This window comes from Pinus tabuliformis, chromosome 2_1, assembly GCF_031772625.1.
Source record: "Pinus tabuliformis cultivar Carrire ecotype Pingquan chromosome 2_1, CPIR1, whole genome shotgun sequence".
Classification (NCBI taxonomy): domain Eukaryota; kingdom Viridiplantae; phylum Streptophyta; class Pinopsida; order Pinales; family Pinaceae; genus Pinus; species Pinus tabuliformis.
The window spans coordinates 395643318-395715406 of NC_142299.1; positions in this window are offsets into that span (position 1 = coordinate 395643318).

A 72089-nucleotide genomic window follows, 5' to 3' on the forward strand; every position below is an offset into this window, starting at 1 on the left:
AGGCTTGGCTAGTGCCTCCAAGAAACTAGCCTTACGTAGACTATTTGATGTAGAGCCCTCTGACATTTTCATGCTCCAAGAAACCCTAGGTGAGGCCGATTTCATCACTAACTCATTAAGTTCTATAATTCTTGGTTGGAATTTTTTGGCAATGGATGTTGTGGGTCGATCAGGGGGACTCACCATTGGATACAATCCTTGCAACATCAAGGTTTTAACATCCTGGGGTGGCCACGACTTCATTGGGCTAGACCTTTTTCTGTGGAGCTTGGTATTAATCTAAGGGTTATTAACATTTATGGTCCCTGCCATCAGCGGGAAAATTTCTGGCAACACCTGCTTGATCTTTCGATATTTTCCCCTGATCACATCATCCTAGGAGGAGATTTCAATTTCTCTTTGGGTTTTGGTGAATCTTGGGGGTCAATGGCACAAGTGGACTCTATTACTGGATATATGACCAACCTTTTGGAATAGCACAATTTGGTGGATGTTCCTATGAATAAGCCTCTTCCTACTTGGCGAAATAGAAGGGTTGGCGAAGCTGCACTTGCTAGAAGATTAGATTGGTTTTTGATGAAGATCCCCCTTATGCATCAATTGCATCACTATAAACAATGGGTTGGCACAGGGGGCATCTCATATCACTCCCCCATTTATCTGGAGGTGTCTGGTTCTCATCCGAAACTGAAAGCCCCATTTAAATTTAACCATGTTTGGCTCCAGGATCCTAAATACATTAACATGGTCTCTGAATACTGGGCTGCCAACTCGATTGATAGATATGATTCCTTAACTAAGGGTTTTTGTCACAACCTATCTCAGCTGAAGCATCTATCTATAAAATGGGCAAAAGAGAAACATCAGAGGGAGGAGATTTTATTATCACAAATTGAATCTGAGCTGAGCATACTGCTAGATGATCAAAACCCGGGTTTTGCTATAGCAGACGACAAAACTCACCTAATTGAGCTAGAAAACCAAAAGGCTAAGATCTTGAAGGAGAAAGAAGAATATTGGTGCCTCAGAAGCAGAGCTATATGGTTAAAAGCAGGTGATGATAACACAAGATTCTTTCAGAATTTTGCAAAAGGTAGAAAAGTAACAAACACTATTTGGAACCTACCTCTAGCTAATGGAGGAGTTGCTGATGCTTTCAACAAACTCTCCCATCTTGGCACCTCACACTTTAGGAATCTCTTCAAAAACCCTCCAGGGTCAAATTTGGCTAATATCATCAATGTGGCTGGACATTTTCCCAGATTTGTTAATGAAGATGAGGCCGAGGAGCTAATCGCTCCTGTTACTGTTGGCAAATTGAAAGGAACACTTAAATGGTTCAAGAAGGACAAGAGTCCTGGACTAGATAGGTGGAACATAGAATTCTACCTCGCATTTTATGAACCATTAGGAAATGATTTGTTAAAAGTTGTGGAAGAATGTAGAATATCCGGATCTCTTTACAACGCTGTCAATTCAACCTTTATTGCCCTTATTCCAAAATCAGATACACCTTCCTCTTTCAATGACTTCAGGCCTATCTCATTATGCAATTGTCTATACAAAATCATCTCCAAGGTCATTGGTAATCAACTTCAGCCCATTCTTTCTTGACATATTGCTCCTCAGCAATTCTCCTTTCTTGAGCACCGTCAGATACATGAAGCCATTGGCTCAGCCCAAGAGGCCATCCACTCGATCTGGACTAAACACCTAAAGGGAATCATCCTAAAGATCAACTTGGAAAAAGCCTTTGACTGGGTCAGCTGGCTCTATATTAAGATGCTTCTCATCCACCTGGGCTTCCCCCATGAATTCATTGCTTGGATTATGGCCTGCATTACCTCCCCTAACTTTAGTGTTCTCATCAATGGATCTGCTTCCCATTTCTTTCATGCTAAGAGGGGACTCAAACAAGGCTGCCCTCTCTCCTCCCTTCTCTTTCTGATTGTCATGGATGGGCTTAGTCGTTTGCTTGCTTCTGCCAAAAGAGATGGCAGCCTGCGGGGCCTTAAGATTACTAACTCCTGTTTCCTTACTCACCTCCTATTCGTGGATGATGTTCTTATTTTCCTGGATGGGAGAATTCGAGACTCTCTCACTTTTTCCAAAATCCTTGCCCTCTTCTCGTCGGCTACAGGTATGCAGGAAAATCATGCAAAATCTACCATTACCTTAACCAACACTTCCATCCAAGAAACACAACTTGCACAACAACATTTTCCTTATTGCATCATTCCTTTGGACAAGGGTTTCAAATATTTTGGTTTTTGGATAAAGCCTCTCAGCCAAAAAATTACAGATTGGGTTTGGCTTGTCACCAAACTGGAAAAAAGGCTTTCATCCTAGAGTCATAGATACTTATCCAGGGCAGGCAGATTAGTGCTCATCAAATCAGTTCTTGAGGCCACCCCTGTTTTTTGGATGGCCCTAGCATGGATCCCTAGGAACATTCTGGCCCATTTACAACAACTCTGTAGCAGATATCTTTGGAATGGCCACTAGGACAAAAAGATATTTGCTTGAGTCAGTTGGAACAAGATAGCCTTGCTGAAAAAATGGGGAGGCTGGGGACTAAAAGACCTCCCCCTCTTTGCACAAGCTGTGGTTGCAAAATTGGGCTAGACTCTACTGACTGGACAGAATCTATGGACTTCAATTTCATATCACAAGTATATTTGGCCACATCAAATCATGGATTAGGTTTGCTTGCCAAGCTGGCCTAAAACATGTATCTCATCTTCATGGAACGCTCTGCTACAACCCTTGCCTAGCATCAGGGACAACCTCATTTAGAGAATCAATGATGGATCAAAGGCTTGCATTGGATTGGATCCTTGGACTGGAGGAGGTGGTAGATTTCAGCTATCAAGATATCTCATTCATCATATACATTCTCATGAGATCAAGGTTATAGCACACATAGTGGACCCACAGAACACCAACATTTTCTCTCAAGGATGGATCTACCCAACAACTTGACATACCCCCTCAGCGGCAGTAGGAATGGCAAGAATACATTAATGCATTATGTGAATCACATATCAGGATTAAATAAGGACGTGATGAACTCGTCTGGTGTCTAGCTGAAAACGACATATATACTCCAAAGAACGGGTACCTCAATCTGATCTCTCACAAACAGCCAGAGCAAACTATATATTGGTGGAGGAGTATCTGGAAATTAATATCGCCACCTAGAACTAGACTTTTCTTTTGGTGTATACTCAGAGATAAAGTTCCCGTGGGAGAGTCCCTCACTCATCGATCCTTCCATGGCCTTCATGGTGTGTCTTATGTAAGAATTCATCTCAATCGACTCTGCATTTATTCCTTAAATGCACTCCCCTGATCAATCTATGGCATAGTATATCCACATCCATTCACTTTTTCGGGCATTGGGAGGGAGAAAACATTGGACGAGCATGGGAAACCTAGTGCAATCATCATCATGGCACTAAATTATAATGTCTCCCCTTAATCATCAGTTGGTATATATGGCTAGCTTGGAACCACGCTATATTTGATAACATACCTGTTTGCTGGCCACACATCTCAACCCGTATTATATCTGCTTATAATGAGTTTCCTGAGCCTCAACATCCTCGGCCTCGGAGGCCTCATGATCCTGCACCCATAGAAAAAACTTCTCCTTGGGCTTTCTTTGACGGTGCTTCACAACACCATGGATGTGGAGGTGGTTTCATTTTATACATAAATGATCAACATTTCTACAAATTTAAGATGGGACTAGGCGATGGAACAAACAATTTTGCAAAACTCATTACTCTCCGACATCTTCTGCATTTTTCATTGGGTCATAATTGCATGAATATAAACATATATGGAGACTCAAAGATCATAGTTAATTGGTTCAATAATATTACTGTTTGCCACTCTCACACACTCAGTAATATATTGGATGAAGTGATTTTATTCAAGGCACAGTTTAACACTATTAATTGCAGTCACATTTACAGGGAACATAACAGCTGTGCTGACGGGCTTTCCAAGGAGGCCATGACACTTCCCCGAGGAGAGTGGATGATATAGGAATAGCGAAGTCCAAATGAATATCGTTACTATCACCGGCCTTACATCGATCAAATCTACCACAGGGCAGTGAGCCCTTAGATTTACAACTTTTTTTGCAAATTTTTGATGTACATGCTTGGCACAAACTCTGTATATATCTTTTTACAGGCTATATATTTAATGTATTTAAGTAGATACTCTCAGCAAAGACATTGCTCTGCGTGGCATATGTGGAACTACCATAGATGACAACCATATAAATAGACTCTTTATTACAAGAAATGACTAAACACCCTGCGTGGTGATGAAAAGCTCAAGAAGCACAAAGTTTTTGACAAACTGAAATTTTGACAATGCCTAGTGGCAAGAATGATATAGCATATGCTGAAAGCATCTACAACATGCAATTTTTCAAATCAATGAAAGATTACGATTTTTCCAGTGAAAAAATATCTTACCTATGCCACTTATCAAATGATGATGAGTTTTGAAGAACATAGGCATGTATGGCAATTCTTTCCTCATTTGATAGCTTGAAGCGACGTCCATTTCCTTCTAATACTTCACCTGCAACTCTTTGGTCGTCATCATCATCCCATACACGCCGAGTGACATTGCTAAAATCCTTCATATATTCTGTGCAAAATCCTATGGCCTCTTGCATTAAATATCCCTCACAAATGCTACCTTCTAGTTTTTCCTTATTACGAACAAAATTTTTCAGAACTTTCATGTATCGTTCTATAGGATACATCCATCTTGTTCTTATTGGGCCACAATGCTCTAGTTCATGTTCTAGATGTATAAGAAGATGCATAGAAATATTGAATATTGCTGGTGGAAATTCTCGTTCCAATAAGAAAAGGACTTCAACAACCTCTCCCCTCAAATTATCAAAGTTTGAAGGATCTAGAACATGCAAACCCATTCTTTTTAATACTAGGCCCAACCTTATAATTGCCAATCTTGGTCCCTTTTCCAAACTTGATATCACTACAATAGGTAAAATATCCTCAATTATGACATGATAGTCATGGGTCTTGAGGCTTCTTAAGCTATTATTGTCGATTTGGCTTCTAATATTACTACTTACATATCCAATAGGAAATCGAGTCCGAGACATCAACTTTAAGAATTGTGCACGTTGATCCTTTATCCACACATAAGGAGCAATAGGTTTTCTGTATTTTCCATTACCATATTTTTCAACCCAAAGATTTTAACAAATCTTTAGTTCTTGAAGGTCTAGGCATGATGACACTATATCATATGCACCAAAAAGATTTTCTATAATAGAAAAAGCTATGATTTTTTCAGTATGCATAAAGTCAACAATATGCCTAATGGTTATATGCTTAAAGCATGCTAATTTATAGAATCTGCACACTCTTTTTACACCACTATCATTAAGTGGATCATTTTAACTACCACAAATGCCACCATTTTTAATAAATTGCATTCTTTTTTCTCCATTCTCAATAATGTAATCACTTGTTATTGCTAGTGGTGCTTCACGATTCTCTTCCTTACCATTGAAACGTGACTTTTGTCGACGATATGGATGCTCCATTTTGAGGTAAGCACGATGTCCACAATAAATACACTTGTGCAAACTACTTGAATTCCTTACAAACCCTTAAAGATGCAAGCCAGACATCCATGGTATCCATGAACATTGCGACCAGTCAAAGTGCCATATGCGGGAAGATCGTGGATTTTAAACAATAAAGAAGCTCTTAAAGTGAATCGAATTGAATTGCCATCCCTTAAAATTTGAATTGCTTCAATTCCTTTCCACAATTCCACTAGCTCGTCAAATAATGACTCTAAATAAACACTAATTGTATCTGAAGTCACATTTTTTTCCCAAGTATAATCAATGACAACATCAAGAAAAATGGCTTGGTTGCTAACCATGGAGGCAAGTTATAATTTATTAAAAACACTGGCCAAGTTGACCATTTAGTGCTTTGATCTAAGAAAGGGTTCACCCCATCTAGAGCTAAACCCAACCTTATATTGTGAGGATCTTGGGCAAAATCAGGTGATTTGTTGTCAAATTCCTTCCAAATCTTAGAATCAGACACAAATCGTTGTTTTCCATTAATACTCTTATTTTGGGCATGCCATTGCATTATATCGGCAATGTCTCGACATTTGTACATTCGAAGCAACCGTGGGATAAGTGGAAAGTGATGAAGAACCCTTCTCGGAACTGAATTTGATTTCAACCCTAGTCTATACCTCCCTTCTTTACATTTTGGACATTCAGTCTCACTTGCAAGATTTTTGCGAAATAATACACAACCATTCACACATGTGTGGATGTTTTCATACCCTAAGCCTAGCTTAGTGATTTGCACTTTACATGCTCTTCGTTTTGTTGGCAATGTGGAGTCAGGTGGTAACAACCGTTGTAAAAATGCCAATAACTCATCAACACTCTCATTTGTCCAACCATGCACCACTTTCAAGTTAAGAATTAAAAGGATTGTTGTTAAATGACTTAAATTGCAAGTACCATACACAGGTTTTAAAGCATCCTCCATCAACTTCTGCCATTCATCCTTGAAACCCTCATTCAACATTCTATCAACTTCAATCCCTTCATCAAAGGTTCCTACCTTTTCATTTGTGTTTGTTGCATCTTCATCTATGTCAAGTGCCTCTACATCTCTCATGCTATGCAATTTTATCCTATTTGGATAACAATTTTGAGGGAAAGGGCTTATACCACTATGCCCATATTTTAGCATATGTTGAAAAATCACACTTCTTTTTCTCATCTTCCCACCACGACAATCATTACATGGACATGCATATTTAAGCAAGCTCTTCTCATTAGCTATTCTCTCATCATGTGCATGGTATTCATCTGTTGTCAAAATTGGCCATTGACTCATCTTCAATTTTTTGCATTCAAAGATGAAACTGATATGTTAACTCTTTACTTTCAACTCTTTTCAGAACTTTGTTTGTAAAAGAGAAGTTTCAGCTCCCATTTGAGCACAAATGTCAATTGTGCAAACATTTTAGAAACAACATATAGGAAGAGAAGACTACACATTTTTTACCAGTGTGAACACACCCATACACAACAATCACATAGTCAAACAACAAAAGAAAGTCATATTTGAGAGAAAGCCTATGGATCAACACTTGTTTGAGGAGATATTTTTTTTTGTATTTACCCCTTTTGAATGCAGATATACCAACATGACAATGAAAATTTTGGTCAATGTACTAGCATTCTTAAGCGCACATCCCTTGCGGTCATATTTAAACACTCATTACAACAGCAATGAGGTAAAGAACAACAATGTGGGTTGCCTTAGTAGAAAATAGGATGCATCACTCAGCTACAAGGGACACATCGATGTAGTGTAAGTTACCAATTGTGCACTCTCTCCTTTAAAGCCTATTTCTCACATGTTCCAAGTGTTTATTCCTACAAAATGAGGGCACTCCACTTGGGGGAGTCACTTACCTATTCATCACGGCATGACGAGTTACAAATTATCACCTTTTTGGAACCTGAAGGGAATACATTATATTTGTATCCACTTGCATGGAGGGCACATTAATGAAGGATTTACACCACATTCTCTCCTTATTCCTAGCATGCAAGAGGGATTTGGAGATTTACATTATTTTTCTAAGCTTGAAGAATTTCACCCTAGTAGAAAATATGCATTAGGAGTCATATTTGCTATTCCTATCTTCATCTATAATTATGAGACCGGCCTTTGCTACTCATTCAAGACCTTCAAAAGTTGTAATAATATTACCTAAGATAAAATGCCTCTTAATAAACTCTAGCTGATCAAGTAAAATGGTTCAAGCTGCCATATTCTTGATTATAAGACACAGTAAAAGTGTGACAGACCGACAATTTCTCACTATGTTTATCTTGTTGTCTATCTTGAAACTTGTGTAGTTTATCTCATTGTTGAAGTGAGACACCTTGTATGTGTCTCAAACAATTGATTTGTATACAATATACTCAAAATTATGCCACATTTCCTTCAATGGATGTGTGAATATTCAGCAACAAAATTTTCCTCCAATTACCATTATGGAAAAATCATATAGGAACAAAGTCATATGATGTAAATGCATGGACAATCCCAATTTTTATGTTTATTTCTTCTTGTCTTAATCTATCTTTCAACATTTAGTTAGTTTACAATAGTTTTATTTCTGTATTTAGATAGATTTATTTGAATTTTCATGCTCCTTGTTGTGACAATCAATAAATATTTCATAGAATTCAACAAACCAAGCATGGTTGTTGGGAAAGAATACAAATGGGTCTCTTATCCAAAATGGTGTGAGGTCTTATTAGAACCTCATACCAGAGATAACCATTGTGACTGATATAGGGTCACTTAACCCTATCAATAATTATTTTGGAACTAGAAGGGGGGACTAATTGCATGGCTAGCAAGAATTCTCATTCATACGATGCAAGCATTCTCAATGAAGAAAATCTCTCCCAACATCCACATACTCCTTTTACCTATACTAAGCATATTGAAAAGGAACCAATTACAAAGATGTTCCTTGTAATGAACCATTATGTTATGTCACTTCCACTAAGGTTAATTCCTATTACTCGTTCTTATGCTAGGAAAATAGGAAGACTCCTTGTAGCCCTTTTTCTCCCTAGGAAAAGGGATATCAGAAGACTAGTGACCAGAGAGAATGTTTTAAATGACTCTGTCAAAGATATTATTGAGCATGCTTTTAAAATAAATCCCTAGTCCTTTTGATTATATAATTGTAACTCCATCTAGTTCTCTACCCTCTACACACATACAATACGATATTGATAGTGAAATTGGTCATATTGATCATAAAAAATATTCCTATGATTCTAAATACAAATCAAATTAGGAAAACATACTAGATATAATGGCTTGTAATCCCCAACCTAAATGGATGTCCCAAGGTTCCCTCAACCTTGGAGGCAATTTGCATGATCTCCCTAAACAACCAAAGAGGATCCTACCAAAGTTTGATCTTGATAATTCTGTCACTCTTGAAGACCACATGCATAAATTCTATATAGCCTTTTGTCCGATGAATGTGTAGCTTGAGGATATGGTATATAGGTTTTTTCCTTATATCTCCAAGAACAAAGCATCCACATAGTATTATAATCTACCTATTACTTCTATATCTAGTTGGGATTCCTTTAATAAGGTTTTGGTTAGTGAATTTGGTTAGGATTAATCACCATCTATCCTTTCAAATAACTTATTGTAATCAATATTGAGAAGAAAGAAAAGGTCAAGGATTTTAATCAATGTTACACTACTATGCTAAATAATCTCCCTTAAGACTTCCACTTTATCAACCCTCTAGCCATGGAATATTACACCTCATCCCTAAATGCTTCTATAGCCATGTTTGTTAAAATGAAAGATAAGAACACCCCGACTCATAAATTTGAGGAAGTTATGAAAGTGGAGAATGAAATGTTATCCTTTGTAGGGAATACGCCTAAGGAAGAGCCTAAGGAAAGTGGGAAGAAGCCTCTAGTGCTGACTAAACCAATGAAGAAAGAATATACATATTTGGAGAGTGTACTCAAAATGCTAAAGAATATTTCAAATGAAGTAGTTGACTTGAAGAAAAAAACAGGGAAAAGTTAATCAAGACATATACCTTTCCATAATTTTTAAAAGAAATCCAACATCTAACCCAAACTAATCATGGTTCAAGAGTAAGCCTGAAATTAGATGATTTTGGCATTGATTTGATCAAGTCAATTTAGTCAACCAATTGTGAGAGTTCAGCAAGGGAGAGGTCTGAGCAGAACAGGGGAGAAATCTAAGCAGAACGGAGGAGTATTCACAAAGGGGAGGACTCCTTTTTGTCCATACCGATAACTTGGCAGGGTGAACAAGAGGTTTCGAATAAGGATTAGTGGGTCTAGTGCCCTCCATTTTGAGATCGTGAGAAACATATGTTCTTTATTTTTACTGGCATTAGGAAGCTGCCTGTCGGGCGAATGACCTTCACTCTTCAGCCATTCCTCCTTCTAGACCCGAGACTTGTGCCTATCGGTCCCCTTCTTATATGTATAATTTTCGTAACTGGAGAATCCGCTGCCTTTGTCTCCGGCTACGCCTTTTGTTTGATGCTTTCACTTGAGAAAAAACATAAATACATGTAAATCCATAAATTGAATACAACTAACCTGTGATTCTGAAGACTCGAATGGTGAATTAGCCCGTCTCTTCTGTGATTCCAAAGCCTTGAATTGTGAGTTAGCCTGCCTCTTCAAAAGCCTCCAAGTCCTTTCCAATGCTATTTTATCCATGACAGAGGCTCTAATTATATAGAAACTTTCATAGGCCCTAAAAATCTCTAACCATATATGGATTTCTCTCAAAATATATCAAAACCCTCCAAACCCTCCCGCCAACCGCGCCAAACGAGCCAACCCTCCAAACTCTCCTGCCAACCGCGCCATTTTCATGAACAGATTATCCAAAAACCCCCAAACCCTCCTGCCAATGGCAACAATTTGGCACCAAACAAGCCATCTTCATGGATAGATTACCTGTTTTCATGGAATTTAGAACCAGGGTAAACATTTTCATGGAAACATGGTCCCTAGAAAATTTTAGTGGTAAGAATAGCAATCATTTTCATGGAAACATGGTCCCTGGTAAATTTTCGCGGGTAATTGGGTAATTGGTTTTCGTTCTTGCATGTTTCTGGGCTTTCCTCCTGGCCAGTTTTCCACTCTCCCTCGGTCATTGCAGTCCAAGTTTGGTGGGCTCTCGGTCATCGCAATGGGTCGAATGGGTCGAATTTTTAATTGTATGCACTTTGCATTGTATTTTTGTTTTTAATTGTGTGGACTTCAAATTTTGTTTTTAATTGTATGAGCTTTGTTTTTAATTCTATAGATTGTATGTTTTGGCTATATTGTTTTTAATTTTATTTAGAGTTTATTATGTTTTTTGTTATTTTTATTTTAAATTGTTATTTTGTTTTTATTTTATTTAAAGTTAAATAAGTTTATTAGAATTTTGCTATTTTTTTATTTTAAATTTAATTAATATTAATTATCATTTTTAAAAGTTTCTTTATTTATCAATTATCTATTATTAAAAACAATTATTACTAAAAATAATTAAATTATTAATAAAAATTCATATACTATTAAAAAAATTAACAAAATTAAATTATTAATCAAGGTTCATATAGGTTCATATACTATTTAAAAATTAACAAAGATTTATATACCATTAAAAAATTAACAAAGATCAAGCGATCGAGCGAGGATCCCTACGCACGCGAGAGAGTCGACACAACCACAGTGAGAGTCTGCACGCAACTCCAGCGCCATGGCCCCAGGAGGGGGTCACGATCCGGATCCTCCCTTACCACCTGAGATTACTGCGTTCTGGGAATTGGTAGCGGCATGCAACAAATGACCAACAACATAAAACCAACATAAGTTTGTCAAGGGAATGGATTCCATCCCCACAGTCGCTCTGCCAACTGAAGAACCCTATAAAGCGGTGTTGAATCTAGTAGAAAGAGGGATTATTGGACAATTCACTGGGTTATGGACCTCGCCTAAAGCTGTAGATGCATGGGTGCAAAGAAACTTGCGATCTCTTGTCAAGGAAGGAATCAAAAGCCACTTCGTCGTTAAAGGCTTCTTTGTATTCGTATTTGAAACGACAGAAGACAGGAATCTCATATTCAGAAATGGCTCGTATTTCATGGGGCCCCAGGGTTTGTATATAAATAAATGTACTCCAGACTTGACCCAACACAGGACGTGCCCTCGGCTATCCCAGTCTGGGTGCACTCGCCTCATTTACCTATGTATTGCTGGAACCCCAAATCCTTAGAAACCATAGGCAATAAACTTGGCAAATACATCGACTGAGCTAAAAGGAGGGACCAGTACTCCTGTGTGAGAATTTGTGTAGAAGTAGACCTAGAGGAAGGCCTCCTTAAAGCTATAAAACTCACGGTGGCTGACTGGACACACATCCAAGTGTTAGATTATGAGCAACTCCCATTTAAATGTCGGCATTGCCATGGCTATGGGCACTTTGCCAAGCACTGTAAAAAGAAAACAGAGGATGGGGCTGAGAATGCAAAAGGAGATCAATGGACTCAGGTCCAGAAACCAGGAACAATTAAGTATAATAACAGATCCAAAGGGAAAGGAGTGCACACGGGGAGTGGTGCTCCTCCCATACAAGTGGTGGGGAGCTCAGTCCCTCCAAGAACAGACACACCCACAAACCCCTTTGAAATGCTCAGTACACCAGAAAAAATCCCAGACCCAATAGATAAAGAGACTGAACAGCAGACCATCACCATGGAAGAAGATAAAAGGCAGGAGGAAATAGGCCCTCCCCAAACCGGAACTCCAAAAGGTGTCTCTAGCTCCCCAACCTATGTAGATATGACAAGGAAGAAGACTCCAGAGATTTCGGGATCCTCGGAAGATGAGACAAATGAGAGGCCCTCGAAAAGAGTGGGGAGGAAATCTCACAGAGAGGCTAGAGAAGAAGAGGTGGAGAGACAAAAAATGCAAGGCAGCTAGCCCACGATTGAGATGTCCATAGGTAGAAATACTAGAACCAGGCCTCCTAAGGGAGGAACTGCCCCACCTTCTACTAGTAAATAATGCGATTAGTCTCTTGGAATTATAGAGGACTGGGGAATCCCTCAAAAGCTGAAGTAGTCAAGAACTTATTGAAATCAGAATTTCATGAGATCCTCATGCTCCAAGAGACTAAAATAGAAGGGGAAGCCTTTCTGGAACTCAACAAAGTAAAATGGAAAATAAAAGTTGGAAAAGCAGTAAGTGCAAGGGGTACATGCGGTGGGCTTGCCACTCTCTGGGAGGAAGACAAGTTTCAACTTGAGAGTTCCTTCCAGATGTAACACTGGATTTACACCGAACTCTAGCACCTTCATAGTAAGATTACATTTGCTCTCTTTAATATTTATGTACCTATCCTTTATGTAGAAAAGAAAGTCTGCTGGCAAACCCTGTCTGAATTCCTTGAAGCCTACTCCCTCAAGAATATAATTCTAGTGGGAGCCTTCAATCTAATCCTTGACCCAAAGGAAAAAAGGGGAGGAACCAGCAACAGGGACCACTTCCTTCTCATTGCAGAATATCTGATTCAACAATGGGATTTATTAGACTTTAAGCCAAAAGCAGGGCTTTACACTTGGACAAATAACAAAATTGGGGCGAAGCACATTTCAACTTGGTTGGACAGATTCCTACTTCAGAGCACCTTCCTCTCCGAAAAGAAGATCATAGCCACAAAAATTCTGCCAAAGTTGACTTCAGATCTTAAACCCATTCTTCTACTGCTGAAATAAGAGGAAAATTTAGGGCCAATACCCTTCTGGTTTAGCCCTCTTTGGGCAGATAGAGAGGGTTTATGGATATATTCAAGAAGGCATGGTCCATCCATGTTCTTGTATCTCCTAGCTATGTCTGGGAGCAAAAGCTAAAGGCCACCAAAACAACTTTGAAAGAATGGATAAAAAAGCCCACGGACTCCCCCACTAGTCATAGAAAACAAAATATTCAGCAGTTGCATGATTTCGAAATGGGCCTGGAGCTACAAGACATTACCTGCTCAGAAATTCAGATCGAGCAAGATCTCCAAATCAACACTTTTCAATCATTCATAAAGGAGGAAGAATCCTTGAGGCTCAAATCTTGCAATCTCTGGCTTGTGTCCGGAGACAAAAATTCAACCTTCTTCCACAAGAAAATTCAAACTCGGCTCTCTAGAAACCACATTGCTGAAATCACCTCACCGGATGGGGCTGTTCTCAAAGGCACAACTCTGATAAAAGAGGATGCAACCTCTCACTTCCAGTAGATGTATAAAGAAGAAGGTGCGGATCATGAAGAGGAATTCAAGACTTCCTCAAGCACGTTCCAAGACTGGTTAATGAGGAGGATAACTCATTATTCCTAAAGCCCTTCACTGAATATGAAATCAACAATGTCATATGGAAGATGGAACGAGACAAAGCTCTAGGACTTGATGGGTTCTCCATCCATTTTTATAGAATCTGCTGGGACATCATCAAGGATGATTTGCACTGAATGATCAAAGGCTTCCTCCGAAAAGCCAAAGTGGGAGGAAGCACAAACTCCACTTTCCTAGCACTAATACCAAAAGAATCGAACCCAGTGGCATTTGACCGCTTCAGGCCAATCTCGCTATGCAATGCGTCCTACAAAATCCTCACCAAGTTACTTGCAAATAGAATGAAGCTGCTACTGGAAAAGCTCATCTCTCCCAACCAAGGCAGGTTTGTCAAAGGCAGACATATCCTGGACAACGTGATACTGGTGCAGGAAATCATCCATTCCAGCCATCAACGCAAAGAGCAAGGTATGCTCATTAAGCTGGACATGGTGAATGCCTTTGACCGAGTAAGGCACTCTTTCCTCCTCCAAGTTCTTTCTGCATTTGGTTTCAGTTCTGATTTTATAAAATTGATCAAAGCATGTATTGGAGAACCTTGGATAGCCCCTCTAGTAAATGGTAGGCCGACAAACTACTTCAAAGCCTCAAGGGGCATTAGGTAAGGTTGCCCTCTATCTCCTTTCTTGTGCATTATGATGGCAGGTTCCCTGACCCGAAATCTTACAACAGAGAAGCACAATGGGACTCTTCCAAGCATCAGGGCGGTAAATATTGGGACAAAACCAATCAACCATGCCTTGTTCGCCGATGACTCAATCCTTATGGGAGGAGCCTCCATTAAAATTGCAAGGGCCTTCAATGAAGTAATCCAAAGCTTCTGCAGAGTCTCCAGAGCGATGGTCAACAAGAGGAAAAGCGCAGTGTATGGTTGGGCAGTAGATCAGCAAACTATTCTCAGGATTGCCCAAGCCCTGGGCTTCATCGGCTACGACTCTTGGGACAATTTCAAGTACCTAGGCCTGCCTCTAACACTGGGAACTAGCAAGGCCCCTCATTGGATGGAAATCATCAACAAAATCAAGGCAAAAATGACTACATGGGGAGGGTAGTGGCTTACCACAGCTGGGAAGCTCATTCTTTTCAAGTCAATTCTCTCCTCCCTTCCTATCTACTAGGTTGTGTTTCTTTTAGCTCCAAATATGATCAACGAACAACTATCTAATTAGTTGATTCAAAATTTCCTATAGTAAGGAGGAAATGGGAACCAAAAAAAATTTCATCTTGTAAGCTGGGACACAGTGAAAAGGCCAATAACTGAAGGCGAGCTGCAGGTAAGAGATCTCAGGCTGGCCAATCTGGCTTTGGGAGGTAAGATTCTCTGGAAAATATTCTCAAATCATAGACATCCTATAAGCCAAGTTCTTATTAAAAAGTATCTGCATGGACTCTCAATAAACAATATGGAAGAAGGAGCTTCCTGCAAAGGAACCACGATGTGGAAGCTTTGCAGCCGAGGCTGGGAGTTCTTTAAAGACCATCTCTACAAAATCCCAGGAAGCAGAAAAGGAATTGGGTTGTGGGAAGATAAGATCATGGGCCTCCAACTCTTAAAACTAGCCCCTGAAATTGCAGATTTGCACAACTGGCTCATCCAGAAAGGTATCCACAAGCTTGCTGACATATGATCTTGGAATTCTGAAGGGAATTGGAGCAATTGGGCTCTCCACTGCCCTCGTGACTAGATGTCCCCCCAACTTCATCTCCTTCTAGCTAAGCTCTCTGGTCTGGCTCCTGTGGATCTCCATTCAAGTGGGGTTGGGGGAAGACCGGAGCTTACTCAGCAAGGCAGGGCTTTCCAACTCTTTAAGAACAACAACCCCAGATCCATTCTGCAAAGCTTTGGTAGCATGTTTGAGACCCATTTGGTCTCCCAAAAATAAATTTCATCTCTTGGATTCTCATGCACAGAAGGGTCCTCACTGGAGATAATTTAGTGAAACGTGGATTTAACGACCCCCATAGTCGATGCCCTCTCTGCTGCATGGCTCAGGAAACAATTAAACATTTTTTCATTGATTGACCCTTCACTCTAGAAGTCTGGTTGCAAGCAATGTTGGGGCTAAATGCCCAAATCCTAGCGCAAATTTTAGTCGTTAGTCTCTTCATCTCGGAAGAGCTCTATCCTCACACTATGAAGAGCAAAACAACATGGGCTAAAATCTAGAATGCAATCCCAAAATACATCTGCTAGGGAATTTGGTTAACTAGGAATGAAGCCATCTTCAACAACAGACTACAACCCACCAATATAGTGACTGCCAAAGCCAAAGCTCTGCTACTGGAAACATATGAAAACAAACCTCAAAAGTCAGACAAATATCTCCTCCCTGAAGAACTCAGCTGGCTAGGAGAGTCCCTGAGGCAGACCAACAATAAAAAGAACCTCTCCGACCTTGCCTCAATCCAGAGTGGTAGCTTCAGATCACTGAGCCGGACTTTCAAAAGTGGTGGAAAAAACAGGGCAAAGTTTCGATATTCTTTGATGGAGCCTCGAAAGGAAACCTAGGGATATTAGGGGTAGGAGGAGCAATCTACTCCTTAGACGGGCACAAAAAGGACAACTTCAGTTGGGGCCTAGGATAGAGCACAAACAACTAGGCCGAGATTCTAGGAGTACTGCTCAAAGCATGTCAGCTGGCTCCATGCAAGACCAAAGAGTGGCGATGGCAGCATTCATCCAACGCTAAAGATAGATGCTGTCAAACGCTAGTTAAAAAATGTTGTTCGCAATTGATGTAAGAGATGGACTCACCTCAGCTCCAGCAGAATAAAATGAAACTCGCAAAGGACTACAGCTAATGCAATCATGACTTAAGCAGTTAACTCAAATAGCGAGAAAATGAAGCGAATTCACAATATTTTCATAGACAGAGGCTACAGGTTGTCGAGATGCTGGAAACGACTTTGGACAAAGCCAGGTTCACCTAATCCAATTAGAGAAAAGCGGAAAGGATCCTTAGATACCTCCCTTGATTTTAGATTCTAAGCGTTAAGCTAGCTGGATCTCTTATCAATCTAAAAACAAAAAAATTCAAATGTATCAGCGAAAGTCTATTGGAAAATCCGGATTTTGAGGACCCTGAATAGCCAGAAAACATACAACAGAATGTAATAGGGGTTGTTTGGCTTAGGCCCAACCTCACTTCTTAATAAAATTAAACCGCTCTTGTTAAAAAAAAATAATAATAACAAAGATTTATATTTCATTAAAAAGTTAAACAATTTAATTTTCTTGAAATGAGTTTCATTTCATCACGTACTTTATCTATCCACTATTAAAAACAATTAAATTATTACCAAAAATTCATATACCATTAAAAAAATTAACAAAATTATATCATTAACAAAGGTTTGTATACCATTAAAAACTTAACAAAGGGTCATATACCCTTAAAAAATTAACAATTTGGTTTTCTTGAAGTGAGCTTTATTTCATCACTTATTTTATCTGTCAACTATTAAAAACAATTAGATCATTTTTTATTTTATTTATTTATTTATTTTATTTTTATTTTTTATTTATTTTATTTATTATTTATTTTATTTATTTATTATTTTTTTAATTTTAATTTTAATTAATTAATTACTTATTTATTTATTTTTAATTTTATTTATTTATTTAATTTAATTTAATTTAATTTAATTTATTTATTTATTATTATTATTTATTATATATATATATATATATATATATATATATATATATATATATATATTTGGTAAAAACATTCATTATATATATTATCATAGTAGAAGTGTCAACAAAATACATCACTACTACAACAAAATACAATGTCACCGGCTTAAGGGTTGGTACAAGCCTTTCTCTAAACAATAAGAAGCCTGAAGAGAATCTAAGACAATTGGTGTCCTTGGTTATTGCCAGCACGAAAAGATCAAAATTACATGTCTCAGAATTACACATTAAGGAGGGGGATTGGGAAGAAACGTGGGAGGTGCAACAAAGAAAGCAACATGTTCATGCATATGATATTAATCAATGTGTTCCACCTGAGTCTCCAGGGCACGGAGATATTGGTCGTTTGTGCATCGAAGGCGTTGATGCCGAAGATCTTCCACCAAATCCAGGGTCTCATTCTGCATATGTAGGAGATCATTAAATATATAAGCAACCAATTTGTTCTTGTCATCGTACATCTGCTCCCTCAGTGTATCAATGTTGAGTTGTATGTTATTCAACTGGGTCATGATGGACTCTAAGGTGACCTGAGCTTCTACGTGGCCCAAGGAGCAGGCTGGGGATAGGGCCATGTCCGCAATGAAGTGGTGACTCTCAGTCGACTCAGAGTCTGAACTAGGCTCTCCATGCTGTTGGCATTCATCCATACGTGGGTTGGTACCCTCCCCCTTTAAGTACGCCCTCAATGTCAAGGAATACAACCAACACCACCATCATCGGTCGCACCGCCATAGGAAGCATATCGCTTGACCAAAGAAACACACCATGAAATTATGAATTGATCACAATACTGAAATAAAACTCCACTCACTGTACCAGATTCATTGAACATAATTAATAATATTATCCTGCTAGGATTAAAGAGCCCGAAGTCCCGAGCACCAGCACCGTAACCACAGCCAACAAAGAAGAAGGAAGGCACGCCACAGGTCCTAGGGTCCGTAGAGCTCAAACAGCCCTAGAGATGGCACCTGAAGTCACTCTCCCCTAGCAAACTATTATCCATTGGAGCTTCCTCGAACCAGAGATAGAGCCAGACTAAGGAAAACTATGTGTCTTCTCTCGACCCACGCATTCCAGTCCCGGAACCAGATTATAATTCATTACACCGGATAGAGAAATCTTCCCCTAGATCCAATGGCCATGCTTGATGCAGGTGCAAATTCCCCTCTCATCTGAATTTGATGGTCTCATCCTATTCGGCTACCCCACGCCACAGCCCGAGCTAGGACACAAACAAATTACCACATGACCTCGTCCTCTCCCTGCACTCTCTCCTCATCACCCAATGCCTATGAATGATCTCCTGCATGCAGTCCCTAGTGCACGGTATTAAACATTGCTTGCGGGGAGTGGGGTACGGGTTTTGACGGCTCTTCATTGCGTTTGTGTGGCATGTGGATCAGGCCCCTAATCTAGCTCCTCGATCCAATATTAATATTGCATTGCCAAATGGCCTCCAAAATGATCACCCCCATCGGGGAACAATTAATTAATCATTAACAAAGGTTCATATACCATTAAAAAATTAACAATTTGATTTTCTTGAAATGAGCTTCATTTCATCACTTACTTTATCAGCTATATATCCACTATTAAAAACATTTAAATCATTAACAAAGGTTCATATACCATTAAATAATAACTAGGGATGGGATAATTTTTAATCATATATATATGCATTGCAGATGGATTCAGAGACCCTTGTAGTGAAATGTAACACTTTGGTATCAAAATTGCAATTTTCCATTTCTAGAGTGACACAATTAAAAATTACTAACATAAATGACTAATTCATATACTTGTACTTGTTATTTGGTTGTATTTTTATTCTTTGACTATAATAGTCATTTATGTTAATCATTATTATTTTTTTCACTTATTATCTAGTCATTTATTTTAATCATAAACTAAATTAGTCATTTAAGTTAGTTGTTTTTAGTTTAGTCATTTATTATCTAGTCCTATATTTTATCCCTAGACTAAATTAGTCATTTAAGTTAGTCATTTTTAGTTCAGTCAGTTAAAATTGCTCAAATTTAGTAGTAATTCACTTGAAATAATTGCGGTGACTAACTTTTTTAGTCACCTAGTCACTAATTTCATCCTTTTCTACTAGTGTTGTATAAGGTTGGTGAGATGAGGTCTCCGTACAGATCAGAAATTCTTGCAACAACATATATTCTTTTCTTCATTTATGCACAACTACATTTACATATGGAAAATATGAGTTGAATTTAGGAAAAACAGAGTTATTAATGGCTAATGGCTAAGTCTATGAATGGAAGTGCTTGTAAACCATAGCAAACTCAAGAAACCAAAATGAAAATTGCAAGTACTTCTAAGGAGTTGAGAAACAATGATCTATTCAATAAGAAATCCTAAGTTATGCAGTGATCACACAATAAATATATTTTTTGGCTGTGAGAATGGGACTCTCAAACCATGATACTATAAGGGAGATGAGGCAGAGGCCATTACCACAAGCTTTTCTGAAGTATTTACTTTCACTATTGTACCATTGATCTATCTGTTTAGTAATGGAAGCAAACTAAGTAATCATATAAATAGTTGCAGATTAAACAAAACAAAAATCACTTCAGCAACTAACTATGAATGTAATCTAAGCATACATATACAAAAAGAGGAACCTATGCTACTAAGGTTGGGCCCTAACCCAAGAGCTTCAACCCTCTGAGTCAACTCAGTGTTGGATCAAGGGAATGCTTTTCATTCTCATCAAAATGTCAAAAATACATAAGAGTAATCTGTCACAATGTCTTAGCTAGAAAATGCCTCTTGGCTATAACAGAAAAAATCAAATCCTAATGAGGCCATATGCCTTCTTATTTATACAACTGAATTTACCAATAAATTCCTTAAAATTAGGGAGGCTTGGCTCCCAAGCTCGAGATTAACATGTCTTCAACTATCATTGGCTTGGCTGCTTGTAACTCTGAGCTGATGAGATATGGTGGAGGAATCTTCGAGTGATTGAGGAGTTAAGGAGGGAGATCCAATCTCCTAAAATCCCTCTTGCTTGTCTACTTCGAGTTCCTGCACTTAAATTAGCCAAAAACTGCTCCAAATCCTGCAATTAATGCACATTAGGCCACATGACATAAAATCTCATATTTACCCTTCTCACTAAGTCAAATATAATAAAATATCTAAAGAAATGTGAGAAAAGTTGATTTTAATAAGATGGAGAGCAGGGAAAATTTTAAGGATGGAAAATTATCTTGAAGTTTAAAAACATTGGCAAATATCACTAGTCCCTAATATGCAAACTATAAAATGTTTATTGATGTATTTGTAAAATTATTCAAATTTATAATGATTTTATATATACTCTCTATATAATGTTGGCGATTTTTAAGATAAAATAATTTGTATTGTAAAATTTAGGCGAATTAGTTTTATAAAAAATGGAAATTGGCAAATCATTTTTTTGGAAAAATCATGGAAAATTAGCCTAGCTACAAATATTAGCCCCTAAAATTTTCCATGATGGAGAGTGGCATTGAGGTCCATATAATTTAGCTATTGATGAGCCTCGTCATCACCCCCTACTGAAAGTGTTTCTCATCCTCTAAGAAAATTAATCTATGTCCATGTATTTCATTGCTCTTGTGGCCTCTCTGACATCCCAGGATTCTGTTGATGTAGTTTCCTCTTGTGGATAAAATCCTGCATGATTCTCTATTTCCTCCTACTGCTTTCTTTCCTCTTCCTCCTTTCTTCCTTCAAACATACCCAATAGAAATGGTGGACTGAGTTTCGAACCAATCCAGTTGATTTTGAGTCTCTGTAGTGCTTTCTTATACAATGGGGTCCTTTCTAGTGCATCTCTCATTCTTTCAGAGGAATGATACTCATTGATCCTTAAGTTGTATGGTAGGGTGCCCCATCTCCTTTGGCATGCTTGCTAGCTTTCATCCCTTATGAGTATTAAGGTGTCTTCAAAATGAGTAACTGCTTTCTCTTTTGTAGCTAGGTATCTTGGTGCAAGCTTGGGATCATTGGCTATGATGTTGTGGGTCCTAATGACAACCATGGAATTGATCTGTTCTTCTCTGATGTAAAGGGGATCTTTTTCTTCTCTTTCCAATACCATATTTACTTCCTTAGCCCTGGCCTCCTCATGACTCATCCATGATGTAAGGGCCATTATTTGTAAGTCCCCCAACTTTGCATTGGGGTCCCACACATTCAATTCTATTAAGGCCAAGTTGTGTAAGTAGAATTCATATATCTTGGCCTTATCCTCTAGGGTGCCTTGGTCACATAGCTCAAGGAACTGGCAATAGTCTTGGAAAGTCATAGTCCCCCATTTTTCTAGTTTCTTTATTTGAAATTACAACCATTGATCATTTAGGTACAAGGAACATGACTTTGGCGGCATCTTGCACTGGAGTGCCTCCATAGACAGGCTTTCCATAGTGGCCAATTGGATCTCTTTTTACTATACCTGCCTTCTCAGCGATGTGTTTTCAGCCTCTAGTTGAGATTTCATAACTCGTTTCCTATCCCTTATCCTACTCAAATCTCTACCCTTCTTTAGTAGCTTCTCTTCCATATCTACCACATCCTCTACATTCTTTGATTTAGTAGTTTTCATCCAGTGATGTGTCCTTCCTCTCTCCTTCTTAAGCTCAAAGAAGAAAGGGATGGAACATTTATGTGGTATTAATTTGCCTCCCTCAATGAATTTGTAATAGGAGCTAAGATTTGGTTGTGGGCTAGGTTCATGCATCTCTTTGGATTCTCCCTTTAATGTCTTTGGAGCATCTACCTCCTCCTGTACTTGTGTTGCTGCTTCCTTGCCTTCCCTCTGTCCTTGCTATTGCTTTTTCTATGTTTCCTCTAATGCTGACAAAGTTTCCTCTAGGACTATCTATGTTTCATGTAGGAGGCTTTTTCCTTTCTGAAATGGGGTCAAAGGTTCTTTGATTTTCTTTGTTGAGGCTAACCTGGTGATAGGCCTCCCAACATAGGTGATTGGTGACTTTGGGGAAGCTTGTTTTGATGTGCCCTCTTCACCTTTCATTTCCAGGGATACTAGTTTTTGTTGTCCTTTTGGTGAGTCTTCAATGACGATAGAAGTCTTGCTAGGTGTTTGTGGTCTCCCCTATTTAATCCTAGTGCTCCTCCTTATTTTGAAATATAAGGGAGTTTGCCTCTGCCTTTTTCCTGTTGACTTTATGGGTGTGCTTAGGGCAGTTAAGGCAGCAACAACCTCCTTCTCTATGGGTTCAGGAGACACTCTTAGAGATTCCTCCCCTTCATTGGTATTTTTTTCAGGGCTTGCCTCATCCTTCTGTTCTTCTTCTCCACTATTCTCTTCTCCTTCCTCTTCTTCTTCCTCTTCCTCAATTTTTTCTTCTTCCTCCTCACCATTAGAGGTTGGGTCCCTCTCATATTCAATTGCTTTAATTACAACTTCCCTGTCCATGTCCCTAAATGTGGGCCATACAATAGGGACTCTTAACTGGTTCAAGGCATCTTCTAGCATGAGCTTGATTAGTCTATGATGTGCCAACTGCTGATGTTTTCCACCTGTAGATTCTTAGAAATGGTTTATCTTGACATTATTTTTGTCCATATTTACCTCCTTTTACTACCACTATCATCCAAATAAATGCATCAAACATAAGGTTTTGACAAGGTAAACATTCATATGTCCTCTTTTTCATATTTTGTCAATATGCCTTATTGTTCTATTAAAGTTTACATGTAGCTGCATAATTGATCTGATTTTTCAACTAATCCACAAATCTGCAGCCACTTCCATTGTTGATAGGGTTCAAGTGCGCCAGCTCAGCAAAGGAGTATATGGGTAGATGGGGAATGATCCTCTCATGGATTTCTTCCTATTTACTCGAGCTAATTAACCTGGAGATCCACACTATAACACGATCAACCATGGCGGTCAACAACAGTACAACGCACTGGAATAGAGTCTAAATTTTAAGAGGTTTCATCGATTTTCTTTTTCAATAACAAATAACAAATAAGCGATATGATCTAGTTTTGATAAGGACTATAGTGAAGTCTTGTAGGCTTAAATTTCAGGTATTGTTAAAAAGAAATCTATAAAAACACTGGCAGCGCTGTGTAATGTGTGCACCACTGTATGCAATTTGAGCATCCCGTAGAACTCTTTTCCGCTTAATGAAAATTTCTTATTTCATATATTTTATGTGTTTTGATCTAAAGTGACTGACTGTCTCGTGGAGGGCCCCTGCATGCAAATCAGGTCTTTGATTCATAATAATTAGATTTTCCTTTTCAATTTTTATTTCATAGATTTAATTCATGGATGCCCTGTTTTCATGTTTTTAAGATGCAGTTCAAGGAAGATCGCAACTAGGTTCACTTTATTTATTTCTATATCATTCATTTCATTTGATTAATACCTAGCATAAACTTGGTGATTTCATTTCATTCATTTTCCTAACATAGCTTAGTGATTTCATAGCTCAGTAATTTCGTTTCTGTTTTGCTTTTTGCATTGAAATAAAGTTGCATAGATAAGATGTTATGAAACTAGCTCACAAACAGATAGAAAATATAGATGAACACCTTAGAAATCAGCCTCTTTGAGGGGGCAACCTCCTTTACATTACAAAAATGAAAAATTCTTGGATGATACAAATGACAAGACCTCCTTCTATATATAGGAGTCTAAGGGGTAATAATATAATCAGAGTCAACATAACAATAATAATGTAAGGGCACAATAATAACAGTAGTGGGCTTCTATGGGGCACAATAATAACAATATGGGGACTACATGGGCACAACAATATAATAAGGGGGTTGTACTAATAACAATATGGGTTACACTAGCAGTATAGGGACCTAACATGCCCCTCTTCTTCAAAAAGTGTTGTCCTCAATGCTTGAGTAGTTCTTGATGCTTCTATATAAAATTATTGTCCTCCCATGTGGAATCTTCAGCGGGTAAGTTCTTCCACTTGATGAGATACTCTGAAATTGATCAATTTCGTAGCTGTCGGGTTCTTGTTTCTGTGACTGCTCCAGGCTCCACTATGATTTTTCTTTCCTCATCAAGTTATGGCAATATTGTTTGAACTGGGATCTTCTGCAACTTTTGAATGAGTGGCCACACTTCTTCGTCCTTCTTCCATTCATCCCTTGCTTCGTTTATCCAATATGGTTGGATAATAGAAATAGCACAAAACAATGCTTCCACATCCTCATCCTTTCTTGAGAGTGCATCTGCCACAACATTTTTCTTTGCTTTTTTGTAGATGATTTCAAGGTCATAACCTAACATCTTGGTGACCCATTTTTGTTGCTCTTCAGAGGATAATCTTTGTTATAAAAATTATTTAAGACTATCATGATCCGTTTTTAACTTGAAGTGTCTTCCCATTAGGTAGGGTCGCCATTTCTTAAGTGCATGTAGTATTACCAACATTTCCTTCTCATAAATAGCTTTGTGTAAATACTTTCCTTTGATTGGACGACTTTCAAAAGCAATGGGTCTTTCATCTTGCATTAAAAAAACACTAATTCCATTTCCTGAAGCATCACATTCCACAATAAAGGTTTTTGTGAAGTTCGGCATAGCTAAGACCGGTGCTTGGCACATTGCCTCCTTAAGATCTTCTAAGGCCTTTGTTGCTTCTGGAGTCCATGAAAATGCATCTTTCTTCAATAATGTTGTTAGAGGTGCTGCTATTGTCCCATAATTCTTAACAAACTTGCATTAATACCCTCTCAAACTGAGAAATCCTCGCAGATGCTTTATGGATGTGGGGATTTTCCATTCCTTAATGGCTTTAAATAGACTAGGGTCTACCTTAACACCTTCATGAGATACAATATGACCTAGATATTCCACCTCTTGTACTCCAAAGAAACATTTGGAGCTTTTTGCATATAATTGTTTCTCCTCCAATAGTTTGAGCACCCTGTCAACATGTTGAACATGATCCTTCCAAGACTTGTTGTAGATTAGTATATCATTAAAAAATACTAGCACAAATTTTCTAAGGAAGGGTTTGAAAATGGAATTCATTAGACCTTGAAATGTAGAAGGTGCATTGGTAAGGCAAAAAGGCATGACCAAAAATTCATAATGACCCTCATGAGTTCTAAATGCTGTTTTCAGAATGTCTTCAGTCTTCATTTTGATTTGATGATATCCTAAACAAAGATCCAACTTGGTCAAGTAAATTGATCCATGCAATTCATCCAATAATTCATCAACGACAGGAATGGGAAATTTATCTTTAATAGTGAGCTTGTTCAGCTCCCTATAATCCGGACACATGCGCCATGACCCATCCTTCTTGTGCATCAATCCTATTGGAGTAGAGAAAGAACTTTGATTAGGTTGAATTATACTAGCTTCTATCATTTCTGCAACCATACGTCCAATTTCACTCTTTTGGGCATAGGGATATCTGTAAGGCCTGATGTTTGGGGGAACACTTCCTGGAATGAAATGAATAGAATGATCATGATCACGAATAGGTGGGAGGCCTTTGGGAGTCTCCAATACCTTGTAATGGTTGTCCAAGACTTTTTGGAGATCTGGAGAAATAGATGATTTCGATGTGGGAACCTCTAGCGAACATAATTGTGCAACTACGCCTCACTTTTCTTTCTTTAGAATCTTTGCTAGTCCGTTAGAGCTGATTATCTTTCTTGATTTCCCTGTGATACCCCTTAATTCAACTTCCTTTCCTTCCGAAGAAAATTTCATGAAAAGTTTTTGAAAATTAAAAGCTACTATACCTAGGGATTGTAGCCATTGGACTCTTAGTACAACATCAACACCACCCATTGGAATGGAAAGCATTGGGCTATTCAATACATATTCTCCCATGGATAACTTGATATTATGGTACTTTCCAGAGCAATTTATGGTTCCTCCACTTGCAACCATCACTTGACACTCTGGTGCTAGATATAGGAACCAATTGAATTCCTTGGCTATCTTACAATGAATAAAATTATGTGTACTGCCCGAATCAATCAACACTATTACCTTTTTCTTCTTGATATGTCCTTCTATCTTGATAGTTTGAGGAGTGGTAATTCTGGCCAATGCATTACAAGATATGGTCGGATTCATTTCTTCTTTCTCGATGTGATCTTTCACTTCTTAAACCTTTTTCTTCTTGATATGTCCTTCTATCTTGAGAGTTTGAGGAGTGGTAATTCTTTCCAATGCTTTACAAGATATGTTCGGATTCATTTCTTCTTTCTCTGGGGTTGGTTCCTAGTGTATATCCTCTTCTTTTGATGTTTCTTGATCCTTTTCTTCCTCCTCTTCACAATCTATGTAAAATAATTTCTTCTCAGCACACTTATGACCTTTATTGTATTTGCTATCACAAATGTAACAAAGCCCTTTTTCTCTTTTTTCTTCCAATTGTTGTTGTGTAAACCTTGTAGGTTGTGGAAGGCTAGAAGAAAAAACAATTCCATATTTATAGTTGTGAGTGGTAGGATTCCTTGTTTCCATAATTCCGCTTTCAATTTTTCTTGCCAACCTGAATGCCTTCTCCAATGAATCAGGTTCCCAAAGATGAACCTCATGTTGAATGTTATCCTTTAAAGTCCCTATGAAGACATCAATCCATTTCTTCTCTGGAATATCATTTAATATTATATTCAATTTTTTGAAATCCTCAATGTGCTTTTCCATTGAACCTTTTTGTTTGATATTTATTAATTGGCTAAAGAAGGTGTTACTCTTTGTATCCTCATAATGTGTTATCATTTCTTCCGTGAAAATTGACCAAGTGACAAGTGCTTTATGAGAACACAACCCTTTATACCATAAAAAATGATCTGGTTCTAAATATGAAGATGCAATACGTACCCTTGTAACAGTTTCACCTCATGTAGATCAAAGTATTGCTCCATCTGTAGTATCTAATTTACCGGATCCTTGCCATCAAACTTCCTCATATTGCCTTTTCTTGATTTTAGGAGCTCGACCTTGAAATGACTGTAACTCTGTAATTTTAGATTTTCCAGTTCTAAAATCATGCCCTGCAGTAGCCATCTACGTCCTCTTTCTAATGGCACTAGTCTGATCGAAATTGGATTCTCCAAGAAAGAGTTATGCACAATCTCCCAAAATGACCTGATTATATACCTTTTCAGAAGAGCGAACTTCTATGAAGTGCCACATGTCACTATTTTGACCTTCGGATCTGAAAAATATAAAAATAAAACTACAGTTTGTCCTCTTTCTATAACTTCTTATGAAATTTCAATCTGATGCTCAGAGGGAAATTTATGATGATTTTCCAAAGGTCACCTGTTTAAGATGTAATTTGGGAGTCTGCGAAAACCCTAACTTCCTCAGATCATATATCCGAAAATATAGTGAGACAAGATTTGAAATTTGGACTTGAGGTTTGAACATCTTTCATCTCAAATGGTTTTTTTTTAGATTCTGAAACTTCGTAGCGAACACTTTATAGCGAAGCTTCCACGATGACCTATTTTAGATGAAATTCTGGATCTTGCAAAAGCCCTAACTTCCTCAGATCATATCTATGAAAACATAGTGAGACAAGATCTGAAATTTAGACCCGAGGTTCAGTGAGATTTTGAATCAAATGGGTTTTTTCCTTAGCTTCTGAAAAGTCGCAGACAAAAAGTTATAGCTAAAATTCCATGATGACCTGCTTGGAGCAGCAAAACCATAGAATCTAAAGCTCTGATACCAAATGTTATGAAACCATCTCACAAAAAGATAGAAAAGACAGATGAACGCCTTATAAAGTAGCCTCTTTGAGGGGGAAACCTCCTTTACATTAAAAAAATGAACAATTCTTGGATGATACAAATGACAAGACCTCCTTTTATATATAGAAGTCTAAGGGGTCATAGTATAATCAGAGCCGACATAACAATAATAATGTAAGGGCACAATAATAACAATAGTGGGCTTATATGGGGCACAATAATAACAAAATGGGGACTACATGGGCACAACAATGTAATAAAGGGGTTGTACTAATAAAAATATGGGTTACACTAGTAGTATAGGGACCTAACATAAGAGTGGCAATCTTTCTTAGCTTTTGAATTCAAGCACATTTCATTTCCAAGTTGATAAATTAGGATTTTCTTTATGTCATTTCATGCTTTCATAGTTAGCTTTGTTTAGCTGCAGCATAAAAATCCAAAAACAATTGATAAGTTGAAAGAAATATTAACATAACACATCTATTGAAAAGAATTAAAATCATTACCCAATCATTCTAAAATCTCAACTCAATCAGAACTAATTCTAGAGATAACATTTAAAATAATCAATTAAATCTTACGAATAACAACCTAGTATAGATAATAACATCACCTCAACACTAATTCTAGAGTTTGAAATTAACTTATATGACAATAACATAATCACCTTAACGACATAAAATACTTCTAACACATACAATGCACTTGCACTTCATCAATTTACCTACCCTGGTCGATAATTTATGCTTACAATTTAAGAACATTAAATTGACTAAACATTTTGGCGCCATTGCCGGGGAAGTGCAAATAGAAGTTAAAAAAAATCGAATAAAAACATGACATGCATAGGGAAAGAGACTCTAGAGGTAGATTTGTAGGATGAGGAAAAAGCCTAATTCCCACAACTTCGCTCACTCCACCACGAACTCGAAGTTCCACACCACCCACTCAAACTCGAATTCCATCCACAGGCCAACACAAACTTCTTGAAGTCTTAAGATTTGAAATCCAATCCAGAACTTTACCTACTTCATCTAATGAGGCTATAATCGAAGTAGAAGAAGATCCTACATCCCCAAATATAGGAGTAGTTTTTCTATCTTCCATTGGTGAAAAAATTCTAGGAGAAGAATTGGAAATTCCTAGTGAAAAACAGGAGCAAGAAACTCATCTTTCTTATCCATTGATAGAAGAACCAGATACTGAAGAATCCATCATGGTTGATTAAGGAGAAGGAGAGGTACACAATTTCAATGGTGAACAACCTAGGATTGGAGGAGGAGGTAGAGGTAGAGGAGGAGGTGAAGATAGAGGCAAAGAAAGAGGTAGAGGTAGAGGAGATCGAGACCCCTTTGGATTTCCTATCTTTGATGAGGATACAACTCTCACAATGAAGAATATTTCACCTTCTATTCTTCCTAATTTCCATGGAAAAGGAAGTGAATACCAGAGACATTTCTCTTTGAATTTGAAGTATTATGCAGATCATATGATTATCTACATGATGCTCAAAAATTAAAATTGTTCCCTGCTACCTTAAAGGATTCAACATTGAAATGGTTCATGAGTCTAGGAATGAATACTATAAGGACATGGGCACAAATGAAAGAAGCATTCTTAGAAAAATATAGGGACTAATGTATGCCTCACAACATTAAGGACACAGTCTTCAAAATGACACAGAAAGAAGATGAGAATCTTGAAGACTTAGTCAAGAGATTTGTTTATAATCTTAAAAGGGAAAAAATGGATAGTCTGGATGAGGAAAATTTGAAAGCCCTCCTACTCAAATCTATCAGAGATAAGTGGATTGATCTCCTTAACTTGACAGGAAAAGGAGATATTTCTCAATTACCATTTACAAATATTTGTGATCTATGTGTACATATCTCAAGGGGTAAAACACAAGTTGGAAAAAGTCCTAGAGATCCTCTCTTATCAAGAATTAATAAATCTGCAGCTGGGTCAGTCAATAGGGTAGCACTAGGAAGTTTTCTTAATACTTTTAAGACATATATTTTAGGGAGTCTTAGTGAACAAATTGACACCCTTAAAATATAAAACAAGAAAAAGGCTGAAAATGCTGCATTATCCAACTTTTGTCCCAGGTGTAGAAAGAAGCATGCTTTGAGAGAATGTCCTTTAGACCTAAAAACCATAGAAACTTGTGCCATATGTCAAGATAATCATGATACTACATAATGTCCTTCTCTACTAGGTCTTAAGGCTGTATTTAATGATGAAGGAATACCAAAACAAGTAGACCATATTTATTTTATTGCCAAAAGACCATGACAGAACTCTCAAGCAAATCAACCACAAGGCTTTAAATCACAAAAATTTTATCAGTCTTCACAAAGTAATTGGAATCCATCTTGGAAACCTTGGGCTCAACCACAACCACAATCATGGAATTAGGGATGGAAAAATTCTTATGGGGATTATGCTCAATATCAACAATATTCACCATCATATCCTAATTTCCCACCACAATTCTTACCTCAATCTAATCAAATCCCTCAACCAAATCAAATTCCTCAAGCTAATCAATTACCTAAAGTTCAAATCCAAAATAAAAATCCACAACTCTCCCTACCATTTGCACAAAAACCAAATCAATTACCTGCTCAACCACTTTCGAATCCAAATAATAAAATGTCACAACTTGTTTGCAATATGGAAGGGCAGAATCCTCAAACATATGTAATAAATCCACTAGATCTAATTAATGTTCAATTAAGATCTGGTAGAGTATTACAAAGAAAACTCACTGTTGTCATTCAGGAAGTAAGGACAAATCTTCAAAAAGATAAAATTCTATTTGAAGAAGGAGAAATCTCTCTTCCTTAGAAAGAAAATAACCAAACAGAGAATGTTCCTATAATTTCTTATGATACTCTTATTATAGAACAACCCTTAGTATCCATTAAACCACCTTTTCCTAAGCGATTGAAAATTGATGGAGGAGTAGAAAAACAAATCACATTGCCTGATTATAATATGCTGGATGAATTAAGAAACATTTGTATAAAAATCCTTTATTGCAAGCCATAAATGAAATACCAATTTTTGCAAAAAAATCAAGGAATTGAGTACTCAAAGATTAGGAAGAAAAATAAAAGACATAAAAATAATTCAATTAGTTGGTAAAATTGCAGACATCATGATGGGGAAAACAACAATACAAAAATATGTAGATAGAGGGAGCCCCCTTTTGAAAATTCACATCAATGGAATTGAAATACCAAACACACTGATTGATATAGGAGCATCCATAAACATAATGAGTAAACAAATCATGGATTCACTAAGGCTTCCTACTCTTCAATACACACAACATTGTTGCAATTAGAAAATAGGTCTGTAATTAAACCTGATGGTATGTTAGAAGATGTTTATGTATCCTTAGATTCTTGGGAACATCCTGTCAACTTCATGGTTTTAAAACCCAAGAATAATTTAGGAGGACATCCAAAATTCTAGGAAGACCTTGGTTAGCTACAACTGATGCTTTCATCGGTTGTAGATTAGGTGACATGTTTATCTCAGATGGAAGTTCTACAAAGAAATTTACATTGTATCCACCTGCAAAAACAACAATAGAAATAGAGAGTGAGGAATGGATAGATGATGATGATGATATACAACTTGTTTTCACTACTGAACAAGTAAGTGAGGAAGACCAAATTTTAAATCTGATGGAAAATAATGAACCCTCCTTACATTATGACCATAGTCGAATCAAATATCTATCATCTAGACAAATGTCTTTACACTCTATGGAAAAATTTGGAAATTCTTCAATAGAAATTTTTCTAGGCAAAACTTTGAACATTAATGAAAACTTGGAAGAATTACAGAAAAATCAATTGGTATAAATTTTACAAAAACACTCATTTGCTTATGCATGGAATAAATTGATACGAGAGGAATTAATCCTAAAACTTTCATGCACCATATCTACATTGAAAAAAGTGTGAGACAAGTTAGACAACCACAAAGAAGAATGAATCCAAATCTGAAAGAAATTGTTAAGGAGGAATTACAAAAACTGCTGAATGTAAACTTCATCTATCCAATATTAGACAGTCAGTGGGTTTCACCCCTAGTAATCATTCCTAAGAAAAATGGGAAATGGAGAGTATGTATCGATTACAGGGAATTGAATAAGGCAACATTAAAAGACCACTTTCCACTTCCTTTCATAGATCAAGTTTTAGACACATTAGTAGGGAAAAAGTATTTTTCATTTTTGGACGATTTTAGTGGATACAATCAAATTTAGGTAGCACCTGAGGATCAAGATAAAACCACATTTACCTGTCCATGGGGAACTTATGCTTACCGAGTACTTCCTTTTGGATTATGCAATGCTCCAGCAACATTCCAAAGAGCAGTCCTCAGAATTTTCTCTGATCTTATTCATGATTGTGTGGAAGTATATATGGATGATTTCACAGTTTACAGAGATTATTTTGAAGAGGCACTTGAAAATTTAGAAAAATTTCTAATAAGATGTAAAGAAACAAATATTTCGTTAAGTCATGAGAAATTTTTTATGATGTTTAATGAAGGAATTGTTTTAGGTCACCATATTTCAGGAGATGGAATTAAGGTAGAATCATCTAAAGTAGAGGTCATTTCTAAATTATCAATACAAATTGTCAATGAGATGTTAGGAGTTTTCTTGGTTTTACTAGATATTATAGAAGATTCATAGAAAACTTCACAAAAATTGCATCTCCACTCTTCAAACTACTTACCAAAGACTGTGAATTCAATTGGGATTCTGATTGTCAAAATGCTTTTGAAACTTTGAAAAAGAAAATCTCTAAAGCACCTATTTTAAAAGGACCTAATTGGAAATTGCCTTTCCATATATCAACCGATGCTTCAGACACAACCTTAGGAGTTGTGTTAGGAAAAAAAGACCTTACTCGTTATGCAATCTATTGTACCAGTAAAAATTTAACTCCATTGGAGCTAAATTATACTATAACTGAGAAGCCGTTTTTCGCTGTAGTTCATGCCATTAATAAATTTAGACATTATATAACTGGATATGAAATTTTCATTCACACAAACCATTCTGCCATTAGATATCTAATGAATAAACCAATCAATAATGGAAAAATAACCAAATGGATCTTACTGTTGCAAAATTCAACATCACCATTTTAGATTGACCCAGAAAACAAAATACAATTGCTGAATTTTTATCTAGAATTCAAAATGATAACAATGATAAACCTGTGATGGATAAATTTCATGATGAATATATTTTTGTAGTATTTACTAAATCACCTTAGCATGCAATATTGCTAATTATTTAGCTACAGGGAAATTACCATTTCATTTGTCTCCTAGAGAAAAGAGGAGGATAATTCAAAACAACGCATCTTACTCATGGATAAATGAAGAATTGTACAAAACAAGACTAGATCTCATCATCAGAAGATGTGTTCGAGAAGATGAGATACTGGAAATACTTAAAGCATGCCATGATGAACCATGTGGAGGATATTTGTCTGACATAAGATCTTCTTATAACATCCTTCTCTTAGGGTATTATTGGCCTTCCATTTTCAAGGATACCAAGGAATATGTTAGGAGGTGTGACAATTGTCAAAGGATGGGGAAACCTACTCTTTCAAATGAAATGCCACTACAACCTCAGATATTCATTGAACCTTTTGAGAAGTGGGTGCTAGATTTTGTTGGTCCAATCAATCCACCTTCAAAACAAAAAGTATATTTTGGTATGTATTGATTATGTCACTAAATGGGTAGAAGCTAAAGCACTTTGTTTTGCTACTGAAAATGTTGTAGTTTCATTTATTTTTGAGGATAATTTCACTCATTTTGGTGTCCCAAGAGAACTTGTAATAGATCAAGGAACACAATTTACATCCAGAGTAGTGCAGAAGCTCATGGAACAATACAAAATCTAGCATTGGAAATCTACTCCATACCATCGACAAGCCAATGGAAAAGTTGAGTCTACAAACAAGGTGATTGAAGCAATTCTCACCAAGACTGTACACTTACATAGGAAGGACTGGGTAGAAAAGCTTCCAGAAGCTTTGTGGGCCTATAAAACTACACAAAAAAGAACTATAGAACATACTCCCTATGAACTTGTTTATGGGAAGCAAGTCTTACTTCCAATAGAGTTCTAGATCCAGTCCTATAAAACAACAATCAAGTTGGATATTGACTTATCAGAAGCGCAAAAGCAAAGGATGGGACAACTCAATGAGCTTGATGAAATAAGACAAGATGCTTCCAGAAGACCAACCTAGTTCAACAATAGAGATCCAGATGGCATGACAAATACATCAAAGAAAGAAAATTTCATCTAGGACATTGGGCATTACTTTTTGATTCAAAATTCAAGAGCTTCCAAGGAAAATTCCAAGCTCAATGGCTTGGACCTTATGAAGTTGAAAAAGTCTTTGACAATAGTGCAGTCAGAATCAAGACTATTGATGAAGAGAAAATTCCTCTTTTAGTGAATGGATATTGACTTAGACTTTGTCAAAAGCCATTGACACAAGAGGAATTTGTCAAAATTTTCCAAGATAACTCAGAACTGAAGATGGTTAAGAGGAATTCCTCTTCTTTTCCACCTTGGAAATTTTATTTTTCTCTATTTAATTAAAAAAAATAAAAAATGTATAAACATGAAAACCAACAAGTTGTTGGCATGGCATGCTTATACAGAAAATTTAAAGTGAAAAACAACTCTTGTTGGCACTGTTAGAGTCGGTCTAGTAGCCCTCCACCAGAGATCAAAACTCTTTGCATTTCATAATTAGGTGTCTCATCAGTGTGATCATGTTGCATCCCATTAGGCATGCCATAACCCTGGTGGAGAAGCTTATGTCTTTTATTCCCCTCTTGTTTGGCACTGCTGGATCATGTTTTCTTGAGTAAATAAAATCTTCACAAGGTCATTTCCCTGTTTTAAATGTCAAGGTCTTAGGTCTAGGGTTGAGTCAAGCTTTGTCTTGAGATGTCATAAAGGACTAGCAGGCCAGAGGGATGTCCGTCATAAATCATCATTTTAATAACTCTTATCATTGTACAGCTAATTTTTACCTTGTTTTCAACAACCCTGTTTTTGAAGACAAAGGTCATTATCTCATTTTTGTAAAATTTTTTAAAAATTTGAAATTCTCCGAAAGTTGGCATGCAGCCTTGGTCTCCTTTGCCAAGACATCTCAGAAGCTATCCCTGCAAAAATTTTCAAGAGAAATCATCATTTCAACCAATTTATTTTGAAAAAAGGAAACCAGAAGTCAACAACAATTAATTCAAAAAAGTGTCATTTCAAAAACATTATAAAGTGGGTTTTGGGCAAATTAAATTCAAAAGTGAGCCTATAAAAGCCCCTCCCTCCTCATTGGTAACTCATTTTCCTCTCAACACTTCAAGAGAATACTTGTCAAGTCGATTTCAAAGTTCATTGGGCGAATTGGGCAATTACAGCGGCGCGCTACGCATCAGAGGAGGCGCGCTACGCGTTGGGGGCGCGCTACACATCAGCGTGCATTTTCCAGTGCAAATTAACTCAGGCGCTACGCGTTGGAGGCGCGCTACGCATCAGGTTGGGCGTGCTACGCGTAGGGTTTCTTGCTCAGGAAATCGCCAAAAAGCCACCAAAACTACTTCTCTCTCAAAATCTTTTCAGGTAGGCCTCTAATCCATGGTGATTTTGGTTTGGCTAAGATGAATGAGCAATGAACATGCAAAAAATGCCATGCTAATATGGAGTAAAAACCCTACCTTGCTGTGTCAAAATTTAAAAATGTAAATGTGCTAGGGTTTCATTGAAATTTGCTGCCCAAGGTTACCCATTTTCCATTCCTCTTTCCCCATATTTTCATCACCATTTTCCTTGACATTTTTCCATGCAATCATATAATTTCCCTATTAAAAATCATTAAAATCCCTAAACCCTACTAATTCCTAAAACCCTATGTAAATTTCTTAAACCCTACTTCCCATTAAAATCCCACAAATTATGATTGTATATGTTCCATGTTCCTTTCCTAAAATTTCCTTTCACATTTGTTTTCCCTAATCCCCTCAATGTTCCCTTTTCCCTAACATTTCCCATGTGTGTTTGTCCCCTTGGTAACAACATTTAAACAAGTCAAAACAACAGTTCATTGGGTGCACAGTCAACATTATTTTTCAGTCACTTGCCTCCAAAACCATGTCAGAAACCGAAACAGATTATGAGCAAAGTGATGACCGTGAATCAACACCAGAGGTAGAGGTGCCAAGGAGGCATCACAGGGGTGGTAAAGGTGGTCAGCATGTCAGGGAGGAGCCCACCTCTTTGGCTTATCTACAAGCTTGTCCACTTGCAGTGACATGTTTCCGATACCAATCATGTTATGAATATTGCGAGAGAATCTCCCAAATTCAAAACCACAGGGAATTGGTCCGCTTGTTTGTCCTACATTTGCACAATGGGCATGTGAATCTTGCAGGAGTGGACTTCACATTGTCACCCGAGATTGTTGCTCAAGCAACAGGGATACCCAATATTGGAGAAGAGTGGAACAAGCGCCAGCAGTTGGACAGATTTCATTATGAGCCATATATCAAACCTATATATATGAGGCACCTAACTGCTATTTTTCCCTTCAGATTCTTAAGAGACGAGTATGCACCTTTGATGAGGATCATCATTCTCTATTTCACTTGCGAGGGCAGATTTTCACGTTTATATTCGTACCATATCCGTTTGTTGATGCATTTCACACGGGTACGAATGATGAACATTCCATTCTTCATGTGCCGAAATATAGAGAGGATGGTGCCCTTGGTGCAAAGAAAGAGCCCAGCACAGCAACACAAGAGCATCTGTCATTATGCACTGATCAAGATTGTGGTCATGCATCAGTTGGCACAACAGGGTATTCCATGGGAGGATTTCATTTCTCGTGACTTGTTCACAGTGCCACAGCCACCTCCTGAGGTTGTCCATGATGAGGGAGGGCCTTCACATCAGTTTGACATTCCAGAGCCCGAGCATGTCAGCTCCCCTCCATTTGTTACATATAAGAGAGGCCACAGGGCATTATTTGCATCTGCACGACGAGTATTATCTTCACACCAGGTGAAAGGGGTCTCGCCTTCTTCATCAGCACAACGAGTGTTATCTCCACCTCATGTGGAAGGGGCCTCGCTTTCGACAGCAGCACAGGTACCGGAGAGAGGCAAGCAGCCCATGATTGAGGAGGGACTGTCAGGTGATCCAGACATTGACATTATTGACCTTGACATCAGTTCTCTTAGCTCGGAGCTAAAGGAGATCATTCAGCAACAAAAGGCTGAAAATCGCTTGTTGCAACAGAAGTTGGAAATGGCAAATTGGACAATCACCTACCTAGAGCAGCGCAACAAGCAACTAGAGGATGAGCACACTCTTGATGAGTTGCGGAGGATCCATGAAGACCGCAACTTGGCTCGCAAGAGACCCGGTGATTTGACACCCATTGAGTGAGAGGCTATGCTCATCCAGGTCAATACTCATTTGGAGAAGTTGCTGGCCAAGGCAAACAGGGAAAAGGACATGCTCCGACACATGAAGAATCACTATTGGGCTCGAATGCATGTGTGTAAAGCAAGAATGAAGGTACTCAAAGGACGGTTGGCCAAGGCACTAAAACGGAAAAAAGGCCCGATCCCCTTCATATTTTGGCTGAGGCTTCCTTGAAGGAGCATGGCACTAAATGACACACCTTCAGCTCAAATTTCAGAGAATTTGGAGCAATTTTGGTCCTTTTTGAATTTTTTGGTCAAAAAACAGGTTTTTGCCCTCAACGCGTAGCGCGCCGCGCGCTACCCTGAAGATGGGCAAGTCTATTTCTCAAAAACTCAGCATTTTTGGATTTTTCATGACAAATTACACTTTCTCAATACTTTCCAAGACATTTCATCAGGTTTTGAGCCCTCAGAAGGTCAAAAAAATGCAAAAAATGACTTTCTGCCACTTTTTGGACACACAGGAAGCAGTCTTGGGAGATTGAAATTTTGGAGGGGCAAATGGACACCAAATTGAGAAATTCCACTTGGGTTGGAAATTAGACATCCAGAAATTTCCAACAAGCCTACTTTTGCCTCATTTGGATGCCGAGAAGTGCCTCAAAAGTTGGCTCAAAGGCGCACTACGCGTAGAGAATTGGGGCGCTACGCATTAGGGAAATTTGCCAGATTTTCACCTACAGCTCAGCAAAACGCAGATTTGACTGGTTTTGACTTTTTGGAGTGATTTTTCATCCTCCTTGATGTAATTGATGTAATTTTATGTTGGCATGACACTTTTTAACCTATTCTAGAAGATTCATTCATAAAATGGCAAAAAATTAATGAATGAATTGATTTCCTAGCTTATAGAGGCAAGTTGTTTTGACTGCCTAGATTGTAGTGCTCAGTTTAGAATTGGTTGAAACAACTCCTAGGATGATGAGCTCGACCCCTAGAGGCAAGGAAGTGTGTTAGCTTGCCTATATTATGTACTTTCTTAGTCATTTTCATGGTTGGACTCTTGAGGGATAAGCTTCTATTGTATTACACTTTGTATCTCTGCAATTTTGGTAAAGGAAAGACCAGGGTTTTGCAGCCCTCTTTGGGATTCCTGTGGTTACTTGTGTTGATGGTGTGCTTCTCTTATGTACTTGTAAGTTTTATTATGTGTATCATTTTCTCACTTTTCCTTCTGCAAATTAGGCAAATGAAGTGATAAGGTAGAATTCATGATTGCTATGCTCTGCCTTTAAGTTTGCTTAATATCAATGTTTTCATCTGTTTAAGGAGAACTCATGGTGATTTCTTGCTCTCCTTAGCTCCTCACCAGTCATTCCTATCCACCCAACTCTTTCAAAGGCATCAAGACAGTCTCCTACCTTGCCCCAAAAAGACCTCTGTAAAAAGCTGTATCCCATCCCCGCACCCAAAATTGCTTTCCCCCTGTTTTCCACCAAAACCCTAAAAATCTGAAATCAAACCTTCTCTATCAGTTTACTAGCCTAAAATCAGTGTTCTTTATTGGTTATCTCTGCCCTTTGAAGATCTTTGCCGAGATAGACCCGGAGAGAGCCCTCTCCTGTCCTCGTAGGGCTAGCTACGAGGCTAAGTGGTTTGATGTTGCCTTGGATTTTTCCTTCTTCAGCCTGAGGCCAGATTCGAGCGCTAACATATTGGCGACCATACTGGGGAGAACAAACAAATCCTTTGCTGGTTGATGTGTTTACTTCATGAGTCTTAGACGGAGTCTGAAGATATGCCAGGTAGCCTTCGAAACGCTTTTGCTTTGCATAAGCGCAAGTAGATAAACGCTGCTTTAGTCGATCTCCGTGAGCTTGTGAACATAGCACTTCATTGGCAATTTACCCCAGTACATTTGTAAACTCTCAACTGTTGATGATAGGTTGAGAGTTTTCACAGGCTGAATGGTTTTTTGTTCCCTGATATTTTGAGAAAAACAAGCTGGTTTCAGATCCTAGGCCTATATTTAAATCTCATTCATGTCCAGCTGTTATTAAGTATTTTGAAGACATTGATTTTGACGAAAGCTTTGAGTTGTCCCTGTTTAAAACCAAGTCTGAAAGTGCACTTGATTCTCTAGTTCTTGATCCTGATTTCGCAGCTACCCTTGCAATCGAAAGACACAACAAATTGGTTGAAAATTTCATCCTAAGATCTCTCCAGTCAGATATTCACGCTACTAATCTTGCTGAGTTCGTTGAAACTATATCTGTCCATATTGGATCCACTATCACGACGCATGAGCAGACCAATCCTCCTTTTATTTCTGTTTCTCCTATAATCACTTATCCTGAATCTACAGTTGGTTCGCCTTCTACATCCCATACCACTTCTCCTCCTCATACTCCTTCAGCTCCTCAAACCACAGTCCCTCATATTACAGCTCCTCATACTACAGCTACACCTACTCCTCCACCTAAAGCAATGGCTGCCCGGTTTTCCCCTCTTGCTCTTCCTCAAAATCTGCATGATATGCCAGCCGACTATCAGAGTAAAATTCCCATGTTTGATGGCACTCCTAAAAGTGTTTCCGCTCAGCAACATATAGACAAAATGACAACTTTCTTTGATCTATATGAGATAGATGAAGAAGATGTCACTATGCGGTTGTTTGTGCAAACATTCAGAGGAGAAGTAAGAAAATGGTTCAGAGGTTTGACAGCTAGGAGCATACCCACCTTGGAGGAACTTCAAAAGCAGTTTTTAGATCGATGGGAAATCAGAAAGGATCCACTTCAGATCAATGCCGAGTACAACAATCTCAAACGCAATCATGGTGAGTCCGTCCAAGATTATATTATCAGATTTAACACAGTTTATAATGCTATTCCCGATGATTTAAAACCATCTAGAAAATCAGCTCTTCTCAAATTTCCGGATGGCTTTGATCCGGAGATGGCTTATTCATTGTGAGATAGAGATCCGCCTACCTTGGAGGATATGCAGAAAATTGCCGTTAGTGTTGAGGCAAACTTGAATGATAAAAGATCAAGAATGAAGGCTAAAAAGCGAGTGACAATCAAAGAAGAGGCTTCTACATCAGTTCAGCTCCTTCGCAAGGTTGAAAAGGTTGAAAGAATGCTTGAAAAAGTCCATCTCGACAAGCCGGAGCCGCAGATTCGCAATCCTAATTTCCGAGGTCAGCAGCAGCCACAATATAGAATCAAGTAGCGTGAAACAAGGGCACAAGAGGCAGCAGTTCAGCAGCAAATAAAACCTCCTTTTCAGCAGAATTTTGTTAGCCAAGAATCCGAGGATGAAGGTGATACGGTGGGAGAGGAAAATCACTTCTTCACTCCTGATGATCTGCCTACTTATATTACAGAAGAAGAAGAATTTGTGAGAAACTCAATCATCCCTCAGGATGAGAATTATATCTTATCAAATGATGCAACACTTGAAGAAGAATCAGAGGAGTACCAAATAGGATACTTGAATGCTTTATCCGCTCAGCAGAGACAATTAAGAAACCGAGTTGTTCCCATAAATCCCATCCAGAAGAGAACAGATACTTCAGCTGCCCCACAGAAAAAAGGGAAAGAGATAATTGATCCTCCAGCAGGTCAATCGACATCAGCAGACAAGATAAATCAGCCACCAAGCACAACGAGAGATAAAGTCGAAAGAAGAGAAGTTCCGGCCAAAGAAGGTGAGAAGGTTTCAGCATTCAGTTTGGAGAATGAAATTTCAAAGCTGAAAGTGTCCATTCCTTTGACGGAAATCATGAAAAATAGCAGTTACTGAGGCCAAATCTCCAAAATGCTGAATTTTGATCCAATGCTTGACACGGTAAATGTAGAAGATGATCAACCGGAATTAATTTTTGGGCCCGCTTTAAACGGTGAGTCTCTAGAAAGTGATGTTCCTCCTTTCTATATCAGTTTGCGATTGCATGAGTATGTTTTACATAATGCTATGTTTGACTCGGGGGCTTCGCATAATTTGATGCCGAAAGCAATCATGGAAAAGCTGGGGCTAGACATCACAAGGAAATATCATGATTTGTATTCATTTGATTCCAGCCGGGTAAAATGTATCGGTTTGATCAAGGACTTGGTGGTAAGCTTAGATCAAATTCCAGCCAAGAATGTCTTGATGGATGTGGTTGTGGCGGATATTCCTCCGCGTTTTGGTATGTTGCTTTCGAGATCTTGGGGAGCTAAGTTAAAAGGTACACTTCAGCTAGATTTTTCTTATGCTACAATTCTGGTCTTCGGTCAAATGAGAAAGTTATATCGGGAGTAAAAGATGAAATACATGATAACTAGTAAAGAAAAGCCAGTAAATCATCCTGTAAATTATGTACATACAGATTTGGAGTCGTTTGTTTTGTTTGCTGATAATTTTAATGAGATAGATAGTCAGTTAGTTCAAGCAGAAGATATACCAGGGATTACTGAAAATTTTCGAGAAGTTTTGCAAAAGGAAAGAGAAGAAAAGCCAGCTGCCATGGAGCAAACAGCTGAAGCTAATGGGCAGCAAGCAGAAAAAGCAGAGGCAACACATTTTCAGCACTTGGAGGACAATGAAGATGGTCTTTGGACCATGGATTTTGACGGCACTGTGGGCAGCGATGGTGCTGGTATTGGTGTGTGGATTCGAAGTCCCTTTTCTGACCAAGACAAAGTTCCAAGCAAGGTGAGAGTATGTTCTTATAAACTAGCATTCGATTGTTCAAATAATGAGGCGGAATATGAGGCTCTCATTGCTGGCCTTAAAATTCTTCGAAAGCTGAAAGCAAAGAAGATTGCAGTCTATGGCGACTCCGAGTTGGTAATAAAGCAAGTGAAAGGTGAGTTTCAGGCCAAGCATCCTCGTATGAGAGCATATCGGAATGCTGTCCTAGATATTTTGAAACTGTTTTCTGAACATACTTTGATATGTGTGCCCCGCATACAAAATGGTGTTGCTGATGCATTGGCTAAGGCAGCAAGTAACTTAAAAATTCCCATGAATTCCAGCAACAAATTTGAGATTTATGTGAAGCACCGTCCTACAGTTCCGGACAATCAAAGATGTTGGCAAGTCTTCCAAGATGATGAAGAAATTAAAGATTTTCTGCAAGTTGAAGGTGAGTTTAAAGACATCTCCATAGATACAGAACCTAATGAAGTAAACCAAATGGATGTGCTGCAACTTAAAGATAATTTTATTCCTAAAGGATTAATTCCTTTGGAGGAGCTGTTTGATCAAGATGATGTGGCCCACAAACCGACATTGAGACCAACGGAAGAAGGTGTTGAAGAAGTGAACATTGGAGCAGCTGAGAATCCAAAGATGGTAAAGCTATCGAAGTCATTGTCGCCAAAGGTAAAGAAAGAATATATCAGATTGTTATCCTCGTTTTCTAATGTTTTTGCATGGGATTATTCAGATCTGAAAACATATGACACTAGTATCATTCAGCATACTATTCCTATAAAACCAAATCAGAAGCCTTTCCGTCAAAAGTTGAGGAGAATTAATCCTAAATTGCTGCCATTGATAGAAAAAAAGTAAATAGGTTGTACAAGTCTGGAATCATAGTGCCTATCAGATTTTCCAATTGGATATCAAACCTGGTGCCCGTAAGAAAGAAGACCGGTGAGATCCGCTTGTGCATTGACTTCAGAAATTTGAATAAGGTGTCTTTAAAAGACAATTATCCGCTGCCCAAGATGGATCATATATTGCAGCGAGTAGTTGGAGCATCAAGGATGTCGCTACTTGATGGCTATTCCGTATACAATCAGATTTTGGTGCATGAGGATGATCGTGACAAAACTGCATTCACTACTCCATGGGGGACATTTCATTATGCAAAAATGCCGTTTGGTTTGAAAAATGCAGGTGCCACTTTTCAGCGTGCGATGGACATGGCTTTCGCCAACGAGAAAGATGTCTTTTTGGTTGTTTATCTTGATGATTTGACTGTATTTTCTAAATCTGATGAAGAACATTTGTATCACTTGACAATGGTGTTTCAAAAGTGCAGAAAATATGGTATTTCATTGAATCCAAAGAAGAGCCTTTTCGCCATGAGTGAAGGCAAGCTCTTGGGCCACATTATTTCCAAAGATGGCATCCGTATAGATCCTGCATGTGTGGAAGCTATTCAGCGAATCGAGCAGCCCCGAAATAACAAAGAAATTCAGTCCGTTAGTGGTAAGTTGAGTTTTCTGCGACGGTTCATTCCGAATCTTGCCGAGCACCTTAGAGAAATCACAAACATGCTGAAAAGGGACAGCCAGCTAAAGTGGACCGAAGAGGCGGTAAAATCTTTTAATTTGGTAAAGTTGGTTCTATCTTTAGCCCCAACTCTAATCAGCCCGGATTACACACAAGATTTTATTTTATTTTCATTTGCTTCTGAGCACACATTGGCAGCTGTACTAATGCAAAAAAGAGATGGAGTTGAGAAGCCTATTGCCTTTTTCAGTCGTATTATAAGGGATGGAGCATTGAAGTACAACATCATCGAAAAGCAAGCACTGGCGCTTGTGAAGGCCTTGAAGGATTTCCGTGTGTATATTTTGAATTCCCACGTTATAGCATATGTTCCTAACGCAACAGTAAAGGATGTTTTAGTGTAGGCAGAACCGGAAGGAAGGCGGGGTAAGTGGATTGCTGCATTATTAGAGTATGATGTGGAAATTAAACCCACTAAGCTGATCAAAGGTCAAGGTCTCGCTAAATTGATGGCTGAAACAAATCTCCATGTCCTAGACATCAATTTGATAGCTGCCATGTCCGATGAAGACGAGGAGAATCCAGCACTACAGGTATCCGATATTTTTGTTTCCTCTCCTTGGTATGTTGATATTATATATGTACTTCAAAATTTGTCTTCACCTCTCGGGATGCCTCGAAATAAAAGTAGGACATTGAAATTGAAAGCTGCCAAATTTTGCATCCTCAAGTCTGCATTATATTGGAAAGACCCCGGTGGAATATTGCTGAATTGTTTGGTCGAGGAGGAAGCCAAGAGAGTTGTGGAGGATTTTCACAGAGGTGACTGCGGGGGCCATTTGTTTTGGAAAACTACGGCAAACAAGATTCTAAGGGCAGGTTTTTATTGGCCTTCATTGTTTTCAGATGTATATAAAGCAGTCAAAAATTGTCATGAGTGTCAAATTTTTCAAGGGAAGCAGAAATTACAACCATTGCCTCTCAAACCAATTGAGGTCAGCGCACCATTTCAGCAGTGGGGCTTGGATTTTATCGGCGAAATTCATCCGGCATCTTCAGGACAGCATAGATGGATATTGACAGCCACAGATTACTTTACAAAATGGATTGAAGCCATTCCCACCCGGCAGGCCACGGACGCGGTAATTATTTCTTTCCTTGAAAATAACATATTGTCACGTTTTGGCTGTCCAAGTAAGTTAATTACAGATAATGCAGCAGCATTTAAATCAAAGAGGATGGTTGACTTTTGCTACAAATACAATATCAGCTTGGGGCATTCCACCGCCTACCATCCGCAAGGAAATGGGTTGGCTGAATCTTCGAATAAATCTTTGGTAAATATCATTAAAAAATTGCTGGAAATCAATAAGAAGAGCTGGCACAAAAAGTTAGTGAATGCATTATGGGCTGATCGGGTAAGTCAGAAAAAGTCAATTGGTATGTCCCCTTTTGAACTGGTGTACGGGACAGATGCGGTGTTTCCTACTTCACTTGCTATTCCGGTGGTCAAATTGCTTCAAGAAGCTGGTAGCGAGGAGGATCCCATGCAGAGGCGGATTAGTCAAATGATTCATTTACAGCAGACACGGGAGGAGGTTCTTCACAATACTCTCAAGTTGCAAGAGCGCATAAAGAAGATTTATGACAGGAAAGCAAAACCGGATGACTTCCAAATAGATGATGTGGTTTTGAGGTGGGATGCCCGAAATGAAGACAAAGGGAAGCATGGAAAATTTGATAATTTATGGAAAGGTCCCTACAAAATTGCAGCATATCGTGGTCAAAATGCTTTTCTTCTCAAAGAAATGAACGGAGATGATTATCCCGGAGGGTCGGTCAATGGTCGGCTGCTAAAGAGGTACCATATTTGAGCATTTTCTTCTCTTGTCATCATCATTGTACATACCGTTTTACTTCTGTTTTATCGCATGTGTGTACTGATCTTTAATTTTTAGTCTGGGGCCCGTGGTGAAGGCTATAATTTTGAAGATGAAGATTAGTTGGTGTGAGGTTTGTCATGTTGTTTTTATCAGTCCGTTTTCTGTCTAAAGTTGAGTTAGTTTGGGTCAAAGTTGTGTCCAATTTGTAGTCAGATGTCCAGTCAATAAAGCTGTCCAAGCTTAGGTCAAATATGTAAATAATGACTCCATTGCCCAATGGTTGGAAAACACTGGTCTGCTCTCCCAGAGGTCTAAGGTTCTTGGCATCTCCAAGGAGCTACCATCCCCATTGGAGCCAATGTTAGAGTCGGTCTAGTAGCCCTCCACCAGAGATCAAAACTCTTTGCATTTCATAATTAGGTGTCTCATCAGTGTGATCATGTTGCATCCCGTTAGGCATGCCATAACCCTGGTGGAGAAGCTTATGTATTTTATTCCCCTCTTGTTTGGCACTGCTGGATCATGTTTTCTTGAGTAAATAAAATCTTCACAAGGTCATTTCCCTGTTTTAAATGTCAAGGTCTTAGGTCTAGGGTTGAGTCAAGCTTTGTCTTGAGATGTCATAAAGGACCAGCAGGCCAGAGGGATGTCCGTCATAAAGCATAATTTTAATAACTATTATCATTGTACAGCTAATTTTTACCTTGTTTTCAAAATCCCTGTTTTTGAAGACAAAGGTCATTATCTCATTTTTGTAAAAATTTGTAAAAAGTTCAAATTCTCCGAAAGTTGGCATGCAGCCTTGGTCTCCTTTGCCAAGACATCTCAGAAGCTATCCCTGCAAAAATTTTCAAGAGAAATCATCATTTCAACCAATTTATTTTGAAAAAAGGAAACCAGAAGTCAACAACAATTAATTCAAAAAAGTGTCATTTCAAAAACATTATAAAGTGGGTTTTGGGCAAATTAAATTCAAAAGTGAGCCTATAAAAGCCCCTCCCTCCTCATTGGTAACTCATTTGCCTCTCAACACTTCAAGAGAATACTTGTCAAGTCGATTTCAAAGTTCATTGGGCGAATTGGGCAATTACAGCGGCGCGCTACACATCAGAGGAGGCGCGCTACGCGTTGGGGGCGCGCTACGCATCAGCGCGCATTTTCCAGTGCAAATTAACTCAGGCGCTACGCGTTGGAGGTGCGCTACGCATCAGGCTGGGCGTGCTACGCGTAGGGTTTCTTGCTCAGGAAATCGCTAGCAAGCCACCAAAACTACTTCTCTCTCAAAATCTTTTCAGGTAGGCCTCTAATCCATGGTGATTTTGGTTTGGCTAAGATGAATGAGAAATGAACATGCAAAAAATGCCATGCTAATATGGAGTAAAAACCCTACCTTGCTGTGTCAAAATTTAAAAATGTAAATGTGCTAGGGTTTCATTGAAATTTGCTGCCCAAGGTTACCCATTTTCTATTCCTCTTTCCCCATATTTTCATCACCATTTTCCTTGACATTTTTCCATGCAATCATATAATTTCCCTATTAAAAATCATTAAAATCCCTAAACCCTACTAATTCCTAAAACCCTATGTAAATTTCCTAAACCCTACTTCCCATTAAAATCCCACAAATTATGATTGTATATGTTCCATGTTCCTTTCCTAAAATTTCCTTTCACATTTGTTTTCCCTAATCCCCTCAATGTTCCCTTTTCCCTAACATTTCCCATGTGTGTTTGTCCCCTTGGTAATAGCATTTAAACAAGTCAAAACAACAGTTCATTGGGTGCACAGTCAACATTATTTTTCAGTCACTTGCCTCCAAAACCATGTCAGAAACCGAAACAGATTATGAGAAAAGTGATGACCGTGAATCAACACCAGAGGTAGAGGTGCCAAGGAGGCATCACAGGGGTGGTAAAGGTGGTCAGCATGTCAGGGAGGAGCCCACCTCTTTGGCTTATCTACAAGCTTGTCCACTTGCAGTGACATGTTTCCGATACCAATCATGTTATGAATATTGCGAGAGAATCTCCCAAATTCAACACCACAGGGAATTGGTCCGCTTGTTTGTCCTACATTTGCACAATGGGCATGTGAATCTTGCAGGAGTGGACTTCACATTGTCACCCGAGATTGTTGCTCAAGCAACAGGGATACCCAATATTGGAGAAGAGTGGAACAAGCGCCAGCAGTTGGACAGATTTCATTATGAGCCATATATCAAACCTGTATATATGAGGCACCTAACTGCTGTTTTTCCCTTCAGATTCTTAAGAGACGAGTATGCACCTTTGATGAGGATCATCATTCGCTATTTCACTTGCGAGGGCAGATTTTCACGTTTATATTCGTACCATATCCGTTTGTTGATGCATTTCACACGGGTACGAATGATGAACATTCCATTCTTCATGTGCCGAAATATAGAGAGGATGGTGCCCTTGGTGCAAAGAAAGAGCCCAGCACAGCAACACAAGAGCATCTATCATTATGCACTGATCAAGATTGTGGTCATGCATCAGTTGGCACAACAGGGTATTCCATGGGAGGATTTCATTTCTCGTGACTTGTTCACAGTGCCACAGCCACCTCCTGAGGTTGTCCGTGATGAGGGAGGGCCTTCACATCAGTTTGACATTCCAGAGCCCGAGCATGTCAGCTCCCCTCCATTTGTTACATATCAGAGAGGCCACAGGGCCTTATTTGCATCTGCACGGCGAGTATTATCTTCACACCAGGTGAAAGGGGTCTCGCCTTCTTCATCAGCACAGCGAGTGTTATCTCCACCTCATGTGGAAGGGTCCTCGCTTTCGACAGCAGCACAGGTACCGGAGAGAGGCAAGCAGCCCATGATTGAGGAGGGACTGTCAGGTGATCCAGACATTGACATTATTGACCTTGACATCAGTTCTCTTAGCTCGGAGCTAAAGGAGATCATTCAGCAACAAAAGGCTGAAAATCGATTGTTGCAGCAGAAGTTGGAAATGGCAAATTGGACAATCACCTACTTAGAGCAGCGCAACAAGCAACTAGAGGATGAGCACACTCTTGATGAGTTGCGGAGGATCCATGAAGACCGCAACTTGGCTTGCAAGAGACCCGGTGATTTGACACCCATTGAGCGAGAGGCTATGCTCATCTGGGTCAATACTCATTTGGAAAAGTTGCTGGCCAAGGCAAACAGGGAAAAGGACATGCTCCGACACATGAAGAATCACTATTGGGCTCGAATGCATGTGTGTAAAGCAAGAATGAAGGTACTCAAAGGACGGTTGGCCAAGGCACTAAAACGGAGAAAAAGGCCCGATCCCCTTCATATTTTGGCTGAGGCTTCCTTGAAGGAGCATGGCACTAAATGACACACCTTCAGCTCAAATTTCAGAGAATTTGGAGCAATTTTGGTCCTTTTTGAATTTTTTTGGTCAAAAAACAGGTTTTTGCCCTCAACGCGTAGCGCGCCGCGCGCTACCCTGAAGATGGGCAAGTCTATTTCTCAAAAACTCAGCATTTTTGGATTTTTCATGACAAATTACACTTGCTCAGATATTGCCAAGACATTTCATCAGGTTTTGAGCCCTCAGAAGGTCAAAAAACATGCAAAAAAGACTTTCTGCCACTTTTTGGACACACAGGAAGCAGTCTTGGGAGATTACAATTTTGGAGGAGCAAATGGACACCAAATTGAGAAATTCCATTTGGGTTGGAAAGTAGACATCCAGAAATTTCCAACAAGCCTACTTTTGCCTCATTTGGATGCCGAGAAGTGCCTCAAAAGTTGGCTCAAAGGCGCGCTACGCGTAGAGAATTGGGGCGCTACGCATAAGGGAAATTTGCCAGATTTTCACCTACAGCTCAGCAAAACGCAGATTTGACTGGTTTTGACTTTTTGGAGTGATTTTTCATCCTCCTTGATGTAATTGATGTAATTTTATGTTGGCATGACACTTTTTAACCTATTCTAGAAGATTCATTCATAAAATGGCAAAAATTAATGAATGAATTGGTTTCCTAGCTTATAGAGGCAAGTTGTTTTGACTGCCTAGATTGTAGTGCTCAGTTTAGAATTGGTTGAAACAGCTCCTAGGATGATGAGCTCGACCCCTAGAGGCAAGGAAGTGTATTAGCTTGCCTATATTATGTACTTTCTTAGTCATTTTCATGGTTGGACTCTTGAGGGATAAGCTTCTATTGTATTACACTTTGTATCTCTGCAATTTTGGTAAAGGAAAGACCAGGGTTTTGCAGCCCTCTTTGGGATTCCTGTGGTTACTTGTGTTGATGGTGTGCTTCTCTTATGTACTTGTAAGTTTTATTATGTGTATCATTTTCTCACTTTTCCTTCTGCAAATTAGGCAAATGAAGTGATAAGGTAGAATTCATGATTGCTATGCTCTGCCTTTAAGTTTGCTTAATATCAATGTTTTCATCTGTTTAAGGAGAACTCATGGTGATTTCTTGCTCTCCTTAGCTCCTCACCAGTCATTCCTATCCAACCAACTCTTTCAAAGGCATCAAGACAGTCTCCTACCTTGCCCCAAAAAGACCTCTGCAAAAGCTGTGTCCCATCCCCGCACCCAAAATTGCTTTCCCCCTGTTTTCCACCAAAACCCTAAAAATCTGAAATCAAACCTTCTCTATCAGTTTACTAGCCTAAAATCAGTGTTCTTTATTGGTTATCTCTGCCCTTTCAAGATCTTTGCCGAGATAGACCCGGAGAGAGCCCTCTCCTGTCCTCATAGGGCTAGCTACGAGGCTAAGTGGTTTGATGTTGCCTTGGATTTTGCCTTCTTCAGCCTGAGGCCAGATTCGAGCGCTAACATATTGGCGACCATACTGGGGAGAACAAACAAATCCTTTGCTGGTTGATGTGTTTACTTCATGAGTCTTAGACGGAGTCTGAAGATATGCCAGGTAGCCTTCGAAATGCTTTTGCTTTGCATAAGCACAAGTAGATAAACGCTGCTTTAGTCGATCTCCGTGAGCTTGTGAACATAGCACTTCATTGGCAATTTACCCCAGTACATTTGTAAACTCTCAACTGTTGATGATAGGTTGAGAGTTTTCACAGGCTGAATGGTTTTTTGTTCCCTGATATTTTGAGAAAAACAAGCTGGCTTCAGATCCTAGGCCTATATTTAAATCTCATTCATGTCCAGCTGTTATTAAGTATTTTGAAGACATTGATTTTGACGAAAGCTTTGAGTTGTCCCTGTTTAAAACCAAGTCTGAAAGTGCACTTGATTCTCTAGTTCCTGATCCTGATTTCGCAGCTACCCTTGCAATCGAAAGACACAACAAATTGGTTGAAAATTTCATCCTAAGATCTCTCCAGTTAGATATTCACGCTACTAATCTTGCTGAGTTCGTTGAAACTATATCTGTCCATATTGGATCCACTATCACGGCGCATGAGCAGACCAATCCTCCTTTTATTTCTGTTTCTCCTATAATCACTTATCCTGAATCTACAGTTGGTTCGCCTTCTACATCCCATACCACTTCTCCTCCTCATACTCCTCATACTCCTTCAGCTCCTCAAACCACAGTCCCTCATATTACAGCTCCTCATACTACAGCTACACCTACTCCTCCACCTAAAGCAATGGCTGCCCGGTTTGCCCCTCTTGCTCTTCCTCAAAATCTGCATGATATGCCAGCCGACTATCAGAGTAAAATTCCCATGTTTGATGGCACTCCTCAAAGTGTTTCCGCTCAGCAACATATAGACAAAATGACAACTTTCTTTGATCTATATGAGATAGATGAATAAGATGTCACTATGCGGTTTTTTGTGCAAACATTCGGAGGAGAAGTAAGAAAATGGTTCAGAGGTTTGACAGCTAGGAGCATACCCACCTTGGAGGAACTTCAGAAGCAGTTTTTAGATCGATGGGAAATCAGAAAGGATCCACTTCAGATCAATGCCGAGTACAACAATCTCAAACGCAATCATGGTGAGTCCGTCCAAGATTATATTATCAGATTTAACACAGTTTATAATGCTATTCCCGATGATTTAAAACCATCTAGAAAATCAGCCCTTCTCAAATTTCTGGATGGCTTTGATCCGGAGATGGCTTATTCATTGCGAGATAGAGATCCGCCTACCTTGGAGGATATGCAGAAAATCGCCGTTAGTGTTGAGGCAAACTTGAATGATAAAAGATCAAGAATGAAGGCTGAAAAGCGAGTGACAATCAAAGAAGAGGCTTCTACATCAGATCAGCTCCTTCACAAGGTTGAAAGAATGCTTGAAAAAGTCCATCTCGACAAGCCGGAGCCACAGATTCGCAATCCTAATTTCCGAGGTCAGCAGCAGCCACAATATAGAATCAAGCAGCGTGAAACAAGGGCACAAGAGGCAGCAGTTCAGCAGCAAATAAAACCTCCTCTTCAGCAGAATTTTGTTAGCCAAGAATCCGAGGATGAAGGTGATACGGTGGGAGAGGAAAATCACTTCTTCACTCCTGATGATCTGCCTACTTATATTACAGAAGAAGAAGAATTTGTGAGAAACTCAATCATCCCTCAGGATGAGAATTATATCTTATCAAATGATGCAGCACTTGAAGAAGAATCGGAGGAGTACCAAAGAGGATACTTGAATGCTTTATCCGCTCAGCAGAGACAATTAAGAAACCGAGTTGTTCCCATAAATCCCATCCAGAAGAGAACAGATACTTCAGCAAAGAATGGTTCAGCTGCCCCACAGAAAAAAGGGAAAGAGATAATTGATCCTCCAGCAGGTCAATCGACATCAGCAGACAAGATAAATCAGCCACCAAGCACAACGAGAGATAAAGTCGAAAGAAGAGAAGTTCCGGCCAAAGAAGGTGAGAAGGTTTCAACATTCAGTTTGGAGAATGAAATTTCAAAGCTGAAAGTGTCCATTCCTTTGACGGAAATCATGAAAAATAGCAGTTACCGAGGCCAAATCTCCAAAATGCTGAATTTTGATCCAATGCTTGACACGGTAAATGTAGAAGATGATCAGCCGGAATTAATTTTTGGGCCCGCTTTAAACGGTGAGTCTCTAGAAAGTGATGTTCCTCCTTTCTATATCAGTTTGCGATTGCATGAGTATGTTTTACATAATGCTATGTTTGACTCGGGGGCTTCGCATAATTTGATGCCGAAAGCAATCATGGAAAAGCTGGGACTAGACATCACAAGGAAATATCATGATTTGTATTCATTTGATTCCAACCGGGTAAAATGTATCGGTTTGATCAAGGACTTGGTGGTAAGCTTAGATCAAATTCCAGCCAAGAATGTCTTGATGGATGTGGTTGTGGCGGATATTCCTCCGCGTTTTGGTATGTTGCTTTCGAGATCTTGGGGAGCTAAGTTAAAAGGTACACTTCAGCTAGATTTTTCTTATGCTACAATTCTGGTCTTCGGTCAAATGAGAAAGTTATATCGGGAGCAAAAGATGAAATACATGATAACTAGTAAAGAAAAGCCAGTAAATCATCCTATAAATTATGTACATATAGATTTGGAGTCATTTGTTTTGTTTGCTGATAATTTTAATGAGATAGATAGTCAGTTAGTTCAAGCAGAAGATATACCAGGGATTACTGAAAATTTTCGAGAAGTTTTGCAAAAGGAAAGAGAAGAAAAGCCAGCTGCCATGGAGCAAACAGTTGAAGCTAATGGGCAGCAAGCAGAAAAAGCAGAGGCAACACATTTTCAGCACTTGGAGGACAATGAAGATGGTCTTTGGACCATGGATTTTGACGGCACTGTGGGCAGCGATGGTGCTGGTATTGGTGTGTGGATTCGAAGTCCCTTTTCTGCCCAAGACAAAGTTCCAAGCAAGGTGAGAGTATGTTCTTATAAACTAGCATTCGATTGTTCAAATAATGAGGCGGAATATGAGGCTCTCATTGCTGGCCTTAAAATTCTTCGAAAGCTGAAAGCAAAGAAGATTGCAGTCTATGGCGACTCCGAGTTGGTAATAAAGCAAGTGAAAGGTGAGTTTCAGGCCAAGCATCCTCGTATGAGAGCATATCGGAATGCTGTCCTAGATATTTTGAAACTGTTTTCTGAACATACTTTGACATGTGTGCCCCGCATACAAAATGGTGTTGCTGATGCATTGGCTAAGGCAGCAAGTAACTTAAAAATTCCCATGAATTCCAGCAACAAATTTGAGATTTATGTGAAGCACCGTCCTATAGTTCCGGACAATCAAAGATGTTGGCAAGTCTTCCAAGATGATGAAGAAATTAAAGATTTTCTGCAAGTTGAAGGTGAGTTTAAAGACATCTCCATAGATACAGAACCTGATGAAGTAAACCAAATGGATGTGCTGCAACTTAAAGATAATTTTATTCCTAAAGGATTAATTCCTTTGGAGGAGTTGTTTGATCAAGATGATGTGGCCCGCAAACCGACATTGAGACCAACGGAAGAAGGTGTTGAAGAAGTGAACATTGGAGCAGCTGAGAATCCAAAGATGGTAAAGCTATCGAAGTCATTGTCGCCAAAGGTAAAGAAAGAATATATCAGATTGTTATCCTCGTTTTCTAATGTTTTTGCATGGGATTATTCAGATCTGAAAACATATGACACTAGTATCATTCAGCATACTATTCCTATAAAACCAAATCAGAAGCCTTTCCGTCAAAAGTTGAGGAGAATTAATCCTAAATTGCTGCCATTGATAGAAAAAGAAGTAAATAGGTTGTACAAGTCTGGAATCATAGTGCCTATCAGATTTTTCGATTGGATATCAAACCTGGTGCCTGTAAGAAAGAAGACCGGTGAGATCCGCTTGTGCATTGACTTCAGAAATTTGAATAAGGTGTCTTTAAAAGACAATTATCCGCTGCCCAAGATGGATCATATATTGCAGCGAGTAGTTGGAGCGTCAAGGATGTCGCTACTTGATGGATATTCCGGATACAATCAGATTTTGGTGCATGAGGATGATCGTGACAAAACTGCATTCACTACTCCATGGGGGACATTTCATTATGCAAAAATGCCGTTTGGTTTGAAAAATGCAGGTGCCACTTTTCAGCGTGCGATGGACATGGCTTTCGCCAACGAGAAAGATGTCTTTTTGGTTGTTTATCTTGATGATTTGACTGTATTTTCTAAATCTGATGAAGAACATTTGTATCACTTGACAATGGTGTTTCAAAAGTGCAGAAAATATGGTATTTCATTGAATCCAAAGAAGAGCCTTTTCGCCATGAGTGAAGGCAAGCTCTTGGGCCACATTATTTCCAAAGATGGCATCCGTATAGATCCTGCACGTGTGGAAGCTATTCAGCAAATTGAGCAGCCCCGGAATAAAAAAGAAATTCAGTCCGTTAGTGGTAAGTTGAGTTTTCTGCGACGGTTCATTCCGAATCTTGCCGAGCACCTTAGAGAAATCACAAACATGCTGAAAAGGGACAGCCAGCTAAAGTGGACCGAAGAGGCGGTAAAATCTTTTAATTTGGTAAAGTTGGTTCTATCTTCAGCCCCAACTCTAATCAGCCCGGATTACACACAAGATTTTATTTTATTTTCATTTGCTTCTGAGCACACATTGGCAGCTGTACTAATGCAAAAAAGAGATGGAGTTGAGAAGCCTATTGCCTTTTTCAGTCGTATTATAAGGGATGGAGCATTGAAGTACAACATCATCGAAAAGCAAGCACTGGCGCTTGTGAAGGCCTTGAAGGATTTCCGTGTGTATATTTTGAATTCCCACATTATAGCATATGTTCCTAACGCAGCAGTAAAGGATGTTTTAGTGCAGGCAGAACCGGAAGGAAGGCGGGGTAAGTGGATTGCTGCATTATTAGAGTATGATGTGGAAATTAAACCCACTAAGCTGATCAAAGGTCAAGGTCTCGCTAAATTGATGGCTGAAACAAATCTCCATGTCCTAGACATCAATTTGATAGCTACCATGTCTGATGAAGACGAGGAGAATCCAGCACTACAGGTATCCGATATTTTTGTTTCCTCTCCTTGGTATGCTGATATTATATATGTACTTCAAAATTTGTCTTCACCTCCCGGGATGCCTCGAAATAAAAGTAGGACATTGAAATTGAAAGCTGCCAAATTTTGCATCCTCAAGTCTGCATTATATTGGAAAGACCCCGGTGGAATATTGCTGAATTGTTTGGTTGAGGAGGAAGCCAAGAGAGTTGTGGAGGATTTTCACAGAGGTGACTGCGGGGACCATTTGTTTTGGAAAACTACGGCAAACAAGATTCTAAGGGCAGGTTTTTATTGGCCTTCATTGTTTTCAGATGTATATAAAGCAGTCAAAAATTGTCATGAGTGTCAAATTTTTCAAGGGAAGCAGAAATTACAACCATTGCCTCTCAAACCAATTGAGGTCAGCACACCATTTCAGCAGTGGGGCTTGGATTTTATCGGCGAAATTCATCCGGCATCTTCAGGACAGCATAGATGGATATTGACAGCCACAGATTACTTTACAAAACGGATTGAAGCCATTCCCACCCGGCAGGCCACGGACGCGGTAATTATTTCTTTCCTTGAAAATAACATATTGTCACATTTTGGCTGTCCAAGTAAGTTAATTACAGATAATGCAGCAGCATTTAAATCAAAGAGGATGGTTGACTTTTGCTACAAATACAATATCAGCTTGGGGCATTCCACCGCCTACCATCCGCAAGGAAATGGGTTGGCTGAATCTTCGAATAAATCTTTGGTAAATATCATTAAAAAATTGCTGGAAATCAATAAGAAGAGCTGGCACAAAAAGTTAGTGAATGCATTATGGGCTGATCGGGTAAGTCAGAAAAAGTCAATTGGTATGTCCCCTTTTGAACTGGTGTACGGGACAGATGCGGTGTTTCCTACTTCACTTGCTATTCCGGTGGTCAAATTGCTTCAAGAAGCTGGTAGCAAGGAGGATCCCATGCAGAGGCGGATTAGTCAAATGATTCATTTACAGCAGACACGGGAGGAGGTTCTTCACAATACTCTCAAGTTGCAAGAGCGCATAAAGAAGATTTATGACAGGAAAGCAAAACCGGATGACTTCCAAATAGATGATGTGGTTTTGAGGTGGGATGCCCGAAATGAAGACAAAGGGAAGCATGGAAAATTTGATAATTTATGGAAAGGTCCCTACAAAATCGCAGCATATCGTGGTCAAAATGCTTTTCTTCTCAAAGAAATGGACGCAGATGATTATCCCGGAGGGTCGGTCAATGGTCGGCTGCTAAAGAGGTACCATATCTGAGCATTTTCTGCTCTTGTCATCATCATTGTACATACCGTTTTACTTCTGTTTTATCGCATGTGTGTACTGATCTTTCATTTTTAGTCTGGGGCCCGTGGTGAAGGCTATAATTCTGAAGATGAAGATTAGTTGGTGTGAGGTTTGTCATGTTGTTTTTATCAGTCCATTTTCTGTCTAAAGTTGAGTTAGTTTGGGTCAAAGTTGTGTCCAATTTGTAGTCAGATGTCCAGTCAATAAAGCTGTCCAAGCTTAGGTCAAATATGTAAATAATGACTCCATTGCCCAATGGTTGGAAAACACTGGTCTGCTCTCCCAGAGGTCTAAGGTTCTTGGCATCTCCAAGGAGCTACCATCCCCATTGGAGCCAATGTTAGAGTCGGTCTAGTAGCCCTCCACCAGAGATCAAAACTCTTTGCATTTCATAATTAGGTGTCTCATCAGTGTGATCATGTTGCATCCCGTTAGGCATGCCATAACCCTGGTGGAGAAGCTTATGTATTTTATTCCCCTCTTGTTTGGCACTGCTGGATCATGTTTTCTTGAGTAAATAAAATCTTCACAAGGTCATTTCCCTGTTTTAAATGTCAAGGTCTTAGGTCTAGGGTTGAGTCAAGCTTTGTCTTGAGATGTCATAAAGGACCAGCAGGCCAGAGGGATGTCCGTCATAAAGCATCATTTTAATAACTCTTATCATTGTACAGCTAATTTTTACCTTGTTTTCAAAATCCCTGTTTTTGAAGACAAAGGTCATTATCTCATTTTTGTAAAAATTTGTAAAAAGTTCAAATTCTCCGAAAGTTGGCATGCAGCCTTGGTCTCCTTTGCCAAGACATCTCAGAAGCTATCCCTGCAAAAATTTTCAAGAGAAATCATCATTTCAACCAATTTATTTTGAAAAAAGGAAACCAGAAGTCAGCAGCAATTAATTCAAAAAAGTGTCATTTCAAAAACATTATAAAGTGGGTTTTGGGCAAATTAAATTCAAAAGTGAGCCTATAAAAGCCCCTCCCTCCTCATTGGTAACTCATTTGCCTCTCAACACTTCAAGAGAATACTTGTCAAGTCGATTTCAAAGTTCACTGGGCGAATTGGGCAATTACAGCGGCGCGCTACGCATCAGAGGAGGCGCGCTACGCGTTGGGGGCGCGCTACGCATCAGCGCACATTTTCCAGTGCAAATTAACTCAGGCGCTACGTTGGAGGCGCGCTATGCATCAGGCTGGGTGTGCTACGCGTAGGGTTTCTTGCTCAGGAAATCGCTAGCAAGCCACCAAAACTACTTCTCTCTCAAAATCTTTTCAGGTAGGCCTCTAATCCATGGTGATTTTGGTTTGGCTAAGATGAATGAGCAATGAACATGCAAAAAATGCCATGCTAATATGGATTAAAAACCCTACCTTGCTGTGTCAAAATTTAAAAATGTAAATGTGCTAGGGTTTCATTGAAATTTGCTGCCCAAGGTTACCCATTTTCCATTCCTCTTTCCCCATATTTTCATCACCATTTTCCTTGACATTTTTCCATGCAATCATATAATTTCCCTATTAAAAATCATTAAAATCCCTAAACCCTACTAATTCCTAAAACCCTATGTAAATTTCCTAAACCCTACTTCCCATTAAAATCCCACAAATTATGATTGTATATGTTCCATGTTCCTTTCCTAAAATTTCCTTTCACATTTGTTTTCCCTAATCCCCTCAATGTTCCCTTTTCCCTAACATTTCCCATGTGTGTTTGTCCCCTTGGTAACAGCATTTAAACAAGTCAAAACAACAGTTCATTGGGTGCACAGTCAGCATTATTTTTCAGTCACTTGCCCTCAAAACCATGTCAGAAACTGAAACAGATTATGAGCAAAGTGATGACCGTGAATCAACACCAGAGGTAGAGGTGCCAAGGAGGCATCACAGGGGTGGTAAAGGTGGTCAGCATGTCAGGGAGGAGCCCACCTCTTTGGCTTATCTATAAGCTTGTCCACTTGCAATGACATGTTTCCGATACCAATCATGTTATGAATATTGCGAGAGAATCTCCCAAATTCAACACCACAGGGAATTGGTCCGCTTGTTTGTCCTACATTTGCACAATGGGCATGTGAATCTTGCAGGAGTGGACTTCACATTGTCACCCGAGATTGTTGCTCAAGCAACAGGGATACCCGATATTGGAGAAGAGTGGAACAAGCCCCAGCAGTTGGACAGATTTCATTATGAGCCATATATCAAACCTGTATATATGAGGCACCTAACTATTATTTTTCCCTTTAGATTCTTAAGAGATGAGTATGCACCTTTGATGAGGATCATCATTCGCTATTTCACTTGCGAGGGCAGATTTTCATGTTTATATTCGTACCATATCCGTTTGTTGATGCATTTCACACGGGTACGAATGATGAACATTCCATTCTTCATGTGCCGAAATATAGAGAGGATGGTGCCCTTGGTGCAAAGAAAGAGCCCAACACAGCAACACAAGAGCATCTATCATTATGCACTGATCAAGATTGTGGTCATGCATCAGTTGGCACAACAGGGTATTCCATGGGAGGATTGCATTTCTCGTGACTTGTTCACAGTGCCACAGCCACCTCCTGAGGTTGTCCGTGATGAGGGAGGGCCTTCACATCAGTTTGACATTCCAGAGCCCGATCATGTCAGCTCCCCTCCATTTGTTACATATCAGAGGCCACAGGGCCTTATTTGCATCTGCACGGCGAGTATTATCTTCACACCAGGTGAAAGGGGTCTCGCCTTCTTCATCAGCACAGCGAGTGTTATCTCCACCTCATGTGGAAGGGTCCTCGCTTTCGACAGCAGCACAGGTACCGGAGAGAGGCAAGCAGCCCATGATTGAGGAGGGACTGTCAGGTGATCCAGACATTGACATTATTGACCTTGACATCAGTTCTCTTAGCTCGGAGCTAAAGGAGATCATTCAGCAACAAAAGGCTGAAAATCGCTTGTTGCAGCAGAAGTTGGAAATGGCAAATTGGACAATCACCTACTTAGAGCAGCGCAACAAGCAACTAGAGGATGAGCACACTCTTGATGAGTTGCGGAGGATCCATGAAGACCGCAACTTGGCTCGCAAGAGACCCGGTGATTTGACACCCATTGAGCGAGAGGCTATGCTCATCCGGGTCAATACTCATTTGGAGAAGTTGCTGGCCAAGGCAAACAGGGAAAAGGACATGCTCCGACACATGAAGAATCACTATTGGGCTCGAATGCATGTGTGTAAAGCAAGAATGAAGGTACTCAAAGGACGGTTGGCCAAGGCACTAAAACGGAGAAAAAGGCCCGATCCCCTTCATATTTTGGCTGAGGCTTCCTTGAAGGAGCATGGCACTAAATGACACACCTTCAGCTCAAATTTCAGAGAATTTGGAGCAATTTTGGTCCTTTTTGAATTTTTTTGGTCAAAAAACAGGTTTTTGCCCTCAACACGTAGCGCGCCGCGCGCTACCCTGAAGATGGGCAAGTCCATTTCTCAAAAACTCAGAATTTTTGGATTTTTCATGACAAATTACACTTGCTCAGATATTTCCAAGACATTTCATCAGGTTTTGAGCCCTCAGAAGGTCAAAAAACATGTAAAAAATGACTTTCTGCCACTTTTTGGACACACAGGAAGCAGTCTTGGGAGATTGCAATTTTGGAGGGGCAAATGGACACCAAATTGAGAAATTCCACTTGGGTTGGAAAGTAGACATCCAGAACTTTCCAACAAGCCTACGTTTTCCTCATTTGGATGCCGGGAAGTGCCTCAAAAGTTAGCTCAAAGGCGCGCTATGCGTAGAGAATTGGGGCGCTACACATGAGGGAAATTTGCCAGATTTTCACCTACAGCTCAGCAAAACGCAGATTTGACTGGTTTTGACTTTTTGGAGTGATTTTTCATCCTCCTTGATGTAATTGATGTAATTTTATGTTGGCATGACACTTTTTAACCTATTCTAGAAGATTCATTCATAAAATGGCAAAAAATTAATGAATGAATTGGTTTCCTAGCTTATAGAGGCAAGTTGTTTTGACTGCCTAGATTGTAGTGCTCAGTTTAGAATTGGTTGAAACAGCTCCTAGGATGATGAGCTCGACCCCTAGAGGAAAGGAAGTGTGTTAGCTTGCCTATATTATGTACTTTCTTAGTCATTTTCATGGTTGGACTCTTGAGGGATAAGCTTCTATTGTATTACACTTTGTATCTCTGCAATTTTGGTAAAGGAAAGACCAGGGTTTTGCAGCCCTCTTTGGGATTCCTGTGGTTACTTGTGTTGATGGTGTGCTTCTCTTATGTACTTGTAAGTTTTATTATGTGTATCATTTTCTCACTTTTCCTTCTGCAAATTAGGCAAATGAAGTGATAAGGTAGAATTCATGATTGCTATGCTCTGCCTTTAAGTTTGCTTAATATCAATGTTTTCATCTGTTTAAGGAGAACTCATGGTGATTTCTTGCTCTCCTTAGCTCCTCACCAGTCATTCCTATCCACCCAACTCTTTCAAAGGCATCAAGACAGTCTCCTACCTTGCCCCAAAAAGACCTCTGCAAAAGCTGTGTCCCATCCCCGCACCCAAAATTGCTTTCCCCCTGTTTTCCACCAAAACCCTAAAAATCTGAAATCAAACCTTCTCTATCAGTTTACTAGCCTAAAATCAGTGTTCTTTATTGGTTATCTCTGCCCTTTGAAGATCTTTGCCGAGATAGACCCGGAGAGAGCCCTCTCCTGTCCTCGTAGGGCTAGCTACGAGGCTAAGTGGTTTGATGTTGCCTTGGATTTTGCCTTCTTCAGCCTGAGGCCAGATTTGAGCGCTAACAGGCACCTTAAATGTTATCTTAATCATTTTTCTAAAAATATCTTTTTCTAAACATCCCTTTCTTGAATTTTTTTTAGCTATAGAATTAGTGACTTTCTGTAGCTCTGACAAGTTTCTGCAGCTAATCTGACAAGAACACTTGGTGGCTCAAATTGAAGAAATGATTGACTCCTTTCAAGTGAAAAGTACCTGCAAATGACATCAAAGGACAAATAAAGGTTAGCAAATAAATCTAAGGTATGTAACACTTTAATTTTACAATAGGGGTTAACATATTGTATATGAATTACGTGGACATAACATTACCGAAAAACTGAAATCCTTGCAGTTCATGGATGATAGTCCCTTGTCAAATACATCATAATTGACCACCATTTTAACTCCTATCTCATACTCATTTTGGATCCATCGATTTGATCGGCGAATCATTGAATTAAATGCATTCAAACAACTAACTCATCCCCATGAACCTTCATTATACTTGCTCGTTCTCTCATTCTTTCAACTCATATAGTCTCTCCATCCTAAGAGTGAAACCCTATCGAAAATATTTTCCCTGTCAAGTAAAACAATTCTGAGACGAAACATCTCTCACCATGGAAGTTATTGTTCAAACAGAACCAACATGAAGGAAATTTTTGGAAGGATAGTCCTAGACTAGAGAATTGTTACAGAAAGCTCAATGGTTAGCTTTCATAGAAAAGTTTGATGGTTTCCACAGGGAGGTGACAAAAACCTTTGCACGATCTTTTGATGGTGCAGAAGTCGAAATAGGCGATGTCAAGTTCGCAGTGACAGAGTCCCTGATTGCAGAAGCCACTAGACTACCCAAAGCTAGATAAAAGTGGTTCAAGAATAGAGGAATTGAAGGGGAAGACTGGAAAATTTTCTTAAAAAACCTAAGCATGGATACTACTGTCTTCAAAAAAGGTATTCCTAGCTCTACCCTCAAAAGTAAGTGGAGAAATTTGCTCGTTATCCTTCAAAAATTTGTTACTTGTGAAGGCTAATTTGGGTGTACGTTTTTTTTTATCACATTAGGCTATTGATGATTTTCCTTGAAGAACATAAAATGAATCTTCCATACTTTCTGCTGAATAACCTTAAGAAAATGACAGTAAGTGTTCAGAAGAAAATCCAGTTTATAGACAACACAATGTACCATCATGGGTTAGTAAAATTTTTGATCGAGTTTCATCTTCAAAGAATAGGTGATAATTGGGAAGATTTTCTAGTGAGAAATCACTTTGAAGAGAAAGTCCCTGAAAAACCAAGTGGTAGCAGAACCCTAAGGGGAAGAAAGAGAAAAAATGAGATAGTAATAGAACAGGAACCACAACATCAACAAGATTTGTCAGAGGATGATCTACCAATTGTAGAAATTCTGTAGAAAATGAACATGGAAATTCTTAGAAGAAAGAAAGCCAATAAGAAAAAAAGGGTTTTACCCCAATAAAAATCCCGCCTCAGAAAGATTCCAAAAGTTAAGGAAAAGAAGATTCAAATGATACCGACCTCAGGTCCAAGAAGAAGCACCATATTGAACACAGTGAAAGAGGCAACCTCAAAAGTTTTAGAGCATATTGATCTTGAGTCAAAAGAGTAATTTGAAGATCTCTAGGACTCTCCAAGAGTATCATTGAGTCTGTCACCAAGGGTATTACCACCTCCCTTCATTTCACCTCCAAGGAGTCCAATATAAAGCCCATGTATTGATCCTGTACAACAAGAAATCTATTATTATAGATAATCATTAGAGAGAAAGCAAGTAGCAACCAAAGGATCAATTCAGAGCCCATAACAAGAACCTCCAATATCTAATGTCTTGAAACAAGAAATCTTTGAACTGGAGACGTTAAACAGGTACCTCAAAACTGAAAATCAAATTCTGAAGGCACAAAATGGAATTAAAATTTCCAAAAGTGATAACCTCATGCTTCACTTAAGTCTATGGTATAAAAAGAATAAGAAATTGAAGAAAGAAAACAAGGCCATGAAAAGAGAAATCATTAACCTAAAATACAAGATGCTTATGAGGAAGCCAAGGATGGCAGTGACTGCCAAAAAGAAGAAGAAAGTGAAACCTGGATGTGTTGGCACAGGCATCTAAATACATACAAAAATATGACAATTTTGTGTTGTATGAGCACATACAAAACCTCCAGTGTGGGGGAATGTAGAGTTCCAGAACTGCTTTATCTTGACATCCTTTCTGTCCATATTTACCTCATTTGTCTTACCGCTATCATCCAAATAAATGTAGCAAACATAAGGTTTTGACAAGGTAAACATTCATATGTCATATTTTTCATATTTTTTCAATATGCCTTATTGTTCTATTAGAGTTTACATGCAGCTACAAAATTGATCTGATTCTGCAGCTAATCCACAAATCTGCAACCACTTCCATTGTTGATAGGGTTCGAGTTTTCCAGCTCAGCAAATGAGTATATGGGTAGATAGGGAATGATCCTATCATGGATTTCTTCCTATTTACTCAAGCTAGTTCACCTGGAGATCCGTACTATAACATGGTCAACCATGGAAGTCAACAACATGAAAATGCGCTGGAACATAGTATGAATTTTAAGAGATTTCATCGATTTTCTTTTTCAATAGCAAATCGACAAATAAGCGATATAATCTAGTTTTGATAAGGATTATAGTGAAGTCATGCTGGCTTAAATTTCTCGTATTGTTAAAAAGAACTCTATAAAAACATTGGCAGCTTTGTGTAATGCATGCGCCACCGTATGTAATTTGAGCATCCTGTAGAACTCTTTTTCGCTTAATGCAAAGTTCTTATTTCATATATTTTATGTGTTGTTGATCTAAGGCAATTGATTGCCTCGTGGAGGGCCCCTGCGTGCAGATCAGGTCTCTGATTCATAGTAATTATATTTTCCTTTTCAATTGTTATTTCATAGATTTAATTCATGGATGCCTTGTTTTCATGTTTTTAAGATGCAGTTCAATAAAGATCACGACTAGGTTCACTTGATTGATTTATGTATCATTCATTTCATTTGCTTAATACCTAACATAAACTCAGTAATTTCGTTTTATTCATTTTTTTAGCACAACTTAGTGTGATTTCATAGCTTAGTAATTTCATTTATGTTTTGCTTTTTGCATTGAAATAAAGTTGCAGTAGACAAGAGTGGAATTATTTCTCAACTTCTGAATTCAAGCACATTTCATTTCCAAGTTGATAAATTATGATTTTCTTTATGTCATTTCATGCTTTCATAGTTAGCTTTGTTTATCTGCAACATAAAAATCCAAAAACAATTGATAAGTTGAAAGAAAGATTAATTGAAAAGAGTTAAAATCATTATCCAATCATTCTAAGAACTCAATTCAACTAGAACTAATTCTAGAGATAACATTTAAAATAATCAATTAAATCTTAGGAATAACATCACCTCAAGACTAATTCTAGAGTTTGACATTAACTTAGATAACGATAACATATTCACCTTAATGACATAAAATACTTCTAGAAAATACAATGCACTTGCACTTCATTAGCTTACCTGCCCTGGTTGATAATTTATGTTTACAATTTAAGAACATTAAATTGACTAAACACCTTCCTGTACCTTTATGCTTATGTCTATTATTGATTGCAACAAGAAGTAGGGTACACTAAGTATTTTGTTAAGGGGTAACTCCTCTCCAAATCTCATCTCATGGAGGAGTCTAAATTGCTAATCATAGATTATACTGAGCCTTCCTTCATAAGAAATATATTTGAGAATGTGATAGCTTACTTCATCCCAAGGATAGGGAAGGATTTCCATTATAATCCCATTTTTGTCCTCAATTGGCTCTTCATCTCTCAAGAAAAAGTTCTTCTTAGCATAAGTTTTGCTAGCTTTATCCTCCTTTCTCCATTGCATGCCTAGAGGAAGTGTAGTGATTTTGCTAATGATTTCAAGGGTAATTGTTACTAACAATCCTCTTACCACAAAAGTAGCACTGACTCTAGCCTGAGGGGTGAGTGACATGGAAAATTCTCAAGCTACATCATCATCATATCCTCTAAGCAGCTCGAAGAATCCCAACCATTGATGCCTTCTAAATATCTCTACCACAGGGGGATGGAGGTGTATTCTGGATGTCCTTGTGGGCTCCCTTATGTTGAAACCTCCTGTCATTTTATCCTCTCTGGCAAGATGACTGTAGGGAGTTTGGTGGCCTAGATCTAGAGCTTTCCAATATGACTATGGGTTTAGAGTTTAGGAGGGTGACTAAAATTATATCTTTATCCCCATACAATTCCTCCACACAATTCTGTCTATCCCCAGGCCCACTGTAATTACTAGAAAAAAATGCAAATTTCTTTTTATTTTTCTCTTTCCTAGCTATCAAGTCAAAACACAGAGGATATGGACCACCTACCTTTCACTGTGATGCCTTGGATGAGGAGAAGTTTTGAATAGCTGGGGCCCTAGGCACCCCCTTACATTTTTTTTTGACAATTCCCACTGTTTCTTGTAGTTCTCTGCATTTCCTGTAGGATGGCCGAAACTGGTTTGCTTCTTCGATGGATCTTCCAGGTGGTCCCGGTTCTCTTAATCTTGAAATGAATGATGTGTTCATGAAAGTTAGGAATTTTTACTATTTATGGTCGATTCCTTAGAGCGTTGTGCTGGCTGGCAGTGTACATGATTTCCCCTTTTGGACCATTGGCCCACCGTTAGTTATCATGTAACATTCCCTCGTAATCATCATCCACTCTTGTACAACTTAACTTGACCACCTTTTTGACTTATTTGCTTTGATGTGACCTTGCCACGTGGCCTGCTGGCTAGAAGTTTAATTGTTTTCAAGCTGAGGGTGGCCAAGTTAACTGGCAACCTTCAGCTTATAAAATCAAATTTTTCATATTCCTACACTTTCATCATATTCATAATTAGGCAAGTGTATGGATGAGGTGCCATACCTGTGCCTTCCTTCGCTTGGTCGATACATGCTGGAGGTGGCTCTGTTATGCTTCTTCTTGTTTAGGTACATGTTTTCCTTGGCTCTTGTTTTGTTGATTTAAGCTAGCTGATATATTTATCTTCTTTGTTGTGGTGTGTAGGTGCTTGGCCTCTTCTATTGTTGCTAAGCTTTGGATAGGTGCCATAGTTCCTACAAGGGTGCTGATACTCTTTTTATGCATGGATGCAAAAGGAGGAGGCATGTAGTTTGCTGCTGTCATAACAGTGGCTACTACAGGGTTTCCTGTAGTACTACAGGAAATCCTGTAGCTGCCTCTTTCATAATTCTTTTGTTTTATTTCACTTTGACGAGGAATAGGTGGTGCGGTATTAGTGGAAGGGGTGGCAATGGGGGAGATGGAGTGGTAGGTGAGTGAGGCCACTGATGGTATGGCCCTTAGACTTGTCTGTTTTTTTTTTTAATATATATTTCTTTTTTAGTGGTTTTTTTTTATGGACACAGAGGGTGGCATGGTCATGAGTTGGTGTTGGGTGAGATGTGGTGAGGTTAATTGTACCCTCTTTCAACCCAGAAAAAGCCTGCATCATTATTTCTCAATCGAAATTCCATTCCTGTAGTACTACAGGAAACTCCTGTAGTAACTATAGGAAATCCTGTAGAAGTCAGAAAATTGCCTGCAAACTAGTTTTTGATGCTAGGAAATGAGGATGGATGATGGGGACATGGTAGGCATGGGTGATATTAATTGAATTAAGGAAGAATGGGGTGTTTCTTGGATTTTTCCCTCTGAAATTGGTGTCCTTTGTTTCCTCGAAAAACTGCAAAAATCACATAATATTATTAGTGGGAAAGTTTGAGGTCCCTGCCATAACATTTTGTTTTTTTGTTTTTTGTTTTTGTTTTTTGAAAGACACACAAGTCACCTCAAAGAAGGTTTTCAACCTGTTTTCCTGATCTAGGTGCCTCAAGGGAGGTTTTCGCCCAAGGATATTTTATTTTCCTTTTTTCACTCTTGGGCTGCCTCAAGGAGGTTATCAACCCAAAAGTTGGCCTCAGGTGCCTCATGGAGGTTCTCCCCTAGGTTTTTTTTTTTTTTTTTTTTTTTTTGATTTTTTCTTCAAAAATAAAACAGCCTTCAATAATTCAGTGAGTTGGAAGTTGAGACAGTTCCAATCACATTCACTTCCTTACTGATAGTACTTATAAACTCTTCCTTTAAAATAGGTTTTTGTAGGCTTTCAATCTATACCCATTGACAATCAAGGGGATACCTTCTTCATCAATGATTCTTATCTAAACAACCCCATTTTCATGGAACTTTTCGATCACATATGAGCCCAACCATTTGGTCATCAATTTTCCTTTAAAATCCTTGAACTTGGAGTCATAGAGCAGAGTCCAAATTCGATCTTGAAAAACTTTGTCTTTGATGTTTTTGTCATGCCAAACCTTTCTTTGGACTTGAGTCACCTCTGTGTGTAGGATGGTCTACATCTTGAATTCATCTAACCCATTGAGCTGGAGAAACCTCTCTTGTTGTGCCCTTGTAACATCCAAATCCAACTGTGCTTCCATTCTCAAAGTGTTGTACTCAAACTCAATGGAGAGCAAATCCTTCTTCCCATAGACCAAATCATAAGGGGTGAAGCCAGTGGTTGTCTTCCAAGTTGTATTATAGGCCCAAGTGGCCTCCACTAGTTTGTCAGCCCAATATTTCTTGCTGCTTCTCACCATCTTTGTGAGAATGCTTTCCAATGCTTTGTTGGTAACCTTTACTTGTCCACTAGCCTGAGGATGGTAAGAAGTTGACTTCCTGTGCTTGAACTTACGCTGACTCAATAGATCCTCAATCAAGCGTGAGGTGAATTAAGCACCCAGATTCGTGACTAGATCTCTAGGGTACCCAAACTTGTAAAATACATTCTCCCTTAAGAACTCAACCACTTTCCCTTTGGTTGCTACCTTGATAGCCTTAGTTTCAACCCACTTTGTCAAGTAATACGTGCACACAATTATGTACTTTTTCTACCCTGATGGTGGATCAATGGGCCCAATGAAATCCATTCCCCACTTGTAAAATAGCTTAAGAGTCACTTGAGGTTGCAAAGAAATTTCATTCCTGGGAGTAGGTTTCCCCATTCTTTGGCATTGGTCACATTGACTAGTATAGATTCTTGCATCTTGGTGAGAGTGGGACAGTAGTGGCCAACTTATAGTACCTTGAAGGTTGTTCTCTTGTCTATAAAGTGACCTCCACAAGGCCCATCATGATAGGCAAGAAGGATGTCAAAAAATTCCTTCTCCTTGACACATCTTCTCAGGATTTGATTTGGGCCTAGCTTGAAGAGATTGCCCCCAATCCTAGTGAATTATGTGATTTTTCTTATATTTATGCTCTTTTCCTTGGAGAACAGATTTGGAGGGAACTGTGCAACCACTAAGTAGTTGGCTATGTCAGCAAATCATAGAGATAGAACTGAAATAGCGAATAAATTCTCATTTGGCAGCTGATCATCAACCATTCCTTCCTCACTTGTAGGCAAAGCCAGTCTAGACAAAAAATTTGCAACTACATTTTCTCTACCAGACTTATCAATGGTAGTTAAATCAAACTGTTGTAACAAAAGAAATCATATAATAATTCTAGCATTCACATCAGGATTTTTCATCAAATATTTAATAGTAGCATGGTCAGTATGCACAAAGGTCTAGTAACCAGTGATGTAATGTCTAAATTTATTTAAGGAATGGAAAACAACTAAGAGCTCTTTTTCAGTCACATTATAGTTCCATTCAACATTGGACAAATTTTTGTAGATGAAGTAAATGGCATAAGGTAACTTGTCATCTATATGGCCTAGAGCTTCTCCTATAGCAGCATCAGCATGGATGTGGAAAGGAAGAGCCCAATTTGGGCCTTGGAGTATAGGTGCAGTAGTCAACTTGTCCTTTAGGGTTTCTAGGGCCTCTTGGCAACTTTCTGACCATACAAATTCAGAGTCCTTGGCCAATAGTCCAAACAAAGGTGAGGCTAGTTTACTGAAGTCCTTTATGAATCTCCTATAGTATCTAGATAAGCCCAAGAAACGTTTGACATCCCTCTACTTCTGAGGAGTAGGGACCCTCTTTATGATAATAATTTTATTTGGGTCCATTTTCAGTCCTTCATGGGATATTGAGTGACCTAGAAAAATCCCTGCATTCATTAAGAACTCACACTTCTTAGGACTAAGGGATAAGTTTTTTTTTTAATGCATTTGTTTAATACTTTCCCCAAGTTAGAATGAGCCTCTAAGAAATCACACCCACAGGGACTGAAATCATCCATATAAATGTCCACATAGTCATGGACTAGCTCTGCAAAGATGCTCAAGAATGCCCTCTGAAAAGTGGCAGGGGCATTGCATAATCCAAAAGGAAGGACCCTATAAGCAAAGGTACCCCAAGGATAGGTGAAGGTGGTTTTATCTTGGTCCTCTGGGCTGATATGGATCTAATTGTAACCACTAAATCCATCCAGGAAAGAGAAGAAATTCTTTCTTGCCATACCATCTAATACTTGGTCAACGAAAGGTAGAGGGAAATGGTATTTTTTGTGGCTTTGTTTAGCTCTTTGTAGTCCACACAGATCCTCCACTTCCCATTCTTCTTTGGGACCAAAACTAGAGGAGACACCCATTCACTATCTGAGATAGCATAAATGAACCCTACATCCAAAAAATTTCGCAGTTCTTCTTAACTATATCTTTGAGGGCTAGGTTCATTCTCCTCTAAGGTTGGTGCACTGACTTGCAGCCTTCCTTGATGTAAATGTGGTGAGTACACACTGAAGGGTGCACTCCCTTCATTTCCTTATAACTCCAGGAAAAGGCATCCAAATGCTCTCTTAGCATGTCACATAACTCCTTTTCCTGATGTGCAGAGAGAGAGGGGTTGATTTTCAATGTTCTTTATGGACCAAATTCTATCATCTTGACATGAGTAGGACTTGAGTCATCTAGGCACAAATCAGTCCAAGGGTTATCTTAATCTTTCTTTACTAACTCCTCAAGAGACATGGTGTTGGGGGGCTGATTTTGGAGGATTTTCTCAATCAAGTCATCTTCATCAGGTTTCCCCCCTCCTATAGTAGCATCTAGGGTACAGATTGAGGAAGAGTAGACTTCATCTTCCTCCTCCTCTTCTAACCATAAAGGTAAGTAATTCTCTAGAGATGGTTGATTAGGAGGGTACAAGACCAATTGTTTGGACAAATTCCCATTTTTTAATGTTCATATTTCCAGCCCTGCAACTTATGTAAGCATCAACATTGGCTAACCATGGCCTTCCAAGGATGAGAGGATAACCATTGAACTTGGTCTTAGGTTGGAGGACTAAGAAGTCAACAGGGTATTCCTAGGAATCAATGGAGATCATCACATCCTCAACAACTCCCTCAGGAGCTACTTTGGATCTGTCTGCAAGCTGCAAGACTATTGTGGTGTTCTTTAATGATCCTTGGAGATTCAATTTAAGCATGGTATCCTTAGTCATCACATTGATGGCAACCCAAAGATCAATCAAGTTATGGGGGACAATGATAGCATCAATGTGCACATCTACCACAGGACTTCCAGGATCTAGATACTTCGTGAAAATCACTCGCCCCAACATTAAGTTAGATAGTTTTCCAATGACATTAATGGTAGGGGTTTATTTATTTTACCTCCTAGTATGTTTGAAGCATTTCTACTTGATTAACTTGTAGATGGGGACATCCTTGATAGCTTGGAGGGGTGGGATTTTAACACACAAGTTTTTCCCACCCAGAAGTTCACTCCCTTCTAGGGTGTGATGGATAGGATGGATTAATCTCTCAAGAAAAGAAGGTGGATTAGATTGACAAACAATTTCCTCCTTTTCCTCTTCAAGCTCCTTAGGTGGAGATGGAGGTTGATTATCTGGAAGCAATCGTCCAGACCTGAGGTTGATTTCTTGAATTTCCACA